Below are 54,040 nucleotides of genomic sequence, written 5' to 3'. Positions count from 1 at the left end.
TGTAATTCCCTACTATTGGGATGTCCCAGTAACTACCTAAAAACCCTCCTATTAATCCACAATGCTGCAGCAAGAGGAATAATTGGAATTAGCGAGGGAGATCATATTTCTCCTTCATTATCTTCTTTGCATTGGCTTCCCATAAAATCTAGAGAAAAACCTCTTCCTTCTTACATACAAAGTTCTTATTGGTGGAAAAAGCTCCCAGTTTAGATTCATTAGGCAGAGATCCTCTCTACTTTAAGACTAGGCGTAACGTAAATAAGCCTCTTTAATCCTTATAGTATAAGCTTTTGCATTTAATAATTGTATAAATCTTATCACAATAAAACCATAACTGTGGCTCAGGAGGTTGAGCAGTCATCCACCAATCCCAGGGTTGTTGGTTAAATTCTCAGCTGCTCCTGTCACAACTGGAACACCAACTTAGATCCTGGTGAGAGCGCAGGCCAGCTGCAAAGCAGCTCCCCCCATCCGTTTATAAGTGCTAATTGATTAATGCGAATCATTACAAAGCACTTTGGGTACCATAAAGTAGAAAAATGGTCTGCACTTAAATAGCACTTAACAGCACAAGGTTAAGTAAAAGTTTAAAAACTTGAGAGAAGCAGAAAAAAAATTTACTTCAGCATTTATTAGAACAGATACAAATCAATAACTGATCAATACAATGATTTAAAAACAGCTTGGTGAATAAATATAAAACAGAGAAAAAATAAAACACTAAAACATCCTTTGACATCACTCAACAGGAAGGAAATAGGAGTGATGTCATCAGGTAAACAAGACTTCAATGATGTCAAAATAAAAGTCTACAGATCATAAGAGAGATACAGTAATACATGATTTTATTAATATACAGTTATATTTCAGTACAGAAAGACTAAAACAGTTTATTTCCTCTGTCTGCTGAGTTCCTCATTGACAATTTTACGTAACTTAGTCAAACATTTATTTAACTTATTTATGTACCTTATAGTATATTAAAGTTTTATTTGTGTTATGTCAACTAAATGTTTTGTTGTTTCCAAAGCAGCAACAGAATTCCAACTTTTTGTATGAGAAACATGATACAAGTTTCTCAGTGTGGTCAGATTTTTTATCTGGATGTATGTCGGACATTTTTTAAATTTCATCCTTGTAACATCAGGTAAAATAAGCCAAACAAAACTGTTTAGTTTGTCTGGAGTCTCCTGCACGGTTCAGATTTTTTCTGTTTAAGTTGTAATGAGAAACATTTGCACTTTCAATGAGAAAAATTGAAATATTCTTACTGTGTTATTTTACTTATTTTAAGAAAAATAAAATTTTAAGTCTCAATAGTTGAAAGAAAAGATTTGATTATATGGACATTTTTACAGCATTAAGTCTAGAGAGATTAGTTGGAACTGAGACATTTTTATTTATTTATTTTTGTCTTTTCGGCTTATTTTTAATTTATTGTTTTTTGGCTCCAGTAGCTTTATTTATGGTAGCTGTTCACCTTTTTTACCTGGTTGTCAGCTGTTTTTTTATGTTGCAGAGACTCACTGGCTTTAATGTTTAGTGGTCAAAAAAAGACCATGCAATGTTTAGTTAACTCCTTCCAGTTCTTTGACATTCAAAGCCTTCCTCTGTGACACTTTTATTGTGGAAAACCTGCAAGAAGCATTGACTACCAACAGCTGTAAACAGCTGGTACGGTGTGATATCATCACTGTGATGTTATGATTTAATGCTGTGTGATAGGTCAATGATTATTGTTTTGGATTTCTGAACCAATCATTAAGGTGAACAGGTTAAGTTGAACCAGGTGGACAGGCGAGTCAGACAGACAAGTCAAGGAGAATCAGACAGAATGCTGAGTCAGTTCGTGGTCAGAGGTGGAGCTCATTTGACGCTCCACTGCCCGTTGGGCCTTACATGCAGCCATTTTGGTCTGGATGTCCCTCTTGTTCTCAAAGTAATCGACAAGTGGCGGCTCAGTCAGCAACGAAGCCAGCACCTGTTCAAAGGTGATTGACCAATCAGCATCCACTGTGCTTCCCCGCCTATGCTCACCTCCAATCAGCACGGTATCGTCAGCAATGTCCTCACACTGCAGCGAGCTGGAGCTCACCACCGAGTATGATGATGCAGACGTGTCATCTTTGGTTTCCTCGTCAGATGTCTGTGAAGCTGGCGGCTCCAGCTGGGCATCAGCCAGAGCTTGGCACACCTGATTCTCATCTGACGCCCCCTCAATTGGTTCCTCTTTTACCTGACTGTCCAGGGGCGTGGCCTGAGCAAAGACAGGCTCTGTCTTTTTGCTACCATTGTTGAATTTCTTCCCAACCTCTCCGATGCGCAGCAGCAGGCTGGCCACGGTGGCGATGGAGTGGTACAGCTCCTGTTCCAGTGGCTCCTCGCTAAACATGTTGTAGAGGGTTTTACACAACTCGATGAACTGCTCCTGCACACAAACAAACAGGTTAACACATATGAACCTGAGACAGAAACATGGGATTAAAACTTCACCTGAGCCTCACCTGGTTCATCTTAGGGAGGTCTTTGATAGTTTCTTTCTTGGGTTCCTTCTCCTTGGCCCACATCCTCAGGTAGTACCTGTAGTCCTTCATCTTGTCCTCTGAGACAGCACACAGGTAACAGAATTGAAGGTTACATGTCCCAAAACAGGAAAGATCACTGACAAAACAGCAGATAGGCTTGCTCCAGGGGGAATTGTTGGGTTCTCTCAATACATCTTTATAATCTAGACTTTATTCTGTAAAGTGCCCTGAGATGACTTTGTTGTGAATTGGCGCTATATAAATAAAGTTGAATTGAATTGAATAAAATCTTGAACATTTCACCAAAGACTTGAGATACCCAGGCTAATTCAAATCAATTTCAATTCAATTCAATTCAACTTTATTTATATAGTGCCAATTCACAACAAAGTCATCTCAGGGCACTTTGCAGAATAAAGTCAAGATTATAAAGATATATAAACAGAACCCAACAATTCCCCCTGGAGCAAGCCATAGGCAACAGTGGAGAGGAAAAACTCCCTTTAACGGAAGAAACCTCCAGCAGAACCAGGCTCAGGGTGGTCAGCCATCTGCCTCGACCGGTTGGGGTGAGTGGAAAGGGGAGAGAGAAAAGAACAGAGCAACAAAAAGCAACAACAAAACATCGGGCAGATTGGTGGGACCAGTAGCTGCACGCTGGAAGACACACAGCTTCAAAGCCGGGGGACACCGGCAGAAAGGGACAGAGAGAGGGGGACAGACAACAAAGACAACTACGGGAGAGAACACACAGAGTTAATGACATACAGTGGTGACCATTACCGGGTGAGAGGAGAGGAGAGATGGTCAAGAGACCTAATGGTTTACAGATAGCAAGTCTACAGATATTTACAATACTATAATACACTACAAATTAAAAAACACAGATAGTACCTATTTGGCCAGATTTAACATTTATAACATGACAGAAAATGTGCCAGGACTGAGGTGAATCAGCATCCACATGGACCTAGTTCTGAAATGGACCCTAATTTTAGTCTAGGTTAAGTATTATAAAACATTTTACCAGTACAGCACCAGAGAACAACAGGGGGCATTTACCTTTCTTCTCCTCACTATCTCCACATCCATCCTTCTCCTCCCCACCTGTTTAAATGAAGTCATCATCACCATCATTATTGCTTAAAATAACCAGAACAATCATGCGTTTCAACGGTTTATTAGTTTAAGCGACAGATGTTAGTTTAAAATCAGTTATTTTGTGTTTTCTTGATCTGGCCATGCCCTTCGGTGTTGTCACAGCACAGGTATGTCAGGTACCATTCAGCTTCATCCTGCTAATTTAGGTAAATCCATGCCAAATTTCATGTGTGCAAAAAACACAGCAAATACGTACGTCTAATGTATTCAGATTTATAAATCTATGTGTATTCACAGATCCACATTAATTGCCTTTATAAATAACAATCAACTTGAGAATGTGTGGACTTATCATTATCCATAAATGGTCAATGCAAAACATTATTAATACTGATATACATATAGTTACCATGGAGACTGGGAGTGATGTTATGATCCAGACAATCTGTGAAAAGTTGACGGCTGCAGCAGCTGTATGCAACAAATGGATCAATCCCTAGATTAAGCGATAGGCCTATGCTCAGCTATGAAGGTGAAGGGACTTAAATGATTTGTTGCAGTAACTGTGTCCGAAGCTCATAGCTTTAAATCTGTAGGCTATGCATTGTGCAGGCTACATCACATCACATCCTTAAATCACATCCTTGGTGTGTTAAAGCAGAAGGCAGAGGTGACGGGTGACAGGAAAAGACATATGTCCAGCAAGCATCTATTTTTTAAACTACCTTTCCAATGAAAGTTGAATTTCATAAATTTAATTTTTTTATTAAAACAAATTCCTAGTGAGAGTATCTTCACTAAACCAGGAGCAGGCACAGTGTCAGTTCCTCCTTACATGGTCTTATATAAAAGACTTATTTGACATATTATCAGTACTCAAAGTGAGCTGGTAAAAAGTAATTTTACTCTTTGGTGTGTTGTGTGGAGTTTGGCCTGTCTATAGAGATCTGCTTTTACTGTGCAGAAGTAAAAACCCCTGGCCCACTTGGAGTTCGCAAAAAAAAAAAAAAAAAAAAAAAAATCACCTGAAGGACTTTCAGACTATGAGGAACAAGATTCTCTGGTCTGATAAAACCAAGAATTACACGTGTTTGGCCTCAATTCTTAACATTATGTCTGGGGGAAACCAGGCAACACTCATCACCTGCCCAACACCATCTCTACAGTGAAGCATGTTGGTGGCAGCCTCATGCGGTGGGGATAATTTTCAGCAGCAGGTACTAGGAGACTGGTCATGGTTGAGAATAAGCTGAATGTAGTAAAGTACAGAGATATCCTCAATGAAAACCTGTTTTAGAGTGCTCAGGAACTCAGGGTGGGCCAAAGGTTTACTTTCCAACATGACAACAGTCTGAATACTTATATACATTTATAAAATTCAGTTTTCACTTTGTAATTATGGGGACTGTAGGTTAAATTAATTTAATTGAAAAAGTGGAACATTTACTGAGAACTGAGGACATGACAAATAAATGGGTTTCTACAGAGCTGGTAAAAAGTCCAGGTAAGAACACCTACTGTGACATAATTGGCTGTGGGCAGGGCCAGATGAGCATTATGTCAGATAAAGCAAGAGCAGGTTTCCTCAAACCACAAAAACACAAACCTGACATCACTTCCTGCTGTCCCAACATGTCCAGATCTGACAAGAAGGAAGATTCTAGAGGGACAGATCACATAAATCAAAAGAAGAAAAAGAAGAGGAAGCAGCAGAGTGGGAAGAAACAATCAGATTTTTTAATAAAAAGCTTCTTTATGCAAATCAAATAATGACAGTTTGTATCTCCAAAACTGATTAGGTAGTCTACACTATCTTGTCCATTTTGGACTGTGTGGAACATGAATTTTTTGTGAAGCAGAAAAAAATAGCTGGGGCCAGTTTACAGCTGGAGTGCAGAGATGTCGAGAGTCTGAAATTACTACAGTATTAGAAATAATGCACTTTATTGTGTCTCACCTTGTGGCTCGTCCTCTGTGAAGAAGTGTGTGGCCTCCAGAGCAGACTCTGCCTCCTCAGGACACAGAGCTGAGACAAAAAAGAGAAACAACAGATTTGCAGTAAAGCAAGTTTCAAAACCTTGGGCTCAGGGTCCCATGTATGGTCCCACTTTTTCGTTACTTTTCTTATCATCGCAGGTCCTACTTGTTGCCTCTTCCATGCTGTCTTTGTCACATGTTTTGGTCATGTTAGTCTTTCTCCTCTTTAGGCCTCTTATCCCCTTTCATACCATTACAGTTGTTGTTGTTGTGGTTGTTTTGTTGTTTGGGACTTTTCTCTTTGACTTTGGGGAGCTATTCATCTACTCACTATCATGGAGGAATCAAAGGTCCAACAGTCCCACTCTCTATATCCAGAAGTTTTTGTTTGCTCAGGGTTTTTTCCTCACAGGCTACATTATTAGTGGATGTTGTACCTGCTTGCCATAAAAACAGATCCGACCCAAAATGGAAAACATCTGAAATCCCTTCTGATCATTTTTGGGCAAATGAATGAATGAATAAATAAATACATAAATAAATATGTACACACACACACAAACACACACACACTCATTGGGCACTTCATTAGGTACACCTGTACAATCTAAGACCACTCAATACAGCAGCTCTGCAATGAATTCTGCTTTTATAATTTTATAATTTCTCAGCTTTTAAGTTGAAGCTGTCAAAACATTTTACTACGTTACCTTGCAAAAGTATTTATAACCTTTGAACTTTTTCAGGTTTTTTTCACGTTGCAACTACAAACATAAATGTAGTTTATTGGGATTTTAGACAGGTCAGGGCTAAAGTTGTGGAGAAGTTTAAAGCAGGAATAGGTTTTAAAAAAATATCCCAAACTTTGAACATCCCACTGAGAACTGTACAGTCTATCATCTGAAAATGGAAAGAGTGTGGCAGAACTGCAAGCCCACCAAGACATGTCCATCCACCTAAACTGACAGGCCAGATAAGGAGAGCATTAATCAGTGAATCAGCCAAGAGGCCCATGGTAACTCTGGAGGGGCTGCAGAAATCCACAGCTCAGGTGCAGTTGTGCACTCCACAAATCTGGCCTTTATGGAAGAGTGCCAAGAACAAAGCCATCGTTGAAAGAAAACCATAAAAAGTCCCCAAAAGCTATGTGGAGGACACAGCAAACATGGAAGAAGGTGCTCTGGTCAGATGAGACCAAAATTGAACGTTTTGCCTAAATGCAAAATGCTATGCGTGGCTGAAACCTCACACTGCACATCAGTCTGAACACACCATCCCTACAGTGAAACATGGTAAAAGCAGCGTCATGTTGTGGGGATGCTTTTCTTCAGCAGGGACAGGAAAGCTGGTCAGAAGATGGATGGAGCTAAATACAGGCCAATCTTAGAAGAAAAACCTGTTAGAGTCTGCAAAAGACTTGAGACTGTGGAGGAGGTTCACCTTCTAACAGGACAACAACCCTAAACATACAGCCAGAGCTACAATGGAATGATTTAGATCAAAGCATATTCATGCGTTAGAATGACCCAGTCAAAGTCCAGACCTAAATCCAACTGAGAATCTGGCAAGACTTGAATATTGCTGTTCACAGATGTTCTCCATCCAATCAGACTGAGCTTGAGGTATTTTGCAAAGAAGAATGGGCAAAAATGTCCCTCTCTAGATGTAAAAAGCTGGTAGAAACAAACCCCAAAAGACTTAAAGCAGTAATTTCAACAAAATTTCAAGGTGTATGAATACTTTGGCAAGGCACTGTATGTAGTCATAGTTTGTAAAAACTAAAACATTTATACATCTGTGTCTAATTGATAATGTGATCAATATAATAAACAAAATGCTGCAGCAAGAGTGCCGACTGAAATTAGCAAGTGAGATCATATTTCACCTTCACTAACTTCTCTCCATAGTTTTCCTATTAAATCCAGAATAGAATTTAAAACCATGCTTCTTACATATAAAGCTCTGAATGGTCAGGCTCCATCATATATAGAAGACCTCATAGTTCCATATCATCCCGGTAGACCAATTCGATCTCAGAATGCAGGCCTACTTGTGGCGCTATATTTATACAGTTGAATTGAATTAAATGTTTGGCTTTTAGCCAAATGTCATTTTGGACTTAATTAGAAAAGATGTCAGCTGGATGAGTAACAAAAATAAGTAAGTCACAGCCCAACATTATTATGGTTTCCATATAGGGTCTAGTTTAGACAAAACATTTTCACTAACATCTGTTGTAATTTCTTCTTATTTTTATGGCTTCACCTGTAATATTGACCTGAATTAGAGAATTAAGAGATTTGCAGAGGGTCACTGCACAGCCTGCAGACTGACAGACTTTACCCTTAAGTGGATGGGATTCAATGTTGGTTTTAGTTTTCGTTTGGGCACGGATAAAATTAAAATTTAATTAGAAAATAAAGATATCCTTTAACAACGCGATGCTTTAGTTTAATCAGTGGTATTAGTGTATTAACAATTATTTACACAGCATTTCCCTGTCACAGCATTTAATTACCATTTCAGATGATCACCTACATCTGAGACCACTTACAGCTCTAATAATAAAGTGAATAAATAAAGTGAAGTTGTGGGACGTTACCTGGGGGAAGATGGAGCTTGTACAGCAGTTTCAGTTTCTCTGTCATGTCTCCATGATACATCCCACCTGCAGACACACAAACAACCAGAAAACTGGGTGTGTTACTATGTACAGTCTTAGTGTGTTACTGTGGACAGTCTGCAGGAATATTGTCTCACTGAGTCCAGTGATGAACTCCTTGAAGTTGACCAGTCCGTCCTGGTTTTGGTCCAGGAGTCGAAATAGTCGAGCTGACAGAGTGGGAATGTGGCCCCCACAGATCCAGGGGGCAAGTGAAGTGAAGAGCTGAGTGAATTGCACCTGGTCAATTCGGTACTGCTCCAGATATGGCAGGCTTGGGTCATGACGCTCAGCTGCAGTGCTTGTGGAGCCCCAGTAGCAGCTTGTCATGTGTTTGGACTGAACCAGTTAAAGACAGAGAGCTTCAGTTTATGTTTCAGGATTAAAAAACCATGTGCCTTCAGTGTAATCTTTGTTTATTGACCTTAAAGAGACAATACAGCTCCTCCAGCTCCTCAATACTGAAGGCTGACTCCGTCATCATTGCCCTCACCTGTACACGCACACACACACACACACACACACACACCTGTAAACACGGGTCTGCATTAGCATGTTAACATTAACCTACAGATTACTAGCACCACCCACCACGCTCCTCTTAGCGGTGTCTTCCAGCGACTGGATGACCTTTAACCTCTGTTTGAACCTCATCTGCTCGATGACATCAGAGCGCAGGCTGCCAAACTTCTGCTCAGAGAAGGACAGAGATGACCCAAAAAACAGACACTGCTGTTACAGGAATTAGACTAAGACACTGCTTCAATATTAGACGTGATGACATCTTGACACATAATCAGTCTGACCTCATAGGATGACTTGATGAGGTCAAAGATATCAATCTCACGTGGGGGGTCATCTCCGCTTGTCAGCAGGGCATGCAGGTGAGGAATGGGGGTAGCCACTGTCTGTTTATTGACAACATTATCCAGGTACCTGCACACATGTAGACCATGCACACACACCCGCGCACACACACACACACACACTCAGAGCACAACTTTTTGATGATTTCATAGTACAACAGCCGGCCTAGTAACCAACCTGACCAGACATAGTCCTATCGGACCAGTCAGGCTCCTACCTGCCCAATATGGTCATAGCTTCTCCTTCATCATTGCAGGACAGTAGTGCATCCATGTTGTCCTGCAGAACAGCCAGTGCCACCTGGTGATTTAGAGACAGAAGTTCAATTGCAGGTGGAAATTTACAACACACTTAATACAACTGTACAGACAGGTGTCCTCTTCAGGGCCTGTAATTAAAGATTGCCCAGAGCAAGTAAACTTTATGATTGGGGGAATAGAAAGAAATATGGCAGTCTGAATGAAGCGTTTCCCAAACATGAATTAATGTGTGTCGCTCACCACAAATTGGTTAAAATGTTTCATTGTAGAGAATTTTCAATTTTAAAGTGTCTACAATCTCATTTAAACCACAGACCGGGTCAGTTTCTATTTCCTCTGATGCCTACCTGTTTATTAATCCTTTCACTCTGTTTTGTCATATTAATGTTGTAATTAATTAGTTTATCTGTAATGTTAACTGTAGAAAATATTCATCGAGTATCTTCACATTTTGCTGATTGTTTAGTGCTGATCAATGCTATCTGTGCTAAAGCAGAAAGGTGCATTGACAGGTGCATTGACAAACAGACACAGTTTGGGGGAGTACAACCCCAATAAAAAAGGTTGGAACAATATGTAAAACATAAATAAAAACCGAATGCAATGATTTGCAAATCTCATCGACCCATATTTTATTCGCAAACAATATATCAGATGTTAAAAGTGAGAGATTTTAAACATTAGCTTATTTGGAATAGGGACGACAAAAGGCTGGAAAAGTAATTGCCGCAAATAAAAAACAAAACAAATGGAGGAGCATTTGACAACTAATTAGGTTAATTGGCAACAGGTCATTAAAATGACTGGGTATAAAAGAAGTTTATGTGATTTTCGGGCCCTCAGGTGACTGCATTAAAAACAGGCATGATTCTCTACTGGACATCACTGCATGGGCTGAGGAACACTTCCAGATATCACTGTCTGTGAACACAGTTCACTGTGCAATCCACAAATGTTAGTTAGTTAAAGCTGTATCATGCAAAAAATAAGCCATTTGTGAACACGATCCAGAAACTCCACCATGTTTTCTCAAAATGAGCTAATATTTTCCATGAAATAGTAAAATCTCGGTTTTCAACATTTTTTATTTTATTAACGATAGAACATAAACAATGTATTTGTTGATGAGATTCGCAAATCATTGAATTCTGTTTTTATTTATCTTTTACACATCGTTCCAACTTTTTCTGAATTTGGGTTGTACATGTACGTAAATGCCATTAAACTTCCCATTGACTTCCCTATATCAAAATATCTCTCTACTTTAAGCTGAAAATTGCTCCCAGATGACATCGGACCAGCTTTGCCCCAACTTTACAAGTTATTTTGAAAAGTAGAGATTTTATATATAAATAGTACCTCAGAATGTTAGTTTTTGTATATTAATTGAATATAATAATTTGGCAAGAGGGTTTAAAAAGCTTAACGTTAAGCCCTGATGTTAGTTCTTTTATCTGTAATGTAGATTATCTACTTCTGCCTAAATTGTTGATTTCTCTAGTTTTCAATCAATACCTGAAACATGAAGCGGACGGTATCAGAGGCAACACTGAGCACAAAATTTGTAAAGGGTGGGTCAGTACCTGGAAGATGACTTTGATGCCCTCGTAGAAGAAGCAGTCAACCAGCAGGACAGCACTGTCAAAGGGCATGACAGACAGGAAGAGAGTGAGAAACCAAGACAGGCTGATGGTGGAGATAACACCCAGCTCCTGCATGTGTTCATACAGCAGGGGGAGGAAAGCCCGGGTCAGCTCCTCGAATACCCCCTGATCCACCAATGCTCCTGCAGGAACAGAAAGCACATCAGACTTAAGACAGTTTCCCATGTGGCTGCACCTCACTAGTTTATTTATGTTCAGATACTTCCTGAGAGCTCTCAGGAAGATCAACCTGTCACAACTTCTGCCGCTGTGCTTTTATCACTGCTCTATGGAGAGCATCCTGACTCATGGCATCCTTGTGTGGTACAGTAGCAGTTCTGCAGCTGATAGGAAGGTTCTGCAGAGAATCATCAGATCTGCAGGGACAATTATTAAAACACAACTACCAGCCCTGGAGGACATTTTCACTTCCTGCGGTCTCCAGTTGGTAAAAAATTATCTTGAAGGACTTATCCCACCCCATCACACAATGTGGTTATACTCCTGCCCTCAGGCTGGTGTTACTGGACAGTTCAAACAAAAACAACAAGAATGTTGAATAGCTTTTATTCAATTTTGGGACTATGACAGGGAAGGCTAGAGAGTTGGCAGACATGACGAAAGGAAGGAAAGTGAATATACTGTGTGTCCAGGAGACCAGGTGGAAAGGTAGCAAGGCTCAAAGCTTAGGAGCAGGATTCAAGCTGTTTTACCATGGGTCAGATAGGTAGAGAAATGGAGGAATTTGTGAGGAATGTTCTAGAGGTGAAAAGAGTATCAGACAGACGGAGTCTGAAGCTGGAAATTGAAGGCGTTAGTGGTTGAATGTTGTTAGTGGTTATGCCCCTCAGGTAGGATGTGAGTAAGAAGAGAAGGAGAAATTCGTGAGTGAGTTACATAAAGTGATGCAGACCATCCCCAGCGCTGAGGTGAGGTGGTGATTGGTGCTTATTTTAATGGACATATAGGTGAAGGGAACAGATGGTGGTGTGCAAAATGATGCTGGTGGTGGTGGTGTGCAAAATGATGCTGGTGGTGGTGGTGTGCAAAATGATGCTGGTGGTGAGGAAGATAAGGAGGACTAAGGCAGAGCAGAGGACGAAGTGGTGGAAGTTGAAAAAGGAAGAATGTCGTTTAGTTTTCAGGGAGGAGCTGAGACAGACTCTGGGTGGTTTGGAGGTGCTTCCAGATGACTGGACTACTACAGCTAATTTGATCAGGGAGACAGGTAGGAGGGTACTCGGTGTGTCATCTGGAAAGAGGAAAGCGGACAAGGAGACTTGGTGGTGGAACGAGGCAGTTCAGGAGTGTATACAGAGAAAGAGGTTAGCTAAGAAGAAGTGGGACACTGAGAGGACTGAAGAGAGTAGACAGGAGTACAGGGAGATACAGCGTAAGGTGAAGATAGAGGTGGCAAAGGCCAAACAAAGAGCATATGAGGACTTGTATGCTAGGTTGGACACTAAAGAGGGAGAGGTGGATTTGTACAGGTTGGCCAGACAAAGAGATAGAGATGGAAAGGATGTGCAGCAGGTTAGGGTGATTAAAGATAAGGATGGAAATGTATTGACAGGTGCCAGTAGTGTGATGGGAAGATGGAAGGAGTACTTTGAAGAGTTGATGAACGAGGAAAATGAAAGGGAACGAAGAGTAGAAGAGGTGACTGTTGTGAAGCAGGAAGTAGCAAAGATTAGTAAGAGTGAAGTGAGGAGGACATTGAAGAGGATGAAGAGTGGAAAGGCAGTTGGTCCTGATGACATACCTGTGGAGGTATGGAAGTGTCTAGGAGAGGTGGCAGTAGAGTTTTTGACTAGTTTGTTTAACAAGATCTTGGAGAGTGAGAGGATGCCAGAGGACTGGAGGAAAAGTGTACTGGTACCAATTTTTAAGAACAAGGGAGATGCGCAGAGCTGTGGCAACTACAGAGGAATAAAGCTGATGAGTCACACAATGAAGTTGTGGGAAAGAGTAGTGGAAGCTCGGCTAAGGGCAGAGGTGAACATTTGTGAGCAGCAATATGGTTTCATGCCTAGAAAGAGTACAACAGATGCAGTATTTGCTTTGAGGACGCTGATGGAGAAGTACAGAGAGGGTCATAGGGAGTTGCATTGTGTCTTCGTAGATTTAGAAAAAGCGTATGACAGGGTGCCGAGAGAGGAGCTGTGGTATTGTATGAGGACGTCTGGAGTGGCAGAGAAGTATGTTAGAGTGGTGCAGGACATGTATGAGAGCTGTAAGACAGTGGTGAGGTGTGCTGTAGGTGTGACAGAGGAGTTCAAGGTGGAGGTGGGTCTGCATCAAGGATCGGCTTTGAGCCCCTTCTTGTTTGCTCTGGTGATGGACAGACTGACAGATGAGGTTAGACAAGAATCTCCCTGGACTATGATGTTTGCAGATGACATTGTTATTTGTAGTGAGAGCAGGGAGCAGGTGGAGGAAAATCTAGAGAAGTGGAGGTCTGCTCTGGAAAACAGAGGAATGAAGCTTAGCCGCAGCAAGACAGAATACATGTGTGTGAATGAGAGGGACCCAGGTGGAACGGTGAGGTTACAGGGAGCAGAGGTGAAGAAGGTGCAGGACTTTAAGTATTTAGGGTCAACGGTTCAGAGCAACGGTGAGTGTGGAAAAGAGGTGAAGAGGCGAGTGCAGGCAGGTTGGAACGGGTGGAGAAAAGTGTCAGGTGTGTTGTGTGATAAAAGAGTATCAGCGAGAATGAAAGGAAAGGTGTTCAAGACGGTGGTGAGACCAGCAATGTTGTTTGGCTTAGAGACTGTTGCACTGAAGAAAAGACAGGAGGCAGAGCTGGAGGTTGCAGAGCTTAAGATGTTGAGGTTCTCTTTGGGAGTGACGAGGATGGACAGGATCAGGAATGAGTACATCAGAGGGACAGCTCATGTTAGATGTTTTGGAGATAAAGTCAGAGAGGCCAGATTGAGGTGGTTTGGACATGTTCAGAGGAGAAACTGTGAATATATCGGTAGAAGGATGCTGAGGTTGGAGCTGCCAGGCAGGAGGTCTAGAGGAAGACCAAAGAGGAGATTTATGGATGTAGTGAGGGAGGACATGAAGTTAGTTGGTGTGAGTGAAGAGGATGCAGAGGACAGAGTTAGATGGAGGCACATGATTCGCTGTGGCGACCCCTGAAAGGGAGCAGCCGAAAGGAAAAGAAGAAGATAGGTGAAGGGAACAGAGGTGGTGTGAATGTGATGGACAGATTTGGTCGTCCTGTCCAGATTTGGACAGATGACTGGACCACTAAAGCTAATGTGATCTGGGAGACAGGTAGGAGGATACTCTGTGTGTCATCTGGAAAGGGGAAAGTGGACAAGGAGGATTGGTGGTGGAAAGAGGAAGTTCAGGAGTGTGTACAGCAGAAGAGGTTAGCTAAGAAGAAGTAGGACACTGAGAGGACTGAAGAGAGTAGACGGGAGTACAGGGAGATGCAGCGTAATGTGAAGGTAGAGTTGGCAAAGGCCAAAAAAAGAGCATATGTAGGACTTGTTTGCTAGGTTGGACACTTAGGAAATAGGGTGATTTATACAGGGTGATGAAGCAGAGAGATGGAGATGGGAAGGATGTGCAGCAGGTTGGTGTGATTAAAGATAAGGATGGAAATGTATTGACAGGTGTGATGGGAGTGTGATGGGAAGATGGAAGAAGTACTTTCAAGAGTTGATGAATAAGGAAAATGAAAGAAAATGAAGAGTAGAAGGGGTGACTGGTGTGGAGCAGGAAGTAGCAAATATTAGTAACAGTGAAGTGAGGAGGGTGTTGAAAAGGAGTGAAAAGGCAGTTGTTCCTGAGGACATACCATACCCTGGAGGTATGGAAGTCTCTAGGAGAGGTGGCAGTAGAGTTTCTGACTATTTTGTTTAACAAGGTCTTGGAAAGTGAGAGGATGCCAGAGGAGTGGAGGAAAGTGTACTGGTGCCAATTTTTAAGAACAAGGGAGATGTGCAGAGCTGTGGCAACTACAGAGGAATAAAGCTGATGAGCTAAACAATGAAGTTGTGGGAAAGAGTTGTGGAAGCTAGGCTAAGGGCAGAGGTGAGCATTTGTGAGCAGCAAAATGGTTTCATGCCTAGAGAGAGTCAAACAGATGCAGTATTTGCTTTGAGGATGCTGATGGAGAATTACAGAGAAGGTCATAGGGAAGGTCATATATTGTGTATTCGTAGATTTAGAGAAAGCATATGACAGGGTGCTGAGAGAGGAGCTGTGGTATTACATAAGGAAGTCAGAGCAGAGCTGGAGGTAGCAGAGTTTAAGATGTTGAGGTTCTATTTGGGAGTAACGAGGATGGATAGGATCAGGAACGAGTACATCAGAGGTACAGCTCATGGATGTAGTGAGAGAGTACATGAAGATAGTTGGTGTGAGAGAAGAGGATGCAGAGGATAGGATTAGATGAAGGCACATTATTCGCTGTGGCGACCCATGAAAGGGAACAGCAGAAAGGAAATAGAGAAGAAGATTGTTTAAATTTCCTATGTATTACTTTTTTATTAGCATTGTTTTACCTTGTGCCTCAATTTCGTTGTACTTATGCAATGACAATAAAAGGAATCTGAATATGAATTAAACTCCCCAGCAAAGAAGGTACAGTTGTGAGTGTCATGTTTCAGGGTTTTGTTTTTTCATCAGTGAGGTGGTGGACATCAAGAGAAACATGGGCTGGATATCAAACTGTTTTAATTTTTGGTAACAACCGCAGTTCTTGGCTCCTTTTGAGTGATTCAGTAAAGTACTGCAAAATGCCTTGTTGTCTGAAGTCACATTCCAACGGCCCAACAGTGCAATCGTACAATCAACCCAACTCCTGCATACACTGAACTCTGAATCTAGCTGTCAACTGTACTGGCACTGAGTGGATCGGATGAACTGGGTGTTGGATACTGATAACAAATAATGAGATAGGCACTAAACATTGGTCTAAAGGTCTAGAGGTTAAAGAAGCAGAGTGTCACTAACATCCAACTCTGGACTCCACCCAAAGTTTAGAGGATAGTATGAACACACTCTTTTTGCAGGGGATCCTCTGCACAAGGTATGTTCAGGCCTTTATTGACCCATGGCTCTGATGTCGTTACGTACCTACGACCCTGGTGTTATAGTAGTCGGGCAGCATTCGCTCACAGAGAGCCACTAACAGCCAGAAGGCTTCTTCCTCTGTGCAGTAGAGGAGCAGGACGGAAGTGACGATGTTCATTGCCTGAAGATAGAGGAGATAATGGGAAGTGTCCAAATTTTTATTATGCATCCCTGAATTTATAGAAATTCAATTTCAGAAATATTAGACATTGCAGTATTTGATAACCATGGCTTGGGTTTATATTAAATATCTTATTAGGCATACCTGGCAGTATCCAATGCCGGGGTTGCGGTGGGCATAAGCGGTGAGGACGCGGCGCAGTGCAGCGATGCCCATCTCATTCTGAAAGGCTCTGTGTTCAGGCATTGATCTGTGGAGGTCGCGCTCAATCTCCTCTGTAGCTAATGAACACAGACCCATCGCCTGCTCCACCAGGTCACCATAATAACCAGGGTGGGTCGCCATCTCGTTCTGGGCACCTGGATGGACAGGGGAAGACACAGCGGTGCGGTGTGAATGAAAACACAAACAGTAAAAAGATCTGCCTCGGGTCAGTGAATGAATCTTTGAATTAGTGTGGATAAATGAACGAATGAGTGAACATTAACCAGAGAACAACAGCCACAGCTCCCCCCTCAGGTGCTCAGGGATCCCGTTGAGGACAAGTTCCCTAGTTCTGGAGGTTCGGTACATGCAGACACCTCGACCAAACTCTGAGAAATGGATATTCCACGCCTCCTCCTTCATCTTCTCCTTCATCTACCAAAGGAGAGGAGATCAAAGGACAGAAAAGGTGTATTGAATTATATATTGAATTATATACTTCAATATCCAGAATCAGTCCATGGTATCTAACGATACTCCTTGGTTTCTATGGGTTTATACAATACCTGACAGTATCTGTCTTTGGTATCTAGCCAGACTCCCCGCTATCTAACTGTACGGGTCTTAAGGTGCTGGGACTTGAACTCACAGCTTTAGGTCCAAGGTCCTCCGGAGCATTCCGATGGTAGAGCTGCAGCAGTCCCTGGCTGGCTGTCGGAAGACCAGGGTGGTAGTGACGCCCCCTGGGGACAGATTCGGATCCTATAGACAAGGAAGAGGGAGCGCTGGAGGATGCCTGAGGGCACACACACACACACACACACACACACACACACACACACACAAATCACATCACTATAACTTCCTGCCTGACAAAGTCTTAAACCAGCTAACATGCAGCTAAACTGAGTTGTCTGGTGAAAACAGTAACACTACTGAGCCACATGGGGGCAGAATAACTACACATTCACACAGTAAATATCTTCAGATCTGATTAATCAGAATCCCAAATTATTTGTTATTCTTGGGGGGGGTAAATTGCTTTAATGTATAATGAATACTCTGTCGCACCGAGGGACCAATCAGAGACAGTGGGCTCATGTCGCCCCACAAGCTGTCAGGTGTTCGCTGCAGGAAGTCTGAAATGCGTTGGACCAGGAAGTCTCTGTCTTTGAGGTTGGCAAAGAGGAAGGTCATCTTATTCTTGGTGCTGATGGAGACGGGGCATGGCAGAACGCTGCTGCTGTCTGCCTTCTCCACAATGGACACCTGAGGAGCATAGGGTCATTGGTTATTGTTGTAGAATCAGATATTTTCTAATGTGATCTTTGATTTTGCAGGGCATGATAACGAAGATAATTTAAAAAATACAACCCCAATTCAAAAAAAGTTGGGTTGATGTAAATGGTAAAAGGTCTGCACTTCTAAAGAGCTTTTCTACCTATTGGCACTCAAAGCGTTTTACAATGCTTCTTATCCACCCATTTGCACTCACAATCACACTCACGCACCGATGGAGGAACTGCTATGCAGCTGACCAACACTCACCGGGAGCAACTAAGCTGGGGTTCAGTGTCTTGCTCAAGGACACTTCAGCAACACATCTCAAAATGTTGACTGTTTCATCTTCTTTTAACAACTGTCTGTAAATGTCTGGTAAGTGAGGAGACAATTTGCTGTTGTTTAGGAGAGAAATGCTGTCCCATTCTTGTCTGATGCAGGATTCTACTGTAGCTGTTCAAAAGTCCTGGATCTTTTTTGCCAGATTTTCTGTTTTATGATGCACAAATATTTTCTATTGGTAAAAGGTCTGTACTACAGGCAGGCCAGTTCAGAAAGAGACATTGTCTGGATGGGAGTATATGTTCCTCTAAAACCTCTATGTACTATTCTGCATTAATGTTGCCTTTCCAGATGTGTAAGCTGCCCGTGCCATAGGCACTGATGCACCCCCATACCATCAGAGATGCCGGCTTTTAAACTGTCCGGTGATAACAAGCTAGACGGTCCCTCTCCTCTTTGGACTTTATTCTGTAAAGTGCCTTGAGATGACTTTGTTGTAAATTGGCGCTATATAAATAAAGTTGAATTGAATTGAATTTAGTTCAAGGGACACAGCATCCATGTTTTCAAAAATAACTTCAAATTTTGATTCATCTGACCACAGAAGTTTTCCATTTTGCCTCAGACAATTTTAAATTAGGTTTGACCCAAAGACTGCGGAGGAGTGTCTGGATCAGGTTCACATATGGCTTCTTCTTTGGATGACTCACATTTGTGGATTGCACAGTGAACTGTGTTCCCAGACAGTGATTTCTGGAAGCGTTCCTGAGCCCATGCAGTGACGTCCAGTAGAGAATCATGGCTGTGAGGGCCAGTGTCAACTGAGGGCCATAAGATCACTTGCATCCAATTTTGACCTTTGGCCTTGCCTTTATGCAAGATTCCTCCTGATTATCTGAATCTTTTGATGATATTATATACTGTAGATGGTGGGATGTTCAAAGTCTTCACAAATTTATGACATTGAGCTATGCCTGACTAAAAAGTCCAAAATCAACTCTAAATACTAAACTTTATGAACAACTAAATAAATAATTCTAAATAATAAATAAATAAATGATAATTAAAATTTAGATTTATAAACAGTCACAGCGAAGTAAATAAATACAGATGATATATAATTACTGATGACTTTTTAATATAATGATGATTTGAAAATTAAGTTTGAGGCAACTGTAACTCCAATAATTTCAGAGTCAGTGATCACCAGATCCTTAATGAAGGTGTCCTTCAGGCACTGAACATCACTCCTGGTGGATCAGACCAGCATCTTACATGGTGTGTGAGTACTTGAGTGAATGAATGAAAGGAATGAATTAGACGCAAAATTCAAAACCTCTTTACTTCGCAAAATAGAAGAGTGCCTGATCAGTCAATTTATAGAAAAATAATATGGGATTTTATCATTTTATGAAGTTTTAATCTAGTTTTCAATCATTTACTGAATTTAACTTCACTTAAGAATTTCTATTAAAAGATAAAAAAGAACTAAAAGATCCATTGCTATCCATATATGTATCTGAATTTTCTTCTCATTCAGAAGTCAGAAATAATACAGTTTTGACTATTGTTCATAAAACCAGTGAATGAGACAAACAGTAGAAAGCTCATAGATCCACATACTGAGGGGCCTGATTCAGAAATGCTAAGTTTTATAGCTTAAAACACTGACATCAATGGGATTAAAAAGAAATTCAATCAAAAACTTTCTACATCAGACTGGTTAGAAATCCACTCTTTCTCAGCTAGAGAAATGGCTATGAATAAACTACACCAATGGCTGCCTATATGCTGAGCTAACGTTAAGCCAGATTTGTCACAACCTAATAACGAAGCAAGTTCTGATGGACACACTGGCTACACATTACCCAACGCCGCTTCCTTTACAATCTGTAACACTTAAGCACATCACATGGAGATTTTTCTTTATTTAGAATTGCCATCCACGGGGCATGGTGTCCTCCCTGTTTAGGTAAGCTGCTGTGTTGCACCACTATTTTTCTAAACAGTCCAGAGGACAAACCAAATCTGTTTTTTTATGTTGAAATAGCAGCTTCAATTTGGTGACATTTTAGCATTGCTGAGTCATGTTTTGAGAAATAAACCAATTTTCAGAATAAATTAAAAACATTCAAAGCCAACGTTTTTGTGTGGAGTTGGCATTTTCTCCCGGGTTTCCTCTGGTTTCCACCCACAGTCCAACGACATGCATGTTAACTGGTGACTAAATTGCATGTAGGTATGAATTTGAGTATGAATGGATGTCTGTCTGTGTGTCTCTCTGTGCCCTGAGACAAACTGGACACCAGTCCAGGTTTCATGCCTCTCGACCTGTGACAGTGGGATAGGTACTAAAGTCCTAATGTGAGAGTGGTGTTTTATTTGCTGGAGTTAAAGTCAGCTGCCACAAGATGTTTCTGCAGTCATATTTAACTGATTGAATCTTTGAAAACTGCAATAGTTACAGGACCAGACTTTTTACCTCTCTGAGTGGGATAATGAGTTGACACAGGTCTTCTTCTCTGCTGTTAAAACAGATGTAGTTGTTGGAGATGAAAAGTTGTCCGACTACGTGCATCTTAGCAAACGGGGTCCATAGTGTGCAGTCTGTGTGTCCGTCCAGACGCTCATCCTGTGTCAGCCTGAACATTGCCCGGTACCGCTCATTCTTCGCCCGGGCGTCCAAATCCCTGAATGAATGACATGGACAGGAAACAGCTGATCAGGTCATAAGAAGTCACTCTTAGTTTCATGATTCAGCTGGACAAACTAAAAGCTGCTTAATAACTAGAATCACCATCGTCTGCGTATTAATACTCATCTTATTTATGGAAATGCTCTTGTGTATCTTTAGTTATGTGCTGCTTATTGTACATTGTGGTGATTCACTGTCACAGATAGTATCATTTATTCTATAAACCCTGTCAGCTCCACAAGTGCACAGTTTCTGATCAAAGAGAGACCTCTTAAGAGCAGAGACATTCTTGAGCGTCTTGCAGGGTTTGGGCAGAGAGCGGTCAGCAGCGAACGCTTCATTGTCGAGCAGTTGGCGCATGGCAATGTTGGCGAGCTGCTCCATCAGCTTAAAGGTGTCATTGATGGTGAGGAACATAGAGAAGAAATGCTCAGTATGGCGAGTACTGACACGAATGCTCTCTGGAAATACCAATGTGGCATTCTTTTCCAGCTGGGTCACTTCCATCCACGGCACCACAAGGGTTACTGAGGGTGGGATGAATAATGAAAAAGAGATAATTCAAATTTAAATATAATATATAAAATGCAAAATAAATATATGGCTACGATTGTGTTATTCCTAAATTATTTTAAGGATTAACTTTTCAGTAAATAAAATAGTAACTTTACAAGTGTTTCAACTAAAATTCCATCCCTTTATTTTTAGCAAGTAACAGGAGTACCTTTAGGTAAAAACAGAAATACCTTTGGGTACAAACAACAATAGTTCAAACCAAAAAACATTTTTTCATACAAAAACAGCTGCATTTTTACTGTTTAGTAAAATCTAAAATTATACTCAGTGATGACATCACTAAACTCTGGCCTGTGATTTGTCTGTCGTACCTTCCTTGCCCAGCAGGAAGGAGTAGAAGCACAGGTGATTGACGGACAGGTAAAGCCAGCCCTGCCGTGGGACTCTTCCTTTCCAGTAGCTGCAGGAATAATAATTCACCAACTTCTCCTCATCAGGCATCCCAAACAGTCTTCTCATCTTAAGCTCCGCCTCCCGAAACTTCCCACAGTCTTCGTCCTCATCCCCCTGCTTCCCTCGGTTCTCCTCTGCAATGATGCCCTGCAGGAAGTGACATTCGTCACATACAAATAGACATAGGGAGAGAGCCTGAGGAGAACAGAACTTACAGAGATCTTCCCTTTGACAAAGGTAGTGACATCTTCATCGTTGTCAAAAATGGAGATGGTCTGAAGCAGGTTGGACTCCAGCCAGTCCCAGTGCTCTGTGATCTCTTTCCTGGATGAGCCTGCATGACACATATGAGGGTAAACAAAACAATAGAAACAGCCCCCAATTACGGTTCAGACTAATAGAGTCCACTCCAGTCTAGCTGACTCACCACAGGCGATGTTCCAATAAATCTGAGAGTCTGCAGTCTGTAGCAGGATCCTGTAAGGGGCCACTCTAGCACTGGAGTCCAGAACCACATCCAGGGTCCCAACCAGGAGACCTGCACACAAAAAGAATTTTTACAGCTTTCAGCAGAAGGTGCCCCGCATTTTGATTTAGCATGTGTTTTTATTCCAGGTGCCCTTCCTGCCGCAACCCTCCAATTGTATTTGAACCACCAGGCTCCCTAGAAAAAAGAATGAAGATAATTCTCTCCCTAGTGAGGAGCAGAATTAGTTAGGCCAAAGTTAAAGGCCAAAGATCTCTGGTACAGTACATGGTTTGGTTTGGTGCTTCATACTGAATCTTCTGTTAGAGTAAGTGTTTGTCTGCTAATTGACCCTGAAATCATTGTGGACATTTAAAACTGTGGGATTAATAAACTCCACATATTTGTAAACTACTTAAACAGTTTCAATAAATGATTTGCCAAGAGTCAGATGAGGAACTCGAATTAGATTTGATCAAATGCAAATACTAAATGAAAATCAAAACACCACAATCATCAGCAGAAGCAGATCAGAAAGTACAAAACAACAGCCAATCCAAAACGCAGCCCTGTGTTTCCCAGTTTAAATTCTTCAGAACGTTTACCTGAACACTGAACACTTTCTCAACATTTCCATGAAGCTCACTGTATTTGTTGAATCATAGCCACCGTTTGTAGCAGGCAGACTTTCAGATTTAATTTAGTATTTGGTTGTGAATCCTTTAGAATCAGTGTCTAAAGTCTAAGAAAAACCCTTTTGACAAACAAATGTTTGTCCCAGACTTCAGGCAGGAAGAAGTATTTAAACAGACAATTTTACTTATAATTATGCTATTTTATACATGTATTAACCACACTAATAATATGTTAGTTTGTCTAAAAACATTTTAGCTACCCCCCCGGTTTGACATAGTAGTTTGGACCAAATCCTGAAATTAAAGCTTGTAGACTTGTGATGCGCAGACATTTACAACCTGGTCACATGAATAAAACATGAATTAACTGACCTGAACTTTGATAAAACCAAATGTAAACACAGATCAGCTGATGTTACTTAGAGAATGACTTCCTGTCAGCTGACTGATGATTTACTAAATGGCTGTTTCCTGATGTTTGATTCTGACGAATCATCATGTTTCACAGCTTTTACCGTTACCATAGCAACTTCAATGGTTAACACTATGAATTTAATTATTAATCAGGAAATTTAAAAAATCCTTAACATTTGGATGTGTTAAGATACCACAGTTTTACCTTCTCAGACACAGTACTCATGTGTAAAAACTATATACTTTAACTGTTGAGGACAAACACACCTAATTCTAATCTTTGACACTAATAAAACCGAACAAGGTTTGAATGTCACAGCTGATTGTCTCTCTGAGTTCTGGTTCACGACTGAGCAGCTCAGGACTGTGTGGAGCAGGACGTGTCAACAGTGAAATCTAATAAAATAAAACAATTTGAAGTATGTGTGTTGGGTTCAATGCCTGAAACACAGGAATCTGCTTAATGAAGTTTCACTATATCATTGATGGAACTCGCAGCAGATTATTGACGGTAATGCTAATAAGTGGTTTCAGTCACTAGTTGGTTGACTGACTAGTTTGAGGCTTCTTTACAGTCCATAAAACAGTAAAAGCCTCAGTTTCTAAGATATTACTTCTTCATGTTTCATCCAAAAAAGTTTCCTCAGAATCCGTTTGAAATAAAACCAGGGGACAAGATGATGTCTCAGGACAGGGAACATGGATGAATGGGGGAGGCGACTATTAAATATAACTGTAATGGAGACTTGAATAGCCAACACTCAAAAGGTTAATGGTTTAAACCCTGGCTCCTCAGGACCACATGCTGCAGTGACTTTGGACATGACATTGAACCCCATGCTGATCCAGGACTGGATTCCTGACACCAAGTAAAGATCCACTCAGCAGCTTCCCCTGATCCTTCAACTGTGTTACATGGTCTTCATCAGTGAACTAAGTTACAAAGTAAAATCAGTGGAACGTTTATGTAACAATACATCTGTCTCCATGACAACTTGACATGCTGCGCTAAAGACTTGTGTTGTGAACAAGTCTTTAGTGCAGCATGTCAACTGAAAGCTTAGGAAAAGGCCTGTAAATGGACCTTCAGTTCGAACCCCCCCACCCAACACAAACCTAAGTAAACGCAATCTTGAGGTCTAAGGGCCTGTGTGATCCAGTTCTGGCTGTAGCGGTCTGTAGCCATTATACTGGACATCGGACACCTATATTTTACAAACCCGAAGTGACCTGGACCGGTCCTTCGATAGTTAGATATAACGGTACTAACCAGAAAGACCTCCTCCGCGGCCGTGTCCTCGCCTCCTCTGCAGGATGAAGAACGGGTTGGCCCGCTCTGAGACCCACAGGGCTCCGGCCAGCAGCACTTCCTCAGGCTGGATCCACATCTCCGCGTGCCTCCGTTCACCGTCCGTCGTTCACACACCGGGAGTTAAACCGGGACAAACAACGGTGTCTGGGCCGTTTAATTCAGTTGCTGTTTTTGTTTTTAGTCTGGTGACTGCGCATCATTTCCGGGTGAGACACGTAGTTAGACTCAGGGACGCTGCGTCATGACGTCATCCATCGAGGACACAAAGCGAACCAAACCTAAGCGTGGGTCTTCTTATGTATTCTTATTAAAGACAAGAATATACTAAAATATTTTGCTCCTTTCATTTGAAACGTCAGCTTTCGCCCTTAACGCACAGAATTCCGGAGAACAAAAAGTAGTAAAATGTTCCTTCTCCTATTAGAGAGATTGTCCAATTTTATGGAATACTGGACATGCACTTAAGGAGCTATATTCATTTTGCCCCTCAAGTGTCAATTATCTTTTACTCTAAATCTTTTACTTATTTCTGTTATTTAACTGTCTTTTTTCTAACTGAATTAAAAAAAATTCTATTTCTATTGTTATTGTAAATTGTATTAATTTATTTATTGTTTTGCAGTCATTTTACAGTCGTTTTACAGTGTTTTTGTGGTTTTAGGGTACTGTCCAGAACTTGAACAAAAAATTTGAAGAGATATTTGTCCTTGTAGTGGAGTACTTTTAGGGCAAGCAGTTTTACTTTTACTTGAGTGTTGTAACCCTACTTTGTACTTTCTAAGTGCAAACTCCTTATCGTCATGTCCGGGTGTTAAAGGGAAACTACATTTACAGCAGTTAAAGTCTTTACTCACAAACAGACGTAAAAGTGTAAGAACATCATGTCCACACAGAATTAAGACATGTTTATCAAAAAATTAAAGTTTTAAGCCTATCACGTATGCATGTGCCTGTACACATGCCGTACTGTACTGCCTACTTTACACATAAATGTACCTATGCATCTATACATCTATGCACTTAAAAAGTTTTACTAACCAATAGACAACAGATGCATATCTTTCTATTCTTATCCTTCTACATGACCCAACTATTTCCATCTTTGTAAAAAAAATTTTACATTTGCCATTTTTGTTACTTTGTTTGTTTTAGTTATTGTTTTGGTTACTGACTAAAATGCATTGTTTTTGGTTTGCCCATAAGGAACAAAGTCTTTTTGGAATACTTTTTGGAATTCATAAATTTTTTGATCTTAAGTTAGACTTAAAGGTGCTATCATCAACATACATTGTTATTCATGATTCATATTTCTTTACTTTTTCTCCTAAAACTTCTATAGTTAAAAAGAATAAATAAGGGGATAAGGGGCAACTTTGATTTAGACCCTTTTTGCTAATATATTGTCATTAAAACTTCACTGTTATTTGTTAGTCTATATTTTGTATTATTTTATATCTTTATCCTGTTAACAACTGATTGACCACAAGTTATTAACCACTGCTATAAAAAAATGTATTAACAATTTTGTCAAAAGTGTTTTGAGAGGGACATGTTTGTGTGAAGAAGAAACAGTTAAATAAACTGGGAAGGCATTTAGAGGCAATATTTACACTTTGACATTTAATGCTGAGGCATAAAAGACAGTGAACTGAAGCATCACACACCTTTGTCATTATCATCATGTGACAAAGACACAGAGACAGAAATGTCCTGCGGAACATGATCAGGTCATGTCAGAGATAATATTGATCAATTTATCAGGTTATAGATTGTATAATGCTGTTTATATATTGATGCCCGTCACCATAATAATTATAATTCAGAAGCTGTTTAATACAAAGGAGCAGCCCACTTCAGGAATTCCTCTGACTCCAAACATAAACAGAACACATCAGCAGCTGCAGACCTCACACCTGATCAGGCACCTGTGAGCCAACAGAAATGAAATGTAAGGGAGCTTTTATTTTGGAGGTGACCAAATTTTTCAGATCAACCTCACTCACAATGCGACATTCTGTGGTTTCATCCATAAAATGTTGTTTTTAAAAACACCCGGTTTAACTCAAAGAGAGTGGTGTTTGGTTTCATCATGTAAAATTGTCAGAATCTGTTTTTTTAAACATAGTAAGAGTTTTTTATTTTTACCTCATGTCCAAGCTTTGTATCTTCATCAGGCCTCAAACATGAATAATAACTAAAATCTTTTATTCTTCTGTAAGTTCTGTTTATTATTTTTAGATTATACCACCATATGGTGGCATAATGACAAAAATATAACTGGTTGCACAGATGATGATATAGTCAGTATGGGATTATCCATGAGTGTATTTGTACTGCATGTTTTCAAAAATGTACATAAAGTTTTTTTCCTGTTGTTTATGTTTGAACCCTGATGTTGAGCTTTATTTCAATATGTTGGTGTTTGAATAAAAACAATGTGTGTATGTTCCAGGAGAAACCTGACCTGTTAAATCTGAGAACAAGCAGTAAAAAAAACTTTGAAGTTCTTGTTAGTGAAGTCTTGCTTCTCTACTCGTTGGCTGTCAGACATGAGGGCCCAGATTTGATTCAGATGTGAACTTCGGGACAGACTGGTTAGGTAACTGAATAAAATCAGACAAATAATTCAGCCTAACCTTTGATTTTAAGCAAACATTTTGTGATAAGCTAGGCTAAATACATTAACATGGATCTGAAATTCATCTTTTCATTTGAATCGACAGCTGAAGGACTGAAGGATGGCTCTTATAGGAACTCCAAATGTTACCGAACACAGATTTTCTGTTTGCTGAAATGCTAAACTGTTCCTTTAAATCAAAGGTCCTCTTCTTTTACAGAGAAACATGTTTTTAGCTACATGGGAGTTAACACTGTAAGTTTTCAAAATTATTCTGTCCACACGATCAACGTCTAGATCCTCTTATGGTTCTTCTCCCAGTCTGATAATGAACAGGAAGAACCGGCACAGTCAGTATGTACAGAGGAGGAGTTTTGACCCAGTTCCAGGTCTTCAGACTGAACCAAGACCCTGACTGGAGTCCAGAAGAGTCTCTTAAGGTTGTAGCAATCAGTCAATTAGAGGGTCAGTTTGGTTCCAACTGTTTCTCATCCACTGTTAATTTGGGTTCAGAGACTGATTGCAGAAGAACAGGAAACACTGAAATGAACTTTCTCTAGGTTGAATCCTAATGCTGACATTTCAATTTAGGTGAGACAGTCAGTACAGTGCAGATATTTGTTTGCGTTTTCCTTGAATGGTACCTTTGTGACTATGAAACATTCCCAAAACCATTAACCCTTATAAGACCTTAGAACTTCTTGCTGAAGCATTTCCAAGAACCCCTGGAACCTTTTAAGGTGTTGGGAAACAGGAGCACTGTTAGGAATATTGTCAGGAGCCATTAAGGCACTCAGGAAATTTTCCTGAAGTAATTTTGGACCTTTTTAGAAAGTTTTTAAGACATCAGAAAAGGCAAAACCTTTTTAGGAGCTTGGGAATATTTGCAGAAACCCAGTAAATTTTAGGGAATTTGGGTCACCATCCCCTTCCCTTAATCCCCTTGAACATTTATAGCTGCAAAGGTCCAGGAAGCATTTTAGGAACTCAGGGACATTCCTGGGAACCCTTTAGGGTCCCCAAGAGCTTCTCCAGCAACACATTAGCCATTTTGTAGAGCCTAAGAGCCCTTATATGATCCAATGCAGCCTTTTAGCAGCTTGAGAACTTTTCCTGGAAAACATTAAACAATCAGGGACATCTTTAGGAACTCTAAGAAAGTTTTCTGTATCTCTGGAAAATTTCAAGAAACCAAAAACTTCAAGGAACTAGGTTACAATAAAGAATTAGTATGGGAATAAAGTAAGGTATGAAGGACTTTGTTACGAGAAGTCGGGAAATTACCATAAATATGTTTTCCAAATACTTTTATAGGTGCCCAGGGACCTTGAGAAGAACATTTATAGGAACTTAGAATCATTTTCCAGAAACAAAAGAAGACCTTACTTCAGGTTATGGGTCCCAGACCAAAGGATGTTCTAGAGTTCAGTCTCAGGAGTATTTGTTTGAAGGTCTTTTTAAGAATTTGATCAAGCTACTAGTTTTAGTTCCTCTTGTTTTCTGTAGAAACTACAAGATTTTAAGATAACCAGCCAAAGCTGTGCCCAGGATACAGTTAACGTTCAGTCTGAATAGAGTCTGAATTAATAAGTGATTTAAAGTTCAGGTCATAATTTTAGACCCCTGCTCCAACAGGAAACCCTGTATGACTTCTTTGCATTAGAAAAAGGTCATCTTGATGTCAGGTTTGTAACCATGATGACAGGCCTCAGGATTTGTTGTCATCATAGAGGTTAAGTGAGGCCTGGATGTCTGGCAACTCCATCTCACAAACAATGGTGCAAGGAGACATCGCGTTTCTGTTGAAGAAGTGACCACCACCTGACAACACAGAAAAACAAACTTGTTAATTCAACACAAAACTGAAGACCGAGTAAAGTTGCTGTGTGATGATATAAAGTTGCTCTACATCAGAATGAGCTAATGTTGCCTGTATCATTTGGTCTCAGTTACAGTAAAACTGTTGAAGGCCTTTTATTGTGTTTATCACATCATGACATGTCATGTCCTGCTTCATTTACTGGTCACGGTGATTGTGATGTCAGCAGCTGTTCTTGGTGAAGGCTCAGAGTGGGGGGGGCTGAGTGGCTCCAGGTTGATGGATGGCTGGTTGCTGTTGCTCAGTGGTGTCCTCTGGCTGCCAGAGGCCTGACTGACTCCCAGACGGTCAACATCCAGCACCACACTGTCCACACACGGAAGACTGGTCTGAGGACATAAATATGAAAATGAATGGGTTTAGCCCAAATACACCTACATGATCTTGACCTAGACTGGATCTGGGGTGGAAATTATGTCACCGGGGACTCACCATGATGCCGAGTGCTTTTAGGATGTTGAGTTTACACATAGGGCATGTGCAGTGCTCATTAAGCCAGGGGTCCACACACACTTTGTGGAACACATGTCTGCAAAGATGCAGAGATTTTATTTATTTAAACAATTTAGGGGACATTTTATGCCTTTATTAGATAGATTCCAGTTCAGAGATGACAGAAAACATGAGGGGAGAGATGGGGTACAATATGCGGCAAACGTTCCCAGTCAGACTCAAACCCGGACGCCATTTACATTGGATGCACCCTAACCATTCAGCTATCAGCTCCAGAGATGTTCTTTTTTGGAACAAATGAGACTGACAAAAGATACAGGAAACTTCCTGTTGGTGTTTGGCACTCACTTGCAGGGCAGAATTCGAACCACGTCATTCAACTGGTATGCTTCAATACACACTGCACAGTGGTTAAAGTCAGGATCAGTCTCCTGCAATTCATGGAGTAAACACAAAGTAACCCACAATAACCACATCAAATAAACAAGGAGGAAAATTGAACAGGAAACTCCTTATTACTTAAATCTACAAAAACAGGTTTACATTTGTGATGATTTTGTATCACTATGCGTCTCTTTCATAAAACACCTGCCAGAAAAGCCAAGAGACACCAGGAGGACTTATTTGGACACAGTGTTGTTTACCTTGTCTCCTTTCTTCACCGTCCTTGTCGTCAATTTCCCAATGGCTTTTTTTGCAGCGTCTCCAAGGCGACGCTGAGAGAGACAAAGGGCATTTAATTTCGTCCAAATTTACATGAACAATAAAGTAACATTAACCTGGACATAGAAAATGTGGTATTATAATGGCCCTCAGTTTTCATGTGTTTAAAAAACCCAAAACATTTTCAACAGAAAATAGCAATTTATTTTCCTCTTACTTCCTGTGGTTTTTAATAAACTTCATGATCAGATCTGAAAGTCTGCAGCAGATGGAGGGACGAGGGGGAGATAGAGTCCCAACAGAAGAGCTACATTACATGGGGGAAGTGAGCACTGACTGTTCCATCAAACTCTCAGCAGAGACTCAGCTCATTAAATAATAATCCTCTGTCTAAAGTAGAGGACGGAGAAAACCTGTCTGTTTGCCTGCATTTTACCTGTTAGCAGTGTGTTAGCCTGTTAGTGGTTTGTTTTCCTGTTAAATCCAAAGACATATACTGTATACCAAGATTCTGCATTGGCTGTTTTGGCCAATCGCTACGATATGTCAATGTTGCTGCTATATTGGACCGGGGAGAGACACTGAACCCCAGCCCATTCACATCCCCAGCTGTGCAGTGCCGGTCCAAGCCCGGTAGAAATTGGGGAGGGTTTCGACCTCTACCTCCTGACAGAGGGTTGCGTCAGGAAGGGCGTCCAGTGTAAAACTGTGCCAAATCAACATGCAGACAATGATCCTCTGTGGTGACCCTGAACTCACGGGAGCAGCCGAAAGGACAAAAATAAATAAATAAAAGTACTTTATAGTGCTTTTTATCTAAATAAAAAGCCCCTGCATTTGCTTCTATTTGTTTAGAAACCAGCCTTACCTGGTCTAATAAGGTGGTCAGCAGCATGTAGTTTCATGTCTAGAATTTAATCAGCCAATATATGAAACTTTATTTGTATGACACTTGTAGAGAACAGTTCTGTTTTCAGCAGTTTCCTGAATACTGGGACTGGGGCTGCTGAGCCCCCATAGTTTGTTAGCTCATTCCACCATCATGGGATCACTGAGCTTGTTTAGTGATGGCACTACCAGACGCTGTTCGCTGGCAGTGGGCAGGAGGGATTAGCATAAGACCTGAATAGGGGATTTGAGGGAGGCAGTAACTGTTCAGTTTGACCAATCTGTAGGCAGGAGTCAGACCTTTGAACTTGATGTGGGCAGCTACAGTAAGCTAGTGAAGGAATCTGAAGACTGGTGTGGCATGTACCCTTTTTGACAGAGTAGAATGCAAAACTGCCATCCTAGAGATGTGGTCAGTAAAGCGCAGGTGGTTGTCAATGATGACTCTCAGATTTCTGTCAGACTTAGTGGGACGATCCCTGAAGACCGTATGTTGATGTTGTGTTGTATTGAATGTCTGACTAGACTAAACTTCTGTCTCAAAGAGTTGAAGATGTCTTTCTCTCATCCAAGCAGAGATGTCAGAGAGACAGGCAGAAATGTGTGATGAGTTATGTGGAGGAAAGGACAGAAAGATCTGTGTGTCGTCATAGGAAAACCTATTCCATATCAACCTATTCCATATCAACCATTAGTTGATATGGAAGCTAAACTTGAGCTAGTAAGCTAAACTTGTAAGGTAATCAAAATTACTTCAGTAGCAGACACAGGTTCTATTTTGCCCTTCCCTGGTGTGAACGAAGTAACTATTGTGAACTGTGAGTTTCCTGTTGGGATGAATAAAGTATTTATCTATCAATGCTCTAATTAGACATTTAGGGGTGGCTTTTAAGTAATTGTTTTTTGTACTGTAATAAGTATTTTGCAAGCTACTTTTGCAAGCTACTTTTGATTGTGGAGTGCCTCGCATTTCTCGAAAAGGTTTGTATGATTGCTTGTAATTCCTTCACATTTATGAGCGATTAAAGATCCAGTTATCTGTAAAATGTATATTTTGCAGTAGAAGCAATAAAAATGTGTAATGGTGCAAGTTGTTGTGTTAAAATTAAAGGTGTGATTTATTGACAGTGTGAACACATGCATTGAGTTGTCTACTGTAGTTGTTGCAGGTAAGCCCTGGAAGCCTCTCAACAGCTATAGCTGTGTTGCTAATGTTCACAAGTTAAATGAATCAGAATTAATGTTTCTAATGCTGGTTAATTTTCTCAACACAATTAAGTAGATGAAATCTTCCTCTTTGTGTCTTTTAAATCTGTGCATGTTTGTATTGCTACACTGCTGCATCCGCACTGTGTGAAAAAATGTCAAATGTCAAAAAAATTGTCACAATATATAATGATATCACACAGCCCCAGATGACATGTCTACACTTCAGGGGTAATGTAGGGCTAAAACATTTATTTCCTATATTTTTACAAAGAACGTTTAATATATTTGGAACTCATGGCTTGAAATCCATACTAACACCAATTACTTATAAATCCATACCTACATACACTTTTTAAGTAAACTACTCAATATTATTAGTTATAAAATAGTTTATGAACTGCTGGTGGTTTTGTACCCATTCTAGCACCATTATGTTGATACTTCCACACTTTATTCTGCCCAGGCGTAGCGATGATAATGGCCAGAAATTCCTAATTTTTCTGAGAGGAAGGCTTGGCGTGAATGTTTTTAGACTTGGCTGCTCATAAATTGGTTATAACATAACATAAACTCAGCATTAGTGGTTTGTTAGCCTGTTTGCTGTTTTTCTGTTAGTTGTGTATTAGCCGGTCACCTGGCTGCGGTCACGGGCGCTGCTGTAGCGAATTTTCTGTATGAAGTAGAAGATGAGCCAGGCTGAAGAGATGATCATGAGCACAATAAAGGAGATGGAGACAAAGACCAGGGAGCCTCGGTTGATGTTCTTGGTGTGACCACGTTGACCCACTAATACCGAGACCAGGACCGTCAGGTTCCTCTCCAAGTGAGCCAGGATCTCTTTACCATATGCCTCTGTTATCATCACCGCAACCATGTCACCAGTACCTGCACACAGAATTAAGGCCAGAATAAGGACCAATATAACAAAAAGCACCAGAACCTGAGTAGAATGAAAACCAGGATTAGGTCAAAAATGAGTTATGAAATCGGGTTTATGCACTGATTTTATGGGCCTCATTTAGATCTGGTCCACAGAGCTCTATAGATGACCTGTCTTCGGGACAACAACTTATTAGTTTACAATGGAATTAACTAATAAGTAATCCAATTAGCAGTAAAGTATTTAGGTTTTGAATATTTTTAAATCATCAAGTTGTTCTGTTTTAGACTGTAGCGAGGCCCTCATTCATTTCAAATAAGGTCACCAAAACATTAGTACCACTTCTTAATTAATGCACTCCAGTATTGGGGAGGGTTGCATCAGGAAGAGCATCCGGTGTAAAAACTGTGCCATATCTACATCGGGACAAATTATCCGCTGTTGTGACCCTGAACTCACAGGATAAACCAAAAGGGAAAAACGTATGACTACACCATCTACAATGACATTATTAATAAACCATAGCAGAATTATCGCCTTTCTGTTAGTTTCAATTTAGAAACCAAGAAACTAAGTATATATAGTATTTTCACAGATGAAAAAAATCTGGAGTAATAGCTCCATGCATGATTTGTTATGTGCATTATTTTACATCAACTACCAATACTAATAACTACAAGAGCTTGTTTTTTGTTGACTTCCTGCAGCAAACTGTTAATGTCAGAACTACTAAATGTTTTCCTGCTGTTTGGAGTATTTCAATGAAAGCTGGAAAAGGCTTTAGAACTTAGGATAAGCAGTTAGAATAATGGTTAGAATATTTTTTTTAAATTCTAACATCTAAGCATATATCATCTAACATTAATACTTATCTAGAAAAATAGGTCTGAATGGCTGTTAGTAAAGCCATTCCTAATGTGCCCAGTGGGAAACGAACACACTCAAAAATTCAGAAAAATCTTGTCATGTAAATCATAGGCCTACTTGTAATAATTTGAAAAGGCTGCTTTTGTGTTTGTTTTATAGTTATCTGGACATGTCAAACTCGGGGGCCAAAACTCAGTAGTCCATCAACCATATAGATTAAACATTTTAACAATTTCACAAAGTATCACATAGAAATGCCATGACATTAATTGAGACTTCCTCCAGTATTCACCAGAGAAAGTGGTCAGATTCATAAAAGGCACAGCAGTGCAACACAACCTATGTGAACTGGCAAACCTCCCTGACTGTGAGATGGATTTAGCTGAAGGTGATAAAGCTGAAGAAATGCACCCACTGGGACTCAACACTGCGCCAAACACAAGACATATGCTAATCCTTTGTACCGTTATATTTATTGAGTTAAATAAATAAATAAAAGATACATGGATAGATAGTGAATTGAGTAATTTATTGTAAATTTACAATCACTACAATGAAAAAAAAATAGTTAGTACAAATTAAATAAAACTTGGACAAATTAAAAATATAGATAAATGCAGATTTAAGGAAATACAGATAAATGGCATACTTGTATTTCATTATTAGGTTTTTTTACTTCTGCTTTGTATTTGTCAAATTTACATTTCTCCCTTTCTGGAATCAGTTGCTCTCTGACAAGAGCCTGTTTCTCATTGTACAATTACAGCTCCTTCTCTAACTTCACCACAATTACTTGCTGAATGGGGTATTTTTTTGTCTGCAAAAAAATTAACTATGACACTCTGTTTAGTTATAGAGAATGTAAAGTTGTTACGCTATGTTACTGGTTGAGACATGACATCTTCTGATGTATGCAGTCTGAGTACATGTGACTGCTACGTGGTTACCTGCAAACCTTTTGTTTTGCTAAAAAAATTCTGTTTAATTTGGCAGTAGAGGAACGAGAAGGAGAATGAGAGAGAGAAAGAAAAAGAAAACCCTGTAGATAAGTCAAATTAATTTACCAAGCAATGCTATTCCTATTAATAAATAAGGTAGACCGAGGACTTGGCAGCACAAGGCTGGATTACCAAGTCTGATGCAAAACCTCCCCTCACATAACCAGAATTCATCAGTTATCTTGAACTGAGTGAACCTTCTAACCCCTTGTAAACTCAGCAAACTCAGTATATCAAGGTCTCTGCAATGTTTTAAATGCTTTTCATGGCTGCTCAAAAATACAAATGTTATTCAATTCCAGTGCTGCCACACAGGTTAGTCTCTGAGTCTCTTGAGATCAAGATGCAAGTGGACCAGAAAACAGACAAGATGCCTGAGAAGATTCTTTTTGTCTAGAAAACAAACAGAATGACTTTTTGAGTCCACAATAAGCAAAACATTGAACAGGCACAGTATCCATAGCAGGATACAATGGAGGGAGCCATTCTTCCCAAAGAAAACATTGCACAATGCCTGAAGTAGAACTGTTTGGGAAGACACATCACTAAATATGTTGTAAAAGAGGTGTAAAATTAACAATATAAAAACAACATCCCAACACAAGTACAGTTGCGGGAGTATTGTGATGCGGGGCTGTTTTGCTCCCTTTGGACTGGGACCACTTGCCATTGTGGATAATGTCAATGTGGCTGTCTGTAAGATGAAACTTAGAAGCTGGGTGATGCAGCAGGACAATGACCCTAAACATCAAAGTAAATACAAAATGGTTTTGGAGACACACCTTTTGGATTGGCCAATTCAGAGCCCAGACCTCAACCCAATAGGGATGCTGTTGAATAACCTAATCACACCAGACTACCTAACATTAATGCAACTGCAAGGGGGCACAAGCCAGTGTCTTCTTGTGCCAGTCCCAAGTCTGGATAAATGCAGAGGGTTGTGGCAGGAAGGGCATCCGACGTAAAACACATGCTAAATCAAACATGTGATCGGTCGGGGCCTGGGTTAACAACGACCGCCACCTGTGCTGTTGACCTACAGGGTACCGGTGGAAATTGGACTACTGTTGGTCGAAGACGAAGAAGAAGAGGAGGAACGTGTGTTCGTAGGCAGAGAGACAAGAGGAAAGCTAAGAATGTAGGACTGACAGTAGGGACTTTGAATGTTGGTACTATGACAGGGAAGGCTAGAGAGTTGATCGACATGATGCAGAGAAGGAAGGTGGACATACTGTTTGTCCAGGAGACCAGGTGGAAAGGTAGCAAGGCTAGAAGCTTAGGAGCAGGGTTCAAGTTGTTCTACCATGGGTCAGATAGGAAGAGAAATGGAGTAGGAGTTATCCTGAAAGAGGAGTTGGTGAGGAATGTTCTAGAGGTGAAAAGAGTATCAGACAGGTTGATGAGTCTGAAGCTGGAAGTTGAAGGGGTGATGTTCAATGTTGTGAGTGGTTATGCCCCACAGGTAGGATGTGAGTTAGAAGAGAAGGAGAAATTCTGGAGTGAGTTAGATGTAGTGATGCAGAGCATCCCCAGAGGTGAGAGAGTGGTCATTGGTGCAGATTTCAATGGGCATGTAGGTGAAGGGAACAGAGATGATGAGACTGTTATGGGCAGGTTTGGTCTTCAGGACAGGAATGCGGAAGGTCAGATGGTGGTTGACTTTGCAAAGAGGATGGAAATGGCTGTAGTGAACACTTTCTTACAGAAGAGGCAGGAACATAGGGTTACGTACAAGAGCGGAGGTAGAAGCACTCAGGTGGACTACATCTTGTGTAGACGCTGTAATCTGAAAAAGATCAGTGACTGTAAAGTATTGGTAGGGGAGAGTGTAGCCAGACAACACAGGATGGTGGTGTGTAAAATGATGCTGGTGGTGAGGAAGATAAGGAGAGGACTAAGGCAGAGCAGAGGAGGAAGTGGTGGAAGTTGAAAAAGGAAGAATGTTGTGTAGTTTTCAGGGAGGAGCTGACACAGACTCTGGGTGGTTTGGAGGTGCTTCCAGATGACTGGACCACTACAGCTAATTTGATCAGGGAGACAGGTAGGAGGGTACTCTGTGTGTCATCTGGAAAGCGGACAAGGAGACTTGGTGGTGGAATGAGGAAGTTCAGGAGTGTATACAGAGAAAGAGGTTAGCTAAGAAGAAGTGGGACACTGAGAGGACTGAAGAGAGTAGACAGGAGTACAGGGAGATACAGCGTAAGGTGAAGGTAGAGGTGGCAAAGGCCAAACAAAGAGCATATGAGGACTTGTATGCTAGGTTGGACACTAAAGAGGGAGAGGTGGATTTGTACAGGTTGGCCAGACAAAGAGATTGAGATGGGAAGGATGTGCAGGTGGTTAGGGTGATTAAAGATAAGGATGGAAATGTATTGACAGATGCCAGGAGTGTGATGGGAAGATGGAAGGACTACTTTGAAGAGTTGATGAACGAGGAAAATGAAAGGGAACGAAGGGTAGAAGAGGTGACTGGTGTGGAGCAGGAAGTAGCAAAGATTAGTAAGAGTGAAGTGAGGAGGGCATTGAAGAGGATGAAGAGTAGAAAGGCAGTTGGTCCTGATGACATACCTGTGGAGGTATGGAAGTGTCTAGGAGAGGTGGCAGTAGAGTTTCTGACTAGTTTGTTTAACAAGATCTTGGAGAGTGAGAGGATGCCTGAGGACTGGAGGAGAAGTGTACTGGTGCCAATTTTTAAGAACAAGGGAGATGTGCAGAGCTGTGGCAACTACAGAGGAATAAAGCTGATGAGCCACACAATGAAGTTGTGGGAAAATGTAGTGGAAGCTCGGCTAAGGGCAGAGCTGAGCATTTGTGAGACAATATGGTTTCATGCCTAGAAAGAGTACAACAGATGCAGTATTTGCTTTGAACCTTTGAAGGTCATAGGGAGTTGTATTGTGTCTTCGTAGATTTAGAGAAAGCGTATGACAGGGTGCCGAGAGAGGAGCTGCGGTATTGTATGAGGAAATCTGGAGTGGCAGAGAAGTATGTTAGAGTGGTGCAGGACATGTATGAGAGCTGTAAGACAGTGGTGAGGTGTGCTGTAGGTGTGACAGAGGAGTGCAAGGTGGAGGTGGGTCTACATCAAGGATCGGCACTGAACCCCTTCTTGTTTGTTCTGGTGATGGACAGGCTGACAGATGAGGTTAGACAGGAATCTCCATGGACTATGATGTTTGCAGATGACATTGTGATTTGTAGTGAGAGCAGAGAGCAGGTGGAGGAAAATCTAGAGAGGTGGAGGTCTGCTCTGGAAAACAGAGGAATGAAGCTTAGCCGCAGTAAAATAGAATACATGTGTGTCAATGAGAGGGACCCAGGTGGAACAGTGAGGTTACAGGGAGCAGAGGTGAAGAAGGTGCAGGACTTTAAGTACTTAGGGTCAAGTACTTAGGTTCAGAGCAACGGAGAGTGTGGAAAAGAGGTGAAAAGGCGAGTGCAGGCAGGTTGGAACGGGTGGAGAAAAGTGTCAGGTGTGTTGTGTGATAAAAGAGTATCGGCAAGAATGAAAGGAAAGGTGTTCAAGACGGTGGTGAGAACAGCAATGTTGTTCGGCTTAGAGACAGTGGCACTGAAGAAAAGACAGGAGGCAAATCTAGAGGTAGCAGAGCTTAAGATGTTGAGGTTCTCTTTGGGAGTGACGAGGATGGACAGGATCAGGAATGAGTACATCAGAGGGACAGCTCATGTTAGATGTTTCGTAGATAAAGTCAGAGAGGCCAGATTGAGGTGGTTTGGACTTATTCCAACTAAGCTGCTCAAGGAAGCTTTACCCTTAATAGATACATTCATATTAGATATCATCAATCTATCTTTAGAAACAGGCTATGTACCACAGGCCTATAAGGTAGCTGTAATTAAACCATTACTTAAAAAACCCTGTCTTGACCCAGGTGTTTTAGCCAATTACAGACCAATATCTAATCTCCCCTTTATTTCTAAAATAATTGAAAAAGTAGTCGCAAAACAATTATGTGATCACCTTCATAGGAATAATTTGTATGAAGACTTTCAGTCAGGATTTAGAGTTCATCATAGTACAGAAACAGCACTGGTAAAAGTCACCAACGATCTTCTCATGGCCTCAGATAATGGACTCATCTCTATACTTGTTCTGTTAGATCTTAGTGCTGCATTTGATACCATTGATCATAACATTTTATTACAGAGACTGGAAAATGAAATTGGGATTAAAGGAACTGCACTAGGTTGGTTTAAATCTTATCTGTCTGATAGATTTTAATTTGTTCATGTTAATGATGAATCCTCCATGCACACAAAGGTTAGCTATGGAGTTCCACAAGGCTCTGTGTTAGGACCAATACTTTTTACTTTATATATGTCTCCTTTAGGCAACATTATTAAAAAACACTCCATAAATTTCCAATGTTATGCTGATGATACCCAGCTATATTTATCTATGGAACCAGATGAAAATAATCAGTTAATAAAGCTTCAAGCATGCCTACAAGACATAAAGGCCTGGATGTCCCACAATTTTTTAATTTGAAACTCAGACAAAACTGAAGTCATAGTATTTGGGCCCAAAAATCTCAGAGATATGATGTCCAACCATATTGTTACCCTAGATGGCGTAAGTCTGGCCTCCAGTACTACTGCAAGGAAGCTTGGAGTTATTTTTGATCAGGATCTGTCCTTTAACTCACATATAAAACAAATCTCTAGAACAGCCTTCTTCCACCTATGGAACATTGGCAAAATTAGGAGCATCTTGTCTCAAAGTAATGCCGAAAAACTGGTCCATGCATTTGTTACTTCTAGGTTGGACTACTGTAATTCCCTACTTTCAGGATGCCCCAGTAACTCCCTAAAGAGCCTGCAATTAATCCAAAATGCTGCAGCAAGAGTGCTGACTGGAACTAGCAAGAGAGATCATATTTCACCTTCACTAGCTTCTCTCCATTGGCTTCCCATTAAATTTAGAATAGAATTTAAAACCCTGCTTCTTACATATAAAGCTCTGAATGGTCAGGCTCCATCATATATAGACCTCATAGCACCATATCATCCCAGTAGACCACTTCGCTCTCAGAATGCAGGCCTACTTGTGGTTCCCAGAATTTCCAAAAGTAGAATGGGAGGTAGAGCCTTTAGCTATCAAGCTCCTCTCTTGTGGAACCAGCTCCCAGTTCAGATTTGGGAAGCAGACACCCTCTCTACTTTTAAGTCTAGGCTTAAAACCTTCCTTTTTAATAAAGCATATAGTTATAGTTATGCTGCCATAAGCTTAGACTGCTGGGGGACCCACCCCCCAATGCACTGAGCTCCTTTCCTCCTCTTGACCATCTCTCCTCTCCTCTCACCCCGCAATTGTCACCACTGTATGTCATTAACTCTGTGTGTTCTCTCCCGTAGTTGTCTTTGTCCTCCTCTGTCCCCCTCTCTCTGTCCCTTTCTGCAGGTGTTCCCCGGCTATGAAGCTGTGTGTCTTCCAGCGTGCAGCTACTGGTCCTACCAATCTGCCTGATGTTTTGTTGTTGCTTTTTGTTGCTCTGTTCTTTTCTCTCTCCCCTTTCCACTCACCCCAACCCGGTCGAGGCAGATGGCCGTCCACCCTGAGCCTGGTTCTGCTGGAGGTTTCTTCCGTTAAAGGGAGTTTTTCCTCTCCACTGTTGCCTATGGCGTGCTCCAGGGGGGAATTGTTGGGTTCTCTTTATACATCTTTATAATCTTGACTTTATTCTGTAAAGTGCCCTGAGATGACTTTGTTGTGAATTGGTGCTATATAAATAAAGTTGAATTGAATGTTCAGAAAAGACATTGTGAATATATCGGTAGAATGATGCTGAGGTTGAAGCTGCCAGGCAGGAGGTCTAGAGGAAGACCAAAGAGGAGATTTATGGATGTAGTGAGGGAGGACATGAAGTTAGTTGGTGTGAGTGAAGAGGATGCAGAGGATAGAGTTAGATGGAGGTACATGATTCGCTGTGGCGACCCCTGAAAGGGAACAGCCGAAAGGAAAAGAAGAAAGAAGAAGACCAGACTACCTAACATTAGTTGTGTCGATTAATGTTCCTCAGAAGAGTCTAAAAAACTGCTATTTGACGTTTACTTGCAAACCATGCAACACTGTATTTCACATAAAGGACCACAGAAGAATCTGAACAACATCAAGGCATGTTTGAAAGTGTTTAACGAGTGCTATAAAGACATTCCTAGGTTTATTGTGCAATACTTGAATGGGCTTCAATTTGTAGGGTTTGGCATCATGGATGGCGCCACGGTACCTGGTAGAATGAATAGCTAAGCTGGGAAGCTGCGAATTTGATAGGAACACCAAGAAAACTGGTGAATGAATGTTAACAAACAGCTAAGTTGCTTGAATCGAGCACTATTGTGAAAAATAGCCCACGATTAAAGTCGACCCCTCAAGGAGCAACTATGCAGGCCGAAACCTGTGGTCTGCATGCTCAAGTAAAAGAGGACCAAGGAGGACTGAACTCACCACGCCGTGACTTTTTAAGGACTGGTTAATCCGCTACGAAGCTTAATACTAAGATTGGCAGGATACCAGGTGGGATACCAGTCAAGGAAGATTGCCGCCCACCCTAAGCCTGGTCCTGCTACAGGCTTACTCTGTTAAAAGGGAGTTTTTCTACTCCACTGTTGCTTAGGGCTTAGTCAAGGGGGATTTGTTGGGTTTTCTCTACATATCTTTATAATCTTGACTTTATAATCCTGACTGTAAAGTGCCTTGAGATGACATTCTTGTGAATTGGCACTAAATTAATAAAGTTGGATTTAATCAATTAGAATCTGCTGTTAATCTTTAGTTTCATTGCTTTCTGACACTGATCACTGATTTTGATGTTGGTCAAGTAACTTCAATGTATTGGGTAGTGCTGTGTTTTATAATCTCAAAATAGTGATTATGCATTTTTCCCTCGTCTTTGCTCCAAATAAAATTCCCTTTTGCCACCGTTGGTTGTATAGAATATAAAAAACTCCGTCTTGTTACTTCATCTCAAACTAGCTGCCAATTGTTAACAGCACATGATCATATGCATAAATTAGCTTCTTCTTTGCTAAGTGGTATCTCCATTACCATTTTTTGTCTTAGTCCAAACCTCTATGGGCTGGTAATTATATGCACTTGATGGCAACTCAAACATGATGTACGGCTGATGCACATTTTTCTTTAGATACCATAGGAATAAACTGAGCTAGCCACTCCTGATCACATAGTCTGCACCCACTAATTATATTCTATGACTGTAAAAAACATAATACACAATACATAATCTCTAGAAAGGGTCTTCCACAAATATCAGAGTCATAAAAGCCAGAGAATTAGATGAAAAGCAGAACAAAATAACCAGTTGAATAAAAGTGTATCTGACACATTGATATAGTATCTGTAGTCGGACTTTACAACTTATATTAACAAGCTAATTGAGACATATGAGGAAGTCTGGTTGTGGAGGAGGAATAGAAACTGTTTACAGGGAAATCTGTGCTTGTAAACAGATCGTGCTGACAGCACCTTATTCCAACTTGAAATAAACTTATTGAAGCTGGGTTCAAGAAAATGAGGGAGTCATTTTGGCACATTGGATCCCGGGTTGTTTTTATATTGATTTTATATTAATTTTATTTGTTTTTAAAATGTTTTCGTGGTCTCAGCCCACAGTGTCTGTTGGATATCCTCCTGTTGTAAAATCTATCACACTCTCTTAGGTCAGCAGTGGTTTATGTGGTTGTGGTTTATGGACCTTTCCCTGTGAGTCGTAAATAAATTTTATCTAAACTTTATCAACTGTTGCCATCACTTTTTCCACTATAACTTTGTATGTTTAATTTTAATTTGCTGTATTTATTGCAGACATGAAAGAATCATGATTGTTTATGTTTTATTGTCGTATAAATATTTAGTTTGTTGATATTTGTGACCTTTGTGAAGATCAGATCACATAGACCAATATCAAATCTCCCGTTTATTTCTAAAATCCTTGAAAAAGTAGTTGCAAAACAATTATGTGATCACCTTTACAGGAATAATTTGTATGAAGACTTTCAGTCAGGATTTAGAGCTCATCACAGTACAGAAACAGCACTGGTAAAAGTCTCCAATGATCTTCTCCTGGCTTCAGATAATGGACTTTTGTCTGTACTCATCTTACTAGACCTTAGTGCCGCATTTGACACCATTGACCACAACATTTTATTACAGAGACTAGAACATGGATTTGGGATTAAAGGAAACACATTACATTGGTTTAAATCTTATTTGTCAGACAGATTCCAACTTGTTCATGTTAATGATGACTCTTCTTTATGCACCAAAGTTAGCTATGGATTTCCACAGGGCTCTGTGTTAGGACCAATACTTTTTAATCTGTACATGTCACCTTTAGGCAAAATTATTAGGAAACATTCCATAAACTTCCATTGCTATGCAGATGATACCCAGCTCTATTTATCTGTGAAACCAGAAGATACTAACCAATTAGTCAAACTTGAGGCATGTCTAAAAGACAAAGACCCGGATATCCTACAATTTCCTACTTCTAAATTCAGACAAAACTGAAATCATCCTCTTTGGGCCTAAAAACATGAGAAATATGCTGTCTAACAATATAGTTACTTTAAATGACATAACTTTGGCCTCCAGTACTGCGGTGAGGAACCTTGGAGTTATTTTTGACCAGGATTTGGCGTTTACGTCACATATAAGAGAAATCTCTAGAACGGCCTTCTTCCACCTACGGAACATTGCTAAAATTAGAAGCATCCTGTCTCAAAGTGATGCCGAAAAACTGGTCCATGCATTTGTTACTTCTAGGTTGGACTACTGTAATTCCCTACTTCTGGGGTGTCCTAATAACTCTCTAAAAAGCCTTCAATTAATCCAAAATGCTGCAGCAAGAGTGCTGACTGGATTAGGAAAGAGAGATCATATTGCACCTTCACTAGCTTCTCTACATTGGCTTCCCATAAAATCTAGAATAGAGTTCAAAACCCTCCTCCTTACATACAAAGCTCCTAATGGTCAAGCTCCATCATATTTAAAAGATCTTATAGTTCTGTATCGCCCGATTAGACCACTTCGATCCCAAAATACAGGCCTACTTGTGGTTCCCAGAGTTTGCAAAAGTAGAATGGGAGGCAGAGCCTTTAGCTATCAAGCTCCTCTCCTGTGGAACCAGCTTCCAATCCAAATTCGGGGGGCAGACACCCTCTCTACTTTTACTTAAAACCTTCCTTTTTGATAAAGCTTATAGTTAAAACTGCTCAGTCAACCTGAACTAGCTTTTCTCTATACATTTATTTTTCACCACTGTATGCCATTAATTCTGTGTCCTACAACCTGTACAATGCTTTGTTGTTGCTTTTTTGTTGTTTTGTTGTTGCTTTTCTTGTTGTTGCTTTTCGTTGCTCTTTTCTTTTCTTTCTCCACTTTCCACTCACCCCAACCGGTCAAGGCAGATGGCCGCCCACCCTTGAGCCTGGTTCTGCTGGAGGTTTCTCCCATTAAAGGGAGTTTTTCCTCTCCACTGTTGCCTAGGGCTTGCTCAAGGGGGATTTGTTGGGTTGCTTCTACATACTTGTGTAGTCTGGACTTTATTCTGTAAAAGTGCCTTGAGATGACTTTGTTGTAAATTGGCGCTATATAAATAAAGTTGAATTGAATTGAATTGAATTTCACGACCAATTTATGCAGAAAAACAGGGAACTGCAAACAATACCATTACATTGTTTTAACTGTATACTTTTCCTATCTTAAGACTAAACATAAAATGTTTCTGTAATACATCCCCTGGTCTAATGGAAGTTCATTTGGACAGGATCCAGGTCAAATGAGACTTCTTCAGGTCTCAGGGCAACTGTGGTGCAGGAAGGTAGAGTAGTTATCCACCAATCTTGCAGTTGTTGGTTCAATACCCAGCTCCTCCGGTCATGTGTCGAAGTATCCTTGAGCAAGAAAATTGAACCCCAACTTAGTTGCTACTGGTGGGCATTGGCCAACTGCATAGCAGCTCTCCCATCGGTGTATGAATGTGTGTGATTGTGAGTGGGAATGGGTGAATAAGAAGCAGTGTAAAGCACATTGAGTGCCAATATTTAGAAAAGCGCTATATAAGTGCAGACCATTTACCATTAATCTGGACTAACTTGAACATGGTTGGGATTGTGGGCAGCACTGGGATTGAATGGATAAACAGCAAAATGCACTGTAAAACCACAGAGCAGGAATCTGCAACTACAGGGGGAATGAGTTTAGACATGGAACTCAGAATGAAGGTTTCAAAATGAAGGGTTTGGCCCTCACCTCCGGGTTCAAGTAAACAGGGTGAGATTTCTAGGTGTGTCTCTAAGTTCACTAGTTTCAGAGTCAGAAGTGACACTAAGCTCAGAAAACTTCTCCCTCCCCCTAAATGTGGCTAGGGTGAACCTGGATTTCTGACCTTCATGTCCCATCATGACAGTCTTGTCAGTGGAGTTGTTGTAGACTAGGACGGCCGTAGCATTGTAGGCTGCCGCCTTCAGAATCTTCTCTTTAAAGGTGCAGTTTCCTCTTTGCAGCAGTGCCACCCAGTGGATGCCTTGGTGGGGGATCAGAAAATGGGTGCCAGGGTCGCAGCCCTGCCGGTCCAACACTGAGGAGACACGTATATGTACGTTACTGAATTAATTACTGCATCATTACAAGATCAACAGGTCACTGTGATTATTAATAAATGTTTATTTTTCAGTGATTCCACATCCAAGCCACATTGATCTCTGGAATTTTATGATAAGTGTTTCACACTTTTCTCTGCATTACAAATGTTTTCTGATTGTAAACTGCTTAATCTGAAAGTTAGCTGTTACAAGTCAGTGCGTGTATGGAACCAGGTGAGTGTCAGGAGGTGATTGGTTCAGCATCTACAAGTTTCTGCAGGTCACTGGACCTCCTCAGATGACTTTACTTCTGGTTCTAATGTTTGTGTGAGGAGATGATTCCTGTCTTAGGCTAAAAACTGTGCAACTTCAGGTCAAAATTTGTTTTATTGTGAAGTCTATAAAATTTGTCATAAACCGAGGAAACTGCTGCTGGTCAGAAATAAAATTAATCTTCACACATCTCAGCATCAAGGCATTTTATAATGTGTCCCAACACGTTCAGTGAGATAATCTGAAAACTGTTTACTTTCTCAAGGAGCTGCTTGTTAATATTTTGAACTAATAAATCCACCCTCTTTGTTGTAACATAGTAATATTGAGACAGATTGACTAATTATGCTGTTTACAAAATGTTAAATTCCGTCACATTAACTATGTCCTTCTTCTCTGTATCAAATAATTACATTGCTGTGTATCATAGGGCGACTGTGGCGCAGGAAGGTAGAGCGGTTGTCCACCATTCTCACAGTTGTTGGTTCAATTCCCAGCTCCTCCGGTCACATGTCGAAGTGTCCTTGAGCAAGACACTGAACCCCAACTTAGTTGCTCCCGGTGAGTGTTGGCCAGCTGCATAGCAGCTCCCCCATCGGTGTATGAATGTGTGTGTGATTGTGAGTGTGAATGGGTAAATAAGAAGCAGTGTAAAGCGCTTTGAGTGCCAATAGGTAGAAAAGCGCTATATAAGTGCAGACCATTTATCATTCACCTCAATTTATTCCTTACATATATTCCCACTGTCAATTGTTGGAAAAGTTTTTTGTATTAGATTACTTCTTTGTAAGCAGAGAGAAGCCATAACAAGGCAAATCTGTTTCCCTCTGGATAAGTTCTTTAAATCTTGAACAGTTGCTCCTGTCGTCATGAGCTCAGACTTCAGCACAGGATGAGACACGATCCTGCTGGCTGCTAATTAATACAGCTCAACACTGACATTGGGGGGGGTGAAAGGTGTGGGTTCTCCCCGCTTTTTTAAACCCACTGAAACCAGATGTCTGTTGTATGACTCATCTCCGTATGAGCATGAGCATGATTCAGTCTGAGCTATGTTCTGTCTCTGTAATGGACCTCATCATGTCTCTGCTTGGTTGAACACAAACAACTCATAGAGTTGGTGCTGGGACAATCAGACCAATAAATAAGACCCAGATCAGGTCTGTGTGTTCAACAATGGCTGATCTCAGATAAGCTCAGACACAGAGAACCAGGAAGGAAACAGTTCTAGTCACAGCAGATCCAGAATCAAAGAGATGCTTGTCTCATTCAGCTATCAATGACAATGACAAAGCTTTCATAATTTAGATAAAATCTCATCGTCACTTCATGTTGCTGAGCGTGGATGGATCAGACTGAACAAAGGTCAGATTTTTTGTGGCTGTGATGCTGCAGACAGTGGATGCTTCATCCAGCTGCTGCAGTGTCCTTGGACCGTCTCCCTGTAATCTGACACTTCAGAGCAGAGACACTCCGACCTTCAGAGGCCTCAAAAAGTCTGCAGTGTCTCCACACAGAGCAGAGCACAGCACAGCACAGCTGCTACAGCAGCTACACCACTACAACTACAAAAACAACATCTACTGCACCAAGAGAAAGAGCGAAACACAACACAAACAAACCGAGAATTAAAAACTGAACTCTCATAAATGAATTAAAATAATTTTTTAAATAATTTATCACAGGGGGTGCAAACATTTGCACAGATGTAATTTTCATTATTTTAATAACTTTGTTTATACACTAATTGACCATTTTGAAACTTCTGTTTACGAAATAACATTTGTACTTGCTGAATCGGAACTGGTACTATTTACTGGTTTGCGGAAAAACTTAATATTGACCCCTTTATATTCCATTTCAATGTAAAGCACTGTATAAAAATGTAATTTTAAAAATGGGCAATAAATGTATGTAAATGGAAGACAATTCATTGTTTTAATTTCCCATTTCAAAATGAGGAGATGCAAACGATTGCACCCAAGTGTGCAGACCAAATTCAGAGCTCTCTAATTAGTCAGAGTAAACTAAGGCCGCTGGGTTCATTCCAGCCGATACAAGAAACACCTCCTTATTACCCTCCTTTTGGGCACGCAGTATCTAGGTGATCTGGTGTCCATTTACATTTATGAAAACATTGATAATTTCTCTAAATGTCTTCACAATGGACAGGTTAAGGGTACCTGCTCTCGCTCTGGTTAAGAGTAAGAGGCTTCTCTCAACTACGCTGAACATAGAAACAGATCTATGCAGGTGCATGAGACAGAAAGGGGATGGGCCAGCTCATCCAGGACACTTGTTTGGATGAGGATAATGATTTTATTTATTTTGGGATGTTTCAGTTAAGTTTGCAAATCCACTTCCAATTATATGGTTTCTTCTCAATTCGGATCAGACAATAAAAAACAACAACAAAAAAAAAACATTTGTAGAAAAGCAGCTGACATCAGCAATTTAACTTTTTTCAACTGGACATATTCAGGTTGCTCTAACAAAAAATTGTAGTAGTAGACTGAAGAAAAGTGAAGCATGTCACAATGCAAATGCAGTGTGCAAAACTCTTCACTCTCATTGAAAACAAAAGCCACCATAGACTGCCAAAATGCATTCTGTTTGATCACCACAACAGTGTTAGCATGGCTACTGTTTATGCTGTGAAAGGAAATGCTGTTGTTCGACAAGGACTAATAGGCCCTAGTCTGTCACCTTCTGGCTAAGCTCTGGCTCTCTCTCTCTGCCATATATATTGACTCAACTGATAGAATTAGTTTATTTACTAAGTGACAAGGGGGCGACCCCCACAGGGTCAGTGGTTCGATTTCTGGTCCCGGTTATATGTAATATATGAAGTGTCTCTGGACAAGACACTGAAGACACCCCAACAGCCCATTCCCCTCCCCAGCTGTCCACAGCTATGAACACTAAATGTCGGTCCAAGCCCGGTACAAATTGAGGAGGGTTGCGTCGGGAAGGGCATCAGGCGTAAAACCTGTTCAAAACTGTGGCAACCCTGAACTCACGGGATAAAGCAAAAGGACAAAATAAATAAATAAACAAATAAATTAAGTGACAAGGTGGCTGTGGCTAAGCCTGTAGACAGGTTATCTACTTATCATTGGGGTATCCAGTTTGTTACCAAACTCCTCCTAAAGTGTGTGTAATCAGTTCTATTGTGTCCTTCTTACCTCCGTGATGTGGAGCAGGTGCGATCACAACACCTCTTGTATCCACCTTTGGTGAGTTCTGTCCATATGTCCCATCATCAAAGCTCATCATGTGGACAATGTTCTCTCGCCCATCCAGGACAGTGGCATTTACCATGGCGCCCACATACTCATCTGACACCATGTTCCTGTCAGAGCGGGCTGATGACACAGAGCCAGACAGGACCAGGATCTGGACCAGGGCCAAAAGCAGCACTGGGACCGAAGGAAGAAAGAAAGGGGTCCATCTCAAGGACGTCATGGTTTTCTCAGTGCTTGCTGAATCCAAGCTGTGGAAACAAAATTAAACTTCTTTGTTCTTTAAAAGATGCCACCTGTTCTCCAGTGTCCAACTTTCTCCTATATCTTGTCTGCAACATATAATCTATGTTGGTCAACTCTTAACTAATCACAGGTGACAACCCAATACGTATCCACCCCCTTAACTGCAAGTATCTGGAACTTGATGGTGGAAGCTGCAAGTACCTGGAACTTGATGTGAAATTTTAGTCCCATTTTTTATACTTCATTTGGTAAAATGTTGCACAACAACACACCTGCACTTTCTCCTGTTATACTGCATTGATACCGATTTACTTCAGTTTACTAACTTTTTACACAGAGGACCTACAACTTAACTACTCAAGTCTCCAATTTACTTTCTCCAAATATAAATGTATGTCTCCGATCTGCAATAGAACAATTTTAGGTTTCTTTGTGTCCTCCAAAAGATTGTATTTTTGTCTTTTATCTTTTATTGTCTTTCACAAGTTTTAGTAAATGAATACTAACTTTGTTACTTTATCCAGTAACCACAGATTTCAAAATTTCCCTTTTTGTTTTTAAATATTTATTTAGTAAAAATATTCTGTGCATATGGTTTGAATTTGTCCTTTTTATGAATTTGTACTTTGTCTACCAGTCCCGCTCCCAGCCCTCTTTCTGTTTCTGGCCTCCAAATGTGTTCTTGTCATAAGAGGTCTAAGTGTTCCCAATGTTTCACCTGTTTTCTGTGTTTTTACAATGTAAAATTTTTAGTCAGTTTATGTCCTCTTACAGGGTTTCTTACATCTCCTATTTAATAGCTGTTCCGCCTCTGAATGTCTCTGTATGTCCTGCAGATGTTTTTTTTTTTTTTTATGTCCAACCTGTTTCCTGTTGTCCTGACATCCAAAATCCCTGAGTTAAGGGTGACAGGAAGAGACAGTGTGAGGACATCAGGACAGGACTGTCAGTCACAATATGGAGAATCTTCACAGGCCAACACCTGGACAATAGCCCGTCAGTACGCACATCACGCTTTACATCCTAAACTTCGTTAACTAAAAGCTCATTTAACGCTACTCATCCTGCTCAATGACTCAGGTTTTAAACACCGTTTGAACGCAGCCGTTTTATTACGTTTGTCTTACCGTCTTCTGGCGGACAGACAGGCAGGCTCCCGGTCTATCGACCCCCGCCTGCCTCCCCTCTCTCCCAGCTCTCTCTGCCGCTGTTTGCCTCGTCAATGACCAACGGGACTCAGTGGGTTTTGGGCGGCCGGAACCCGCTGTTGTTCTCAGTTTTATTCCGGTTCCTGGTGGTTCAAGTACGGTGCGGAGACTCGAGCCCCGTCTCTTGGTCACAATTTGGGAGTCACTGCGCAAGCGCAAAGACACGGTACGGAGGACGGCAGGCAAGGCGCGTGCGTGTGATACCTTCTTCTTCATCTACTTCTTCTTCAGGTTTCAGGGGCATTGGCTCCAACACTTCATGTATTAACGCCCTCTTCTGTGAGGATGACAACTGACTGCATCTATTGGAGCATGGACCATACTATTTCCTGTAGGTTTAAGTTTTATCGATTTAGTTTAAACTTTTTAAGTTTTTAAGTTTTTTTAAGTTTTATTCCTGCGGCTGATAGTAGCTCTCTAATGCTTGTATGATTTATTTTATTTTATATGCACTGTGTTAAAAAATATTTCTAAAATTGAATCTTCTCTAGACAACATTATTAGGAAACATTTCATAAATTTCCTTTGGTCTGCAGATGATATCCAGCTATATTTATCTGTAAAACCAGAATATACTTACCAATTAGTCAAACTTCAAGCATGTCTAAAAGGCATAAAGGCTTGGATGTCCTAAAATTACCTATTTTTAGTTATAGGATTTGGGCCTAGAAATCTCAGAAATATGTTGTCCACCCATATTGTTAAGGTACCCATAATTAGGGATGCAGAAGGCCACGGGTTTGAATCCAACTCCACCAGGTGCGGCACCACCCAGGGACACCCTGCATCCTGAAGGGACAAGCTGAGAGCTGTTGATCTCAGAATGTGAGACAGACCCTTTAGCTATCAAGCTCCACTCCTGTAGAACCAGCTCCCAGTTCAGACTCAGGAAGCAGACACCCTCTCTACTTTTAAGTCTAGGCTTAAAACCTTCACCTTTTAAAAGCTTTTAGTTAGTTATAGTCATGCTGCTATAGGGTTAGTTTGCTGGGGACCCCCCCCCCCTCCCCAAGTGCACTGAGCTACGTTTCCCTCTCTCCTCTCATCCAACATTTATTAATCACCACTGTATGACATTAAAAAATGTAATCTAGACAAGATTACATTGATATCCTACTTCAATACTCTTCAGGACTGAACATGAATCTGAGGAGATTCCTATTCAACTTTTCAACTTTATTTATATATATTCATTATCTGTAACCCCTTATTCTGTTTAGGGTCGAAGGGGCTGAAGCATATCCGAGCTGTCAATGGATGAGAGGTGGGGTAATTTAAGTGAAAATGTCCACCCTGGACAGGTTCCAGTCCAAAAACTCCACACAGAAAGGTCGCCGACCCATGGACATAAACCCAGAAACTTCTAGCTTTGAGGCAGCAGCGCTAACCACTCCAGCACTGTGCTCCCCAAGCAGATAAATATGTGTCTGATTTTAGCATCTTCTACCCATCATAGATCTTTTGAAATTATAACCATTTGTGTGAGTTTATTCATAGATTCATAGATAGCTCAGGCATAATAAATATGAAAGTGGTTCTTCCTGTACTGGTGTCTTTAGATCGTATTTGTGAATATTCCTCCATCCTTTTAAGGATACTAAATTCAACACCCACCCAGGAGAAAACCAAGCTAGAATCACTCTTCAATCTTCTCTGACTGTAACCCTGCCTACCTTACTGTTTCAATCCTCTAAACTGACAAAACGTTTGCCCGTTAGTTGTTCCTGCTCCCACCCAGGCTGAAGAACTTTTTCGGTTAAATGGTATATTTACACATTAATTTGCCATTAACTGTTCAGCAAAAATTTAAACTTAGTTAAACTAAGTTAAACTAAAATGTAAAACTTAAAGTAATATTTAACACCCCATTTATACTGTATATGTTTCTTCCTGTCTCCCATAGCAGCCTATCGTCTGCAAGGAAAACATTTAATTTAATTCAATTCAATTTTATTTATATAGCGCCAATTCCCAACAGAGTCATCTAAAGGCACTTTACAAAATAAAGTCAAGACTATAAAGATGTATAGAAAACCCAACAATTTCCAACAGCTTTGTCCATGTCTGGTTTGGCAATGGGTGCTTATGACACTGAAAGAGCATTTCCTATTTTAACCTGTGTTGTTCCCCCAAACAAATCCTCCAAACCAAACAATCCTTAATGCACAAACATTATATTGCTTCCACTCCCAATCACTTGAGCATAATAAGCAAAATTTCTTCCCAAACTACATCGTGTCTGCAGCTTCTCTGAGGGTTAGGGTTAGGGTCTCTGATCACATCTATTTGATCACATGTGACCAAATCATATGATTGTTTCAATGGAAAACACCTTTTAATGTGGTACATTATGGTAAAATCTAAAGTTTTGAAAAACAACTGCAGAATCCTAAGGGTTAGCTCTGTTCTCCTGAAATGATCTGATCTTTTAGTTACCATCTGTGTCATTACCTTGCCTAACTGGTAGGAAACCTTTATGTTTATGGAGCCAAGGTATGGATTAGATTTCACTGCGTCCAGTTTACTGATCTGTGATTAATTACAGATAAATTATAGATGACCAAAAACTGCAATAATTATAATACAGTGATATCATATCATTCTGCATAATCCTTAAGTACATAAATCTTATTTATTAGGCACTTGTGGAACAAATCTGAACATGAACATGTAAATTCATCTTATCAACAGAATCAAGCTTAACTATATTTCATTACTTTGATTTTATCAATAACTTAAAGAAACAACTTTATTACTGCTGTGATGCTTTTTGATTCAAAGTACTTGCATGTACTTACTTTAACCTGGATAAAGAACTTGACCCCCCCCGGAAAAAGAACTTAACCCCCCCCCCCCAAAACATTGAGAAGGTTGGTAGGACCAGTAGCTGCACACTGGAAAACACACAGCTCTAAAGCCGGGGACACCTGCAGAAAGGGACAGAGAGAGGGAGACAGAGAAGGAGAAAGACAACTTTTATAAAGTGGTGACAATTGTGGGGTAAGAGGAGAGGACAGAGGGTCAAGAGGAGGAAAGGAGCTGCATCGGGGGGGTGGGTCTTGTGGGTCAGCAGTGTAGGCCATAACTATAACTAACTATAAGCTTTATCTAAGAGGAAGGTTTTAAGCCTGGACTTAAAAGTAGAGAGGGTGTCTGCTTCCTGACTCTGAACTGGGAGCTGGTTCCACAAGAGAGGAGCTTGATAGCTAAAGGCTCTGCCTCCCATTCTCTGGGAACCACAAGTAGGCCTGCATTCTGAGATCTAAGTGGACTAATGGGATGTTAAAGTACCATGAGTTCTTTTATGAGCAGGGTTTTAAATAGTGTTGCCCCTCTAAAAAAGAAGGCAGTAAACCAGCAGAGGCGATCTCCATGGTATAGTTCACAAACACGCAACTTAAAACAGGAAACACGAAAGTTAGAAAGGAAGTGGCGTTCCAGAAAGTTAGAAGAATCTCATTTAGCCTGGAAAAATTAAAAAAAAAA

General features: G+C 40.7%; 2 protein-coding genes across 6 annotated transcripts; both read right to left on the bottom strand.

Annotated features, from left to right (window-relative positions):
* Positions 1 to 615: 615 nt before the first annotated feature.
* Positions 616 to 24,730, bottom strand: LOC137134314 (TBC1 domain family member 9B). 2 transcript variants are annotated; one of them, XM_067518997.1, is made up of 23 exons: positions 24,467 to 24,730; positions 22,109 to 22,219; positions 21,897 to 22,015; positions 21,600 to 21,828; positions 20,981 to 21,239; positions 20,500 to 20,707; positions 17,526 to 17,723; positions 17,104 to 17,250; positions 16,739 to 16,889; positions 16,395 to 16,609; positions 16,133 to 16,250; positions 10,979 to 11,181; positions 9,353 to 9,435; positions 9,075 to 9,204; positions 8,860 to 8,958; positions 8,693 to 8,761; positions 8,367 to 8,607; positions 8,209 to 8,274; positions 5,587 to 5,655; positions 5,236 to 5,289; positions 3,591 to 3,635; positions 2,508 to 2,605; positions 616 to 2,431 (listed from the first exon to the last, which is right to left on the bottom strand). In XM_067518997.1, exons 1-23 carry the CDS (start codon positions 24,582 to 24,584, stop codon positions 1,829 to 1,831), a joined length of 3,633 nt encoding a protein of 1,210 aa, XP_067375098.1. In that variant the 5' UTR covers positions 24,585 to 24,730; the 3' UTR covers positions 616 to 1,828. The 2 variants fall into 2 exon arrangements, with proteins under 2 accessions (XP_067375098.1, XP_067375099.1); XM_067518998.1 differs by lacking the exon at positions 5,236 to 5,289.
* Positions 24,731 to 26,100: 1,370 nt separating this feature from the next.
* On the bottom strand, positions 26,101 to 50,716 carry rnf130 (ring finger protein 130). Of its 4 annotated transcripts, XM_067518447.1 has the most exons (10): positions 50,474 to 50,715; positions 50,210 to 50,240; positions 49,044 to 49,351; positions 45,390 to 45,581; positions 32,852 to 33,102; positions 30,102 to 30,173; positions 29,806 to 29,888; positions 29,437 to 29,533; positions 29,147 to 29,333; positions 26,101 to 28,946 (listed from the first exon to the last, which is right to left on the bottom strand). In XM_067518447.1, the coding sequence occupies exons 3-10, from the start codon at positions 49,321 to 49,323 to the stop codon at positions 28,834 to 28,836; spliced, it is 1,275 nt and encodes a 424-aa protein (XP_067374548.1). In that variant the 5' UTR covers positions 49,324 to 49,351; positions 50,210 to 50,240; positions 50,474 to 50,715; the 3' UTR covers positions 26,101 to 28,833. The 4 variants fall into 4 exon arrangements, 3 of the variants coding, with proteins under 3 accessions (XP_067374548.1, XP_067374547.1, XP_067374549.1); XR_010915366.1 differs by lacking the exon at positions 50,210 to 50,240 and having other exon boundaries at positions 29,035 to 29,333; positions 50,474 to 50,716; XM_067518446.1 differs by lacking the exon at positions 50,210 to 50,240 and having other exon boundaries at positions 50,474 to 50,714.
* Between the last annotated feature and the right edge of the window lie 3,324 nt (positions 50,717 to 54,040).

The sequence above is a fragment of the Channa argus genome, chromosome 10 (genome assembly GCF_033026475.1).
Source record: "Channa argus isolate prfri chromosome 10, Channa argus male v1.0, whole genome shotgun sequence".
Lineage (NCBI taxonomy): Eukaryota > Metazoa > Chordata > Actinopteri > Anabantiformes > Channidae > Channa > Channa argus.
This window is presented reverse-complemented; position numbering and strand designations above follow the sequence as displayed.

What these genes read in the sequence shown, in the direction of transcription:
- LOC137134314 (XM_067518997.1), bottom strand. Translation starts at nt 24,584, where the DNA reads ATGTGGATCCAGCCTGAGGAAGTGCTGCTGGCCGGAGCCCTGTGGGTC. An exon ending in GCTATGACCATATTGGGCAG is followed by an intron (nt 9,205 to 9,352) that starts GTAGGAGCCTGA and finishes ACATGTGTGCAG; the next exon opens with GTACCTGGATAATGTTGTCA. An exon ending in AGATAGTGAGGAGAAGAAAG is followed by an intron (nt 2,606 to 3,590) that starts GTAAATGCCCCC and finishes GTGCTGTCTCAG; the next exon opens with AGGACAAGATGAAGGACTAC.
- rnf130 (XM_067518447.1), bottom strand. Translation starts at nt 49,323, where the DNA reads ATGACGTCCTTGAGATGGACCCCTTTCTTTCTTCCTTCGGTCCCAGTG. An exon ending in GTTCGAATTCTGCCCTGCAA is followed by an intron (nt 29,534 to 29,805) that starts GTGAGTGCCAAA and finishes GCATCTTTGCAG; the next exon opens with ACATGTGTTCCACAAAGTGT. An exon ending in TAAAAGCACTCGGCATCATG is followed by an intron (nt 29,334 to 29,436) that starts GTGAGTCCCCGG and finishes TTATGTCCTCAG; the next exon opens with ACCAGTCTTCCGTGTGTGGA.